The following is a 69,380-nucleotide window of genomic DNA, read 5'->3' on the forward strand; positions in this document are numbered from 1 at the left end:
TCACTTTATTGGCCGAGGGAGCCGGCGTACAGCTTCCGAGTCATGTGGCCAGCATGACTAAGCCGCTTCTGGCGAACCAGAGCAGCACACAGAAACGCCGTTTACCTTCCCGCCGGAGCGGTACCTATTTATCTACTTGCACTTTTGACGTGCTTTCGAACTGCTAGGTTGGCAGGGACTGAGCAACGGGAGCTCACCCCGTCGCGGGGATTCGAACCGCCAACCTTCTGATTGGCAAATCCTAGGCTCTGTGGTTTAACCCACAGCGCCACCCACATCCCAACATGTCTGGGTAGGCTTGCCTTAATAAAAGTGTTTTCAGCGGGTGCCGAAGAGTATAGCAAAGGTGCTGATGTCAAGTGGCAGGGAGTTCCAAAGTGCAGGTGCTGTCACACAAGATCAATTTCTTATAAGTGCAGAATTCATGTTATAGGGTACCTGTAACAGAACCAGTTCCGCAGAATGAAGTAGCTGAGTGGATACGTACTGGGTAAACTGTTGATATGTAGAGGCCACAAACAATGCATTTTGCTCCTATTGGCCATTGATTTTACTTTGACATTGTGCTGGTTTTAACAACATCCATCTCAAAGGTTGGGACATTGTTATTTTTGTTTGCTTTTATATTTGTAAGCCTTTTTGAGAAACTACTGTGTGGAAAGCAGAGTATAAATTGTAAAGACAAAGTAAGCTTAATGTACAATGTCCATAAAGCGAGTGATGTCTCCAGGCAGTGTTGAAAATAGCATTCAGTAAAAATGAAGTGGATCCACTATGCACTTTGCTATAGCATCACATAGTCTGGATGTGACCTCTGTGTTTGCAAGCATATACACTCCCTCACACACATGTAAAATTCCAGAGTTTAGATTAGGGACAAGTAAATTCAAGAGCTGATGGGGGGTGATGTGCCCCCCCCCTGCCTAGGTTGCTCACTGACCAAATCCTCCAACAGCGGTAGGGAACCATTTTTGCCCCACATTGTGCAAGACAGTTAAAGGGCACATTCTGGCTTGGAGCGGGAGCAGTGGGGGACGTGAGGGGAATGCAGAGTAGGGTCATTGAGGAGTGTAGCCTGGGGACATAGGATGTGGCCTGGGAAGAGTTCCAAGGGCCAGATTGAGAGGCCCCTGGGGCCATATTCAGCCCCTGGGCCTCAGTTTCCCCGCCCCTGTCCTACAGGCAGTTGACATCTCCTCCAACCAAGCTGCTGAAGGAAAGGGTGAATCCAATCAACAGGGATTCTAGAAAGTTAAGCAGCACATTTGAGAGACAGCTACACTGATTTTAACACTGCACGTGTTTCTTCCACTGAGAAAGTTGTTTAGACACTTTGGTGAAATCCACTTCTTTTCTGAAGAGAGTGAACCTGCTGGAGTCTCTGTTTTTAGCCAAGTGAAGACTGGTCTCCAGGTTTCCATGCCAGTGGCGTAGCGTGGGTTGTCAGCACCCGGGGCAAGGCAAGTAATTTGCGCCCCCTAACCCGTGGATTTGCGCCCGCTAACCCGTGGATTTGCCCTAACCCCAGATGTTGCGCCCGGTGCGGCCGGCCCCCCCTGCACCCCCCATGCTACGCCACTGTTCCATGCTGACTTGACTGCAAAAAGCGCTAAGTGCCACCCATCAGGAAATGAAACGTTGCCCTAGAGAACTGTGTTGGCCTGTGACACCACTTCCCATACTGGATTGTCATTTTGAGGTGCAGCACTGCAGGAAATGAAGAGAATTGCCTGCCTTCTTCATGCATGGCAAATTCAGTGCACCTCACATAAAGCCTGGTATGGGGAGGGGTGGTTAGGGCTGGGAGAAAGCTAGTGATCACTAACAGCATGAGTTGTGCAAGTGTGTAAGGGGAGAGAAGTTGGGAGAAGGAAGAAACTGCTTAGGATTTCTGGCCAGATGTGAACACAGAATGCTACCAAGTTTGTGCACATGTAGCAGCAGTTTTTAAAAATACATAAAAGCATTACAGGGTAAGACCACTAAAAGGAAGATGCTGGGAAGAATAGCAAACGGCACAGAGTGTGGAGGCTACTGGAAAACCTTCAACAGACCACACTCATGCTGTGTACAATTACTGAGGGGACACTGTAGGCAAATACTGAGTTACAATTATGTATGACTACAGTTAGTAGTTTCTGGATTATGAATTCAGCTCCTACTCAGCGAGTGAAGAGCACACATATAAAATGGGCTACAAATGAAGACAATCAACCCTAGAAGGCCCCTGAAGTGCTTTTGAGGCATTTTTCCTCCTTCTAATCCACACTCTCCTGTTAAAGGATGAAGTCTCAGTTACCCAAATTACTTCTGATATTCCCCCTTTTCAGTTAAACACAATGAATATTCCAAGCTCGGTGTAAATTATAGCAAACCTCTCTAACCACAGTATTTCCCCAGCATGTGACTTTAAAAACATACGCAGTGATAATTAAGGGGTTGGCTCAAATGTCCTCCCCACCTTAGCACTGAGTTATCACAGTATATGTGTGTTGTCCACCACAGAAGTCAACATTACACGTATAATGTAGGAGGTGGGAGTCTATCATATTAATTCAGCATTTCCAACTTGTGATGCATTTTAAGTGTAAACAGATCCATGTTCCCCACCACTTTCTTCCCACTATTATCTATTTTGTGAAATTTATATATCGCTTAATTGTACAAAACCTTAAAGTAGTTTATGTAATCCTCCTGCCCAGAACAAAGACAAATCAAATTCTTTTACATTTTTAATGTATTTTATTTTTTAAAAAGAAAAAAAGCCCCACAAAATCATGACATTCAAGTTGGTTATTGAATTTTTCTGTCACAGTCTGTGTTTCTGGGAATTAACAGAAATTGTTTATTATTAATTTAAACCACACACCAGAAATGAGACTAAAAATCAGGCTGGAGAGTGACAAAGAATAATCTGCAGGGGACTTCATCAAAACAAAGTATGAGCAGCCCTGACTGGGGTAAAGGGAGTTATCAGGGAAGGACCCTGAGCACCTGGGTGTAGAAGATCAACGAATAGTTTTGACTGGGCTCTTAAAATTGCTGGCAGCCTGAAGCTGCAGCTGGTAAGCCATAGGGTGGATCTTGAATCCGTAAAGTCTGAAATAGAAAAGTGAAGGGTTAAAATGGAAGATTCAGGGAAGAAAAGCTCAAACAGCTACCAGATATTTCAGTAAAAGGTAGGGATAAACTTTCATTAATTTTCAAACTGAACACCCATTAGGAACACATCACTAAGAGGACAGTGCCAGCCTTGGTGCCCCCCGCCCCGTAACTGTAGTGCCCATTTGCTGCCTTCCCTCTCCAGCTGCTTCCCTGTGGCTCATCTCAGCCCACCACCCTGCCCACCCCATCACCCACAGCACTGCCTGCAAGGCTGTGTGTAGGGAGGCGAAGGCTTCTCCCTATGGATGGGGGGGGGGGTTCCTCTTCAGCATCTCACTCCATCTCATCCAAGAATTGAGATTCCAGCTTCTTCCTTCTCCCTTTCTGTCTAGGGAGGAGTGGAGGAAGTTTGCCTTCCAACTGCAAGGGCTCGCCTGCCTCCTGTTTCCTTCCTTCTGGCTCTCTTCAGAAAGGAACACAGACACATACCTGATTCTCATCATTCCCCCCCCCCCCCATTAAAAAACAATAAAAAGTAATGAAATTAAGCAAATGGTTTCTTTGTGGACTTCAGACCACGTCACAATTTGTGGGGGAATTGGCGTGTGAGGGAGCATTGTTAAGGGAATGTGAGAAGATGGGATGACTTGCCCTGGATTGTCACTTCTCCAGATGAATTGCTTATTTATGGGGTGACTAGTCTCTCTTCTGCATAAGCTCCAACCTTGGGAGTACTTTTATTACTCTTCTCCATGGGGAAGTAATGTATCTCCCCCCCACCCCAGAAATATTGCAAGTATAAGGCTTCTCCTTATGCTTATCTGGATATGGGGGTGGGGGGTTCCCTCTCCAGCATCTCACTCTTACTCTTTCAATCTACGCTCCACCTCATCCAGGAATCAACACAAGGTTTGGCTGCTTCTTCCTTCCCACCTCTCTGTCTAGGTAGCAGTTGCCAGGACATCACCCCATTTGCTTCTACACTGTTCCATCCTTATTTCAGACATTGTGATATATCGGTATATTGCAATGTGTAGCTGGTGTTATATCATGATACTGAAAACCAGATACTGCCCAACCCTACTTCATATGCAAACTATTGGGAGGCAAGCAGCCCAGCCCAACCTGAACAGAGCTGGATACCACTTTTGAGCCAGCCCTGCATCTCAGCCATCTCAATATCTCCATTCAAGTGATGGAATGGGTAGCAATAAGCTGGGCAGGTCAGCTAAGCAGTGCTGGCCCAGTCAAAAGGCAGTTCTGCTCTCAGGCTTTCTTTCACCACCAAGGACAACTGAGGTTTCTACTTTGTGGTAGAAACCTTCAGCAAATCCTGTCTCCTTACTAGTAGGAGGATATTTTTGCCAGGAAGCTGGAATTTTCTTGGTGAAAGTATGTGTGGCTGTGGCTGCATGTGTGAGAGATGACCTCGTGGCTGGGTATGGGTGGCCCTCAAGCAGGTTAGCTGGAAAGGGTAGCAAGCACCCAATGGAAGTAACAAGAGAAAATGTGGATTTGGTTGGCTGAATTTAAGCAGCAAGGAAGGATAAACCTGTGATCCCAATACTTTCCTGGAATATTTTCACCTGACATCTTTTGAAGCAGTCTTACCTGGGCACAAATTGGTTAGCAGGTCGTTTCGGCCGATACTCCGGGTGCACCATAAACAACATGTGGGGGAAGCCTGTCCCAAAATAGGCCCCATCTGTGTGATGGTGGCGGGAAGATTTGGGGGTGTAGACATCCATGCACTTAGGGCAGTAAAGTTTAACCATGGCCTCCCCTGGGATATCAGATAAGCCTAGGAGTGAAGAAGAAAGCAAAGTTCAAACAAGAGGTGGCTTTGGGGCTCAGACCCAACATCAAACCTAAGTGTTGGCAGTTCTAAGATGAGCAGTTTTCAAGCCTTTTAAACAGATAATTCAACAATAAAAATTCTGAAATAGCCTGTTTGCGCAAGTACCCACCCTCAAGTTTTGATGCTACCTGCAACCCTCCTGGATTCCCTCCAATTAAGTACATCTTTATTGCACTACTCAAGAACTCTGACATGCAATTCAACTTTAGACCCCCTCCCATTAGCTCCTAAAAAACCTCTTCCCCAGTACACAAACTCACCAATGGGCAGCATGGGCTGGTTCTCACAATAAACTCGGGGGCAATAACCAAAGTCTCCTTGCTGGTATTTCTCAAGCTAGAAAAAAGAAAGTGTTTGCAAAAGAAATTAGGACTTCCTCACCACGTTGTGGGAAGACAACTCCAGAGTAAGATTGGTTAGGTCAGGAGGTAATCAAGAATAGCCTTTAAGGAGTTCCAAATCGGGTCTATCACTGGCCACTTAGGACAGCCAAGAGAATATTATAGTATAAGTTAAAGTGCCTTTCCCTTCTTGACTTCATTGCCTCTGATTTCAATGTGGCTATATCAGAGCATTAGCAAATAAGTTACAGGATGACCTGCTTATACAACAACATAGACATTCACCATTTGGGCAATTCCACGGTTTGTGAGGATGTAGCGGGCATGGATGAGGCCGTAGAGCATTTCAGCTGCCTGTTCAATCAAGTCACTCTGGTTAGGGTTGTCCTCAAGCTCCTCATCTACAAGAGGACAGGAAAAAGTCAAGAGCTAATATAAGAAAAGTACAGGAGAGCCATAGAGACTCTGACAGAGATGAAGGTTCCCCATCATGTGCTCTAGTCCACTGCTGAAACAATTGATCATCATCATCATCCCACCCCTCACCCTAAGGACCCAGGGCAGGTTACAACGTTAAAACACAGTATTAACAACATTTTTAAACACCTTACAATCACAGAAATAAGGTGGATCAAAAAATTATACACCTCAAATGTCAAAAGCAAGGGTAGAAGGATGCATCATCTGATACAAACAGTTTCTAAGACCACATTATACCTAATGCTAGCACTGCACATGTACAATTCTCTCTCTGCCTCTGTATTTTACTCCCTTTCCTAGCACACCAAATTCTAGCTGTACAACTTAGTGACAAAACATATTCACTAATTTTGCCAGATGTACAGAATAATTAAGGAGGGAAAGTATCAGAAGTCTTTATCGGTTTCTGATCTTGGCTTCTCTAATAAGACTATGGGTTGTATCTAACAAAGCAACTGCTTGCACAACTGAACTCTCCACTCCCTGCTCTAGCGGTTCCACCAAACCACACAGATTTGCAGTGTGGGTGGGGAGTGATTCTGTTGTGTGAATGGAAGCAGTTCTGCTCATGAAATGATTTTTCTGGGTTCAACCCAATGACATCCATGCCATTTATCAGATACATGAAATAGGCAACTTCATATGGAAAGACAGAATATAAATTTAATTAAGAACACATAATCAGGATTTCCAAAATGTATGGTTTCCAAGGCAAGCTGCTCCACAGAACTGGCCCAATAATTTACATCCTTGCAAATACTTAACCTCTGCTTTTAATGAAGTCTCAGAAACTTCAATTCCAAGTCCCCATGTGCACTAATGTTACAGCAGAAAATCAGAGGAGGATTTTGACATTCTGAGCAGTATGCACAATTTTGTTTTAGCAGAATACAAAGAAATATTTTAGAGTAGTATTTAACTAGCCCTCTCTTGATTTGTTTGCCATTTTTTTAACAGGACGTTGTCTCAAATTAATAATCTCACAGACAGACATGCTTTCAGAGATCTGTGCTTTATGTAGATAAATAATAATAATAATAATTAATAATAATTTTTTATTTATACCCCGCCCTTCCCAGTTTAAAAACTGGGCTCAGGGTGGCTAACAGCAAATATAAAACATTGATTAAAATATGACTTTAAAACAACATAAAATACAACATAAAATACAGCATCCATATCAATAAAATTCTAAAATACAGGGGTCATTTGGGGGGGGGGACCCAGTCAGTAGACATCAAATGATCACCAGGGATAACTGGCCAAGTTGGTCCTACTAGGGCCAGCAAGGAGACCAGGGAAGAATTTAAATGTGGGGTCCCAGAAAGGGTTTCTTCATAGAAGAGGAAAGGGAAAAGGGAATAGAGGATCAGGCTAATTCAAACTGAAGGCCAGGCAGAATAGCTCTGTCTTACAGGCCCTGTGGAAGGAGATCAAGTCCTGCAGCATAAACAGAAGCACCCTGCTGCTGCTGCTGCTGCTGCTAATAATAATAATAATAATAATAATAATAATAAACTTGTACCCATGCTATGTAAATTCTTATTACACGACAAAATGAAACTTGAAGTCTAGTCATTCCAAAATATGCAAGAAGTTTTAGGATAGCAGTGTGCCCTCATTAGGATAACCCTGTGACCACTGACCACATTTACTCTTAGTCCCAAATGGCAGGTGGTCTGAGATGTAATCAGTAAAACAAAAAGAACCATCTTTCACCTGGTTCCAAATCGAGGATCATATCCAAGGCCTGGCGATAGTGGGGAACTTGCTCATTGAGGCCAGTCAGGTTGAACTTGTCTTGGATGTAATCTTCATCTACCTAGAATAGAAATAAAAAATACTCAAACTCAAGATCAGCCAAATAAACTATTGTCTCTACCAAGTGACCTATTCTGACTTCTCAGATCCCCTCAGCCTATTTGACATCTCATCCTATACTCACTCACTGGGCAGTAAGCTCCATTGAACTCAGTGGCATTGGGGGGTTTTCTGAGTAGACAAGTACAGCATTACAATGCAAGTAACTAGCTTCCTAAGATTTCCATGAACTTCCAACTAATATACAAAACTCTTCATCCTCTCAAGAAACCCAGGAGTCCCTGTTCACTGCCAACACCCTTCCTACTACATAGTTAGGATATTTTTTTGTAGGGGGGGAATCATGCCATTTTGCTCCCAGCCTCTCTTACTAAAACTACATGCAAACACTGTTGTTGTTTAGTTGTTTAGTCGTGTCTGACTCTTCGTGACCCCATGGACCAGAGCACGCCAGGCACTCCTGTCTTCCTCTGCCTCCTGCAGTTTGGTCAAACTCATGCTGGTAGCTTCTAGAACATTGTCCAACCATCTCGTCCTCTGTCATCCCCTTCTCCTTGTGCCCTCCATCTTTCCCAATATCAGGGTCTTTTCCAGGGAGTCTTCTCTTCTCGAGGTGGCCAAATTATTGGAGTCTCAGCTTCAGGATCTGTCCTTCCAGTGAGCACGCAGGGCTGATTTCCTTCAGAATGGAGAGGTTTGATCTTCTTGCAGTCCATGGGACTCTCAAGAGTCTCCTCCAGCACCATAATTCAAAAGCATCAATTCTTCGGCGATCAGCCTTCTTTATGGTCCAGCTCTCACTTCCATACATCACTACTAGGAAAACCATAGCTTTAACACGCAAACATACTGAGGTCTTAATCCCAACTCACCTCACAGAAGAATTCATTGCCACGCATGGAGAACGGTGGTGGCAGCATCCCAACTCCTAGCTCCCAGCCCCTCTCTCACAAAATCCACACACACATTTGTTGAGGCCTTCATCCCAACTCACCTCACAGAAGAACTCATTGCCACGCAAGCCACAGAACCAGGAAATCCAGGACACTTCCTCAGAGCTACTCATCTTCCCGTCCTCTGTAGAAAAAAAAGGGTGCATCAACAGCCACATTTGCACAACCACTAACACACCTTCTCTTCCAGTTTAACCAGGAAACAGCTCCTTTATAAAAACACTTCTTATGCAAAGCACTTCAGTGGGTATAGAGAGTTTCAGCGCACCCTGTTCCAAGTCAGAAAACACACCCTTTCATTTCAGTGACTGCAGACCGGTATTAGAGGAGAAGCCAACGTGTTCCCTTCTACTTGAACGGCATCTCTCTCTCTCTCTGTTAGAACTAGGGAAAAATCCCTTTGCAGACTAGTTTAACCTCTACCCATGCCCTGCCCTTCTGCACAGAATTGTGAGAACAACACAACTCTTCCTTCCCTTGCTTTCTTGTTTTCTTTCTTTTTTTGCCTATGGCAGGCTCCCAAACGCCCTCCCTTAATCTTGCAGGGCCGTCTCCGTTGCCTAAAATTCCTCCCCTCTACTTTCTGGAGAGTAACCTCCTAAATATATGTCTCAATAACTCACCTCAGGGGGCTCAATTGCCTCAAGGAGAGGAACACGGGGTGCAAACAAGCTTTGGACCGCTAAGGCCTCTGCCAGTTTCCACCGCGCACGCGCCACTCTCACTGATGAAAGAGCATCACGGGACAGTAGTACTTCAGAATAAGGCTGGAGTTAGCAAACAAGATAGAGGAAACTACAAGTCCTAGAGTGCAGCCGCGAAGGAAATGGCAAGCACGTTCTGGGCCGCGGAGCACACTGGGATTTGTAGTCCAAAAGCCCTTTAAGACGCTGCGCCTTTGAGAAGAACAGGTTTAGGTGGAGTGGTCCAAGACGATCAGTGAGAGGCGTCTAGGTAGACGGGATGTAAAGTTTGCCTCTGCCGCGCTAACCTTTAACGAATGCAGTATGGTAAATATGGTCAAATACTATTTCAATTTAAAAGGAGACAGGAGTAGGAGAGTTCCTAAAGAATTGTCATGAGCGCTTGAGACGGAAGCCTCCTTGGTCAGATAAACTTGCCATAACTGAAATAGCAGCCCGAAGCTCCGAGAAACTTGATTTGTACGGGAAAGACGGCTCATGGATCCCCTACCACGAGCTAGGTACCGATTCAGAATTGAAGCGGTAGCTGCAGCTTTCTCTTACAAAGCGAGGAAAAAGAGGGCGGCTATCAGGCGCGCATCACGGTGACTTCAGATTTTAACCATCCTCATGAGGTTTTGGTCATCAGCATACAAATGGGATCTACTCTTCCAGGTCTCCCACCTGTGGTTCCTCCTCATTTGCTTGCAATGACATCATCATTCATTAATGCATATTTAGCAGGAGACAAGAGTTTGAAAAAGAATTTGGTGATTGCAGCAGTTTGCAGGTGTGGGCCCTCCTGCTGGCAAGATGGGGCAACTGCAGTAAAGTGCTTGCTTCTTTCTGTACTGCATATGTTATCATTTACTTTACAGTTCAATCTCTAAAACATGTTTCCTTGTATTTAGTCCCATGGAGTACAGTGGGACTTACTCCCAGGTAAATGCATATAGGTTTGCAGCCCTAATGCAGGATATATCAGCAGGTCCAGACCAACTGAAAAATCCTGATGGGTTTGCTGATGTCTTTTAATGTACATTTTAAAATACTCACTAAATAAGTGCAGGACAGACTTTAGGCTTGTGAGTTTGGGATCAACCTTGTGATTTACTAGGAACCCAAGAGTCACCAACTGCAGCCATTCTTTTAAGCAGCTTGGCTTGTTGTTGTTGTTGTTGCAGCACCATCCTCAAATGTTTTCATATATAAATACTTAATACATTTAGAGCTGCAGTTATATAGCTACGTCTAGGAGCAAGTTCTATTGAACCCTATAGGGATGACATCAGAGGAGACAAGTATAGGATTGTGCTGGCACTTCCCACTCAAAATTTAAATTAAGTTAAAGAAAACTGTTTAGCTTAGCTTTCAACATAAGCCTCCAGAATTCTCTTCAACTGGAAGTGATAGGGCCAAGTCATTTCTATGAGGGCAGTGCTTGAATTGGGGGGTGGGAGAGTTGGGGGGTACCAATGAAATCCACAAATCACATCTCCTGACGTCCTCCCTCACAACTTTAGTCATATCACTCCCATAATTTTCTAAAAATTGTAGCTAAAGGGGCAGTCACAAAAGGAAAGTGGGTGATCCCCCTATAATTCACAAACTACATGAAGAGAAACTAGATTCATTTCCCACTATCCAGTGCAGGCCTCCCATCCACAGTAATTTACCATCCCTGATGCTGGTGCTGCTTCGCCGACTCATTCTGTCTGCAGTGCCCGTTCTCAACATGGCTGTCATTTTAGGTTTTCTCTTAATTAGCCATGCCTGTTCAATGGATATAAATATATAAAGATCAGCATTTATTTTATATATAAATATAATATTTTTCTACCTCACTCTACAGCAAAAATGGTTGCCAGATCAGCTTATAGAGCATGACAGCCACTTCTCCCAGGTTTACAATCTAAGAGGCAGGTACAAAAGGGAAAAAAGGGGAAAGGGAGGAGGACAAGTAACTTTGGCCAATTGTTCAAGTTATATGATAGTGCTTATAATAACCAACTGAAATGGAAATTTGGATTTTCCAAGGACAAACTTCCCTTTCCCCTTCTGAACCACTTGGCAAGATAACTGGCATAGTAATAATTAAGCCTAAACCAAATGACTAAATACTTAGGTCACTTGGGAAGTTCTGTTCCGACCAGTTCCTTCATCAGTCACCACAGCCTTTTTACAAAGAACTTATGTAACTGAAATTTTTCTCTTATGGTTAGCTGCCTTGAGTTCCTGTTATTATGCAGAAAGTGGGGGGTGTCAGTCAATGTTTTATATAAATAATTGTTGCATTCTACCACCTTACCCTTCTTTAATTAATAGTTAATATCACTGTAACATGTTTGATAATTTTGGTTCACTTTCAGTGCAACATTTGTCTGAATTAGTTCAGTTTTAAATTTTACTTTTACCACATGTCTGCCTAAATCTTGATTACTGAAATGGTCTGTTGGATGCTTTTTAAGAGTCTTCTTTTTTTTTAAGTACAATCCTGCATCCACACCCACACACCCCAATATGGATGGCATGGGGAACTGGATGGCATGTAGCCACCTCTCTGCCAGCCTGTATTAGTGAGGAGGATGGACACTGGTTGGAGGGTGGCTTCCCATAGCTGAGACGTCCATTCTGGTGGGAAGCTGTTGCTGGTAGTTTTAGGCGGAGACAATTATGACTCTGGATCCAAAGCCGCAGAGATCACCCCCAGCTATACCAGCCTGGCATCCACACGCACAGCAAATAATAATAAATGCCACCCCACCTTCCGCAGGGGTTGGGATGTGTCGAAGAATTTGCTGTCTTGCTCCGATACTTCCCGTTTGGATTGCTGTTCATTTGTTGCAAGGAACTTTGACGTTTTTTACCGGCTACAAACTCACTTTAAGGGTGATAACACTAGAAAAGGATGTATATAGATCAGCCTTAATTGGGTTTATTTGCGTATCATCCCCTTTCTGGCAAAGTGGGTTTGCGACAGATACAGAACCTGACTAAGGCTGCAATCCTAACTCCTGTTTCCTGGATTCAAAAGCCTTTGAATTCAGCAGGAATTATTTCTGAACAGACATAGGCCTCACAGTAAAATTAAGTTATGAGCAACTAATGCCCGCCCGCCCCTTTCCACTCACTCAACACAGGGCGAGGGCAAAAGGGCAAATTCTTCGTGAAAAATAAAATAAAATGTAATACCAACACATTCGCAAGTCGCTTGGGAATGCTGTTTCTCACAAGTCTAGTGGGGCAGGGTGCCTATTTTCTAATTTTCATTAATATGGTCCCTTTTCTTTTTCTTTTTAAAAAACAGTTTACTCTCCAGAAAACGCAGGAGCTATGAGGGAAGAGCGAGCCTGCAGTATGCAAATTGGGTTAACCGTTAACTGCCGCGGCGCGAAAACGCTTGGCACGTGACTGCGCCTTGCGCCGGAAAAGGCGGGAAAGCGCGCCAGGCACCAGTCCGCGAGAACAACCGCCGCCGCCAACCTCCTAGGAGCAGACAGCGCATGCGTCTCCATTGCGACAGCGGGGCGCTCCCTCCGACACCCTACTGCGCAGGCGTCAGGTAAAGGGAAGGCTGCTTTAACCCTGCGTAAACAGGCAACTTTGTATCCGCTCGCCAGCTGCTGCTAAACAGACCCAACTTTCTCTAAGGTATATGCTTCTACGCCTGCGCGCTTTATCCCCCCCTTCCCCGGCGCCCCAGCTTGGCACATGCGCGTTACAAGCCTTTGCCAAGAACTCTGTGAGCGGCGCCATAGAGATTGTTTTGGAAAGCGTAGAGTGACCCGCCGCCTGAATTTCCGGTAAAGGAGAACTGGGTGAGTGTTTTCCTGGGTGGTAAGGAAAGGCCCGGGTCGGTAGGGCTTGTGTTGGGCTTCCCAGAGGCTGGGGGGGAGAGAGCAGCCCCCCACCTCGCACCCCCATTCCTGCTTCGGGGGTGGAGGGAGACCTTGGCTTGATTTCCTTCGCCCAGGGATCTGGGTGAAGCTCTGGAGAAGGCCCGACGTTCACCCCCCCCCCGCATCTCTAGGTTAAAATAGGTTAAAAATGTACACATTTTTATGTGTACACACCACATACATTTAAAGCAAACACACACGCGCAAATCCTGGGAACTCTTTTCTTAAGGGTGCTGGGAATTGTAGTTCAGCGGGGTGTGAACTATAGTTCCCAGGGTTCAGGAGGCTGCGGGTGGGAAGGTCCTCAGTGTATATCAGGGGTCAGCAGACTTTTTCAGCAAGGGGCCGGTCCACTGTCCCTCAAACCTTGTGGGGGGCCGGACTATATTTTGGAGGGGAAATGAACGAATTCCTATGCCCCACAAATAACCCAGAGATGCATTTTAAGTAAAATGACACATTCTACTCACGTAAAAACACGCTGATTCCCAGACCATCCGCGGGCTGGATTTAGAAAGTGATTGGGCCAGATCCAGCCCCCGGGCCTTAGTTTGCCTACCCATGGTGTATATACACAGCCAAGGGTTAGGTTGGAGGTGAGGGAGCGGCCTGAGATCCTCAAGAGATTCTCACACCCAGGTTCCTGTTTTCCCGTTCCTGCCACCCTTCCTACTTCTCTGGGCCTGACTGTCTTATTTCTGGCGAGTTTTTCCCAAAGTTGGTTTCATTTCTTCGGCGCTTCCTCCCAAACGCTGAATGCGGGAGGTGGCAGGCTCTCCTTCCTCGGTGGCTTTGAAGCAGAGGTTGGAGGCCCATCTGTCACGGACGCTCCCGCCGAGATTCCTGCACCGCAGGGGGGTTGGACTAGATGACCCTGGGGGTTCCCCTTCCAACTCTGTGATTCTGTGATTCTCTCCAACCTGCTTCTGCAAGTTTTCTCAAGCAGAGCTTCGGTTGCTGATCTGTAACACTAAGGATACCTGGTTGAACAACAGAGAACACAGTATCTGATGTAGTGTTCAGCATCCTGAGACTCTTTGTGGGGGTTTTAAAAAGTCGGTTTCTAACCATTATGCTTATGGAAACAGGCTTGAAATTATGTTGGTGGGTGACAGCTTAGAAGTTAGAGTAGTCTTAAACAGGATTTCAGGTAGCTGGAGAGAAGATCCATCATTGTCCTTCCTGACTCTTTGCATTTCCTAGCCATGCCTAACAAAATGAACTATACAAAATAAGCAGTTTCGTGCAAATTTGATTTGAGCTATTGGCCTGGTTTGGATAACTGTTTGAAGCCCCATAAACCATGGTTTGTGAAACCATAGAAGAGTGTATGGGCCAAAGCACCCTCTGCTCATTCCTCTTCTCTTCGTCTTCTATTGCATATTGTCTTTAATGTGAACTGAGAGCTCTGGTTTAAACCCTCAGCCCAAGCACTCATTCACAGCTTCATAAACCATGGTTTATGAAACAATGGAACAGTTGTCCAAACCATGCCATTGTATTACAGAACTGAGCTTTTATTAAAGTTTGGCTTTCTAGCACAGAATACAAGATGCACTTATTCAACAACAACAAAAACCTGATTTTTTAAAAAAAAAATAGAGGTGAAATCTTATGATTTTCTACAGATAAACAACTGGAGCAAGTATTTATATTTTATTTTATTTTTCATAACTTATTTGGGTTTTGCCAGTCAGAGAGAGGGGCAAGGAACTATGCAGAGCACTGAAGACCCCACCCCCCACTCAACCACTGGAAATCTTGCTCTGCCATATTTCTCTGGCTTCAGACATTTCAGCGGCCATTTGTGTGCATGCTTTAAAGCATGTTTTCACAAGCCAAATGCACTAGAAATTTCACTTTTCGGAAACATGGATTCCTAGGTAGTTGCTGCAAAATCATTGCACACATTCAGCCTTTATTACTTACCAAAAAAAGGGTCTTGGCATAACATGTAATTCTCTGACTCTTCTTTCAACAGGCTGCGAAGTTCCAGGTTGCAGTTTTGGCTTTATAACCAGAGCCAGCCTCTTCCAACATGAACCACGGTCCTCAGCTGATTGCTTTTACTCGTGCCCAGGAGGAATCAGATCTCTGGAGAGATGGGCATGTCCAGAAAAAAAGCTGCAGAGGCTCCCGTCTTGCTGGCCAGGAGGAAGGGAAAACAGCGGGTGAGGCAGCTCGCAGCTTCTATGAGAGCCTTTTGGAAGCTCCAGCTAATCCTGCGAGACCCTCACATAGGAAGCGAAAGGCGCCTTGCGTACGCCACCGACCTGCGCAAGAGCTTCATCCCGTCCAGAACCACCTGGGACCAACAAGTAGCCGCACAGGGAACAAGTTCCTGAAAGCCGCCCAGGATGGCGACCTGAAATCTCTGCGGACGCTGGCGGAGAAGGAAGGGTGTGATGTGAACTATAGAGACGATTATTATTGGACAGCGATTATGTGTGCAGCTTACGCTGGACGGGTGGAGGCTGTGAGATATCTCCTGAGCCGCGGCGCTGCCTGGGTAGGGGTCTGTGAACCCCAAGGCCGGGATGCTATGGATTTGGCTGAGGAGGCAGGACACCAGGATGTGGTGGATGCCCTACGGGAGAGTGAAAGGCCACAGGTGAAGGAGGAACCCTCCAGGTGAGCTTCCTTGTTCCTGAGAATTCAGCTAGGGCTCCTTTGGGAGGAAGAGCAGGATATAAATGTAATAAACTAAATATCCAGTTACTGTCTGGAGAAGAAAGCCTCTGAATGGGTTTGCTTTTAAATGCTGCTTCGGACTATTCCAGAAACCTAGGGATACCTGCCAATAAAACTGTCAGTTTTGAGAGATTCCCATCCACTTAAGACACTTCAACTGACCATCAGTTGTGAACATGGAAAGATCTCCCAGAGCAGCAGTAGTCAATATGTGGCTGGAATACCAACTCCCAGTATCCTTATCCAGTGGTTCTTGATGGCTGGGGCTGATGGGGGTTAGAGTCCAAAAGCATCTGGAGGGGGCACCATATTGGCTACCCCTGCTATAGAAGACCATTCCCTGCCACAAACCGTGCACCCCCTTCCTAGCATATCCAGGCCCTACATCCTTCTTCCCACATCTAGGCCCCAAATCACTAGAAGAGCTTGGGTGGAGCTAACCCTCTTGACTTGGGTTTGCATTTGTGTTGTTTTAAAACTTCTCTCAATTGGTGTTTTTTATTGTTTTTTCTGTATGCTTGTAAATGTGGGAAAGAGGATTCATAAATGATGATGATGATATTTTCATCCAGGCAGCACAGACACAGTAGGTAGGCACTCCCTTTTTTCCCTTTCTTTCTCAGGAGAAGTCTGTATTTGTGTTTCTTCCTCACTGTTCCCCTGTATGACGCTCTTTGAGGGTTACTACAGTCACAGTTTGTGTGAATGCGGCTTGCCTATTTCCGGTGTAATTTTCCTTTGTTCTCCAGTCCGCAGCCACCAGCCGAGAGGAACTACTGTGCCGTGTGCCGGACGCACTACAGCGAGGACACAGTGGCGTTGCACGAGCGCTCCACTGCTCACCTCTTCAACCGGCGCGACCCACTGCCCCCCACACGCTATCACATCCCAGAGAACAACGTGGGCTTCCGGCTAATGGTCAAGGGAGGTTGGGATCAGGAAGCTGGCTTGGGGCCTGAGGGCACTGGTCGCAAATTCCCGATCCAGACTGTCCTCAAGCGAGATCAGAAAGGCCTGGGCTTCTGCAGCGACCTCAGACCCAAAGTCACCCACTTTGACGCCAATGACTCCAGTGCAGTGGAGAGGCCCGTAGAGCAGAGGCCCAGGAAGGAAAGAGCAGCAACGGTGGGGAAACGAGAAGCGCGCCGCAGAGAGGCCAAGGCCGAAGCTTGGGAACGCAACCTCCGTACTTACATGAACCTTGATATTTGAACTCTTATTGGTTAGAGGAGCTGTCTACATAACCACTCGTTCTCCTTCTGGCCCAATCGGAGAGACAGGACAATGTTGTAAAGGGGAAAGGTCTGCTGAAGGAATGTACAAGGAGCTGCTGGCAGCTGGTAGGCAGTAGCCAAAGTGGGTAACCCAGAAAAATAAACGTGGAGTTTCCCATGTGTCGCACTAGGCCATAACACACTCAGGCATCCTTGGACCACCCAGGTAAACAGGCCCAAAGGTCAGAAAAGGCTCTTGGCTTCCTTTCAGGATCCCCAAGGGAGGCAGAAGATGAAAATCTCTCTGTTTTTCCTCCTTTCCCCGGAGATCTGTTAGCAAACAAAATGTTAGCTTTCGCTCTGCACAGTCATTGGTGTTCATTGGGCAGGGCTATGTGTACTCTTATGCTGGGAAGAAAAATAGAATTATTTGCCAACAGTGTTCCAGAACTCGCCTCGCGAAAGAGCTGAATTTATGTAGCTTATAGAAACTATTCAAATTAAATTACCTTATGCAGAAATGTTTGTCATTTTGCATGCATTATTCTCCGTGACGGACATTGAGCTATGAAGGGCATGGAAGCCCCAGTCCCTGGGCATCTAACCCATTCCTGCCCCCAAGCCCTCTTAGGTCCCAGAGGGCATTTCTCATGCGTTTTCAGTATATATCATAGAATCATAGATTTGGAAGGAACCCAAGGGTCATCTAGTCCAACCCCCTGCAATGCAGGAATCCCAGCTGAAAGATCCATGACAGATATTACAGCCATAAGGGGACTTGACTTTTAAAAGATTTTCCTCAGGAAGCTGGATCCTGCACGGTAACTTTTTCATTGACTCCATGGAGTCTCTATGTATTGTCTTGTCCAGGGGAAGTCCCCCCCGGGCTACTCCAGACATGGCAATACTTGTGGTGGCTGAGCTCTTGGGTGAAGAGAGTTGTGCTTCTCCAGTTCCCTTGCACATAATTTGAAGGTGTGCTGCAATTTGATCCTGTACCAACAAATGGGGCAAGCTCCAAGACAGTCAAAAGCACAAGCAACTTGTCTTTTGCAACTCTTGCTGTGCGCGCTCTCTCTCTCTCTCTTTCTCTCTCTCTCTCTCTCTCTCTGTGTGTGTGTGTGTGTGTGTGTCCATCCATCCGTCCCCTGGCTGCCCTTCCCCTGAGAGCTACACCCTGGATACCTGTTAGCCTTTCCCTAGCTACAAAAACATGGGAAACAAATAAGTATATACTGGAGACAAAACAGCAAAATAACAGGTTGAACAGCTGCTCGGGTCATGACTCATTCAGCACTTGCTCAGTGCACCAGGAGGAGAAAGATCTGAGCTCCAACCTCTGAGGGGTGAGTTATTGAGCCTCCCAACATACCTCCACACAAAGTAGGACTATAGCAAGGAGGCAGGACTGGCAGCCCAGATTGGTGCAGTATGTGTGTGTGTATGAATGAATGAATGAATGAATGATAAACGTAAGGAGGCAGGAGGGAAAGGATGGAAGAAGATGGGCGTTTTCTTTTGTCCATGATAGGTGAGATGGTATTAGATGTAGGAGATATGTAATCAAAAACATGGGATCCAATAAAGGATGATCTTACCTTGTCTAAAATAAGACATCTCCGACAGATGTGTGGCCAGCCTTTTCTAGAAACATTACAGGAGGTTCCACAGCCCCTGGAGGCATTTTGTTTCAGTGCTGAACTGCTTGTGTTTGGAAGTATTGCCTTACTAAGGGTATAGGAAGAGGCCCTGCAAGATCAGGCCAAAGACCCATCTAGTTTAGCATCGTGTTCTCGCAGTAGCCGACCAGATACCAGGCAGGACCTGAATGCAGCAGTACACTCTCTCCTGCTGTATTCCCAGCAGCCACACTGGAGGTAAGATAGCCATTATCACTAGCAGCCACTGATATCATTATTCTCTGTGAATTTGTCTAATCTTACCAAGCTGCACCACTCTGACACTTTCTTTACAATTCGTTGCCCCAGCCCTCTTTCCTCACTGTTCAATGTTGCGCTTTACTACTCATTGATTCTGTTCGAAGGGGCTTATTCCCAGGTAAATGTGTGTAAGATTGCAGCCTCCAGCATCTTTTAATTGAACTATTAATGTTTTAATTTATTAACTGTCCTTCACCTTAAGGTCTCAGGGCAGGTTACAACGATTAAAGCCCTAAACAACCTCAGCCCGGTATACCTGAAGGGGGGTCTCCATCCCCTTCGTTCAACCTGGACACTGAAGTCCAGTGCCAAGGGCCTTCTGGCGGTTCCCTCACTGCGAGAAGTGAGGTTACAGGGAAGCAGGCAGAGGGCCTTCTCGGTAGTGGCGCCCGCCCTGTGGAACACCCATCAGATGTCAAGGAAATAAACAAGTACCTGACTTTTAGAAAATATCTAAAGGCAGCCCTGTTTAGGGAAGTTTTTAATGTTTGATGTTTTATCGTGTTTTTAGTATTATGTTGGGAGCTGTGCAGAGTGGCTGGGGAAACCCAGCCAGATGGGCAGGGTATAAATAATAAATTATTATTATTATTATTATTATTATTATTATTATTATTATTATTATTATTATTATTAAAATACAACATTAAAAGTGGTTTAAAACAACTTTGTCACACCTCCGGTGACAAAGGCCAGAGGAAAGAGGTGTGTGTTCATCATTAGCTGAAAGCTAGAGTGAAGGAAAGGCATGCCACAACTTAGGGGCTGCCACAGAGAAGGCCTTCCCCTGGGCCACAGCCACCCTGAGTTGAGCGTAGCAGAACTACCAAGAGGGCCCCCTTTGACAATATGAACACTGGCAGGGTTCGTAGGGAAGGAGGCTCTCAGAAAACCTCACCATTGTCTTTTCCGAAAACCAAGCAATGCCTTTAGACTCCCTTAGTGGACTTGCCTTTGAGATGCGGCACCTTTCAAATATGTAATACATTTGTTAAGCTGTGGACCAGAGTCTACTTCCTCAGATGTGTAGATGTTATCCTGAGTTGTCAGATGTATTATAATTATATGAATAGGCCTAGAGAGAGAAAATGTGAGCAGTGAAGTCAGAGGGATATGAAAGGCAGACTCTGAAAATTGCGTAGAAGTAAATAATGGAAACTATATGCCTAGCAGTGTTGACAACACAGGGCCACAGGTTCCCCATCCCTGACAGAAATGTCAGAACCGTTTTTCAGCCCCCTGTCATCTCTCCCCTTAGATCCCATTCTGCAAATCTGGAACCAACACCACGGGTTTGTTTTGCACTGGGAAAAGGTGGCCTTTAGTTTCTCAACGTTGCTATCTCTTCGACGCCGTGTGGACCCAAACAGTGAGCTGTTCTCGTGCCTGAATCTTGCCTTGAATCAACTGAGCCTAGAGCCCCATGCATAAGAAACAACGCCCGGCTTACCATTGCTGCTGACCGCAAGCTGTTAGAGTGGATTTTTGGGAAGGGTGACTCTGAGATCACCGTCTTCTGCATCCAAGGCAAAGCCCAATATCATGTCTTTGTGGCCACATGGGAGCAGTACCTCGCCTGCGTCTGCTCCCAACCCCAGCCCCTGAGCCTGGGGCGTCTTCTTACCACCCGTAGCAAGCTGCGTTGCTGGAGTTCATCTAAGAAGGCCCCATCCTTGGCTTGCTTTGACAAAGCAGTGGAGTGTTTTGCTATGGAGCCTAGCTCCATCAAGGATGATGCCCAGATGCTGGTGGCATGTGGTGGATGGGCAGTGGAATTTATCTCTGGCCAAAGTCTCAGTGAGATCTGTGTCTTCTCAAAGGATGGCGTGGCTGACTATAACATCAGTGAGAAGAGTGAGACGTTGTTCCTAGAGCGTCTCCAAGCAGGGATTGTCCAGCTGAACTCGGAGAACTTAAGGAAGGCAAGGGATGTGATGGAGTCAGCAGGGGGCAAGAAGTGTTTTGGCGTAGCCTTGTCCAAGTTACAGCAGGAGCCCTGGTGTGTCCAGAACAATGCCAAGATGGTGGTTATTATGGGCAGCGAAGAAAGGATCGTGTTGAGCTCTGGGAAAGGAGAGAACCAGATTGCGGTGACCATTTCTGAAAAAGGGATCTGCTATGAAGTGTCTACACAGGGGTGGTGGGAGCTGGTAGCCAGGATGCTTAAAAAGATTCACTGAAGCCTGCCCTGTGGAACACCCACCAGATGTCAAGGAAATACAACAACTACAGTGGTACCTCGGGTTACATACGCTTCAGGTTACAGACTCTGCTAACCCAGAAATAGTGCTTCAGGTTAAGAACTTTGCTTCAGGATGAGAACAGAAATCGTGCTCCGGCGGCGTGGCGGCAGCAGGAGGCCCCATTAGCTAAAGTGGTGCTTCAGGTTAAGAACAGTTTCAGGTTAAGAACGGACCTCCGGAACGAATTAAGTACTTAACCCGAGGTACCACTGTACAGTGTACGCTCGGGTTGCGAACGTGATCCATGCAGGATGCACGTTCGCAACCCGCAGCGGCGCGTTTGTGCATGTGTGGGTCGCGATTTAGCGCTTCTGTGCGTGTGCGACCCCCGAAACCCGGAAGTAACCCATTCCTGTACTTCCAGGTTTCAAAAAAACGCAACCTGAAGCCTCTGTAACCCGAGGTATGACTGTATCTGACTTTTAGAAGACATCTGAAGGCAGCCCTTTTTAGGGAAGTTTTTTAAAAAAGTTTTTTTAAAAAATGAATTTTATTAGTATTTTCCACACAACAACAACAACACGAAAGCTATCAAAAAATAACAATACACAACACACAAAAATCAACATTCTAAAACTAAAAACAAAAAACAAAAAAACCCAAACAAATCCATATCTTACAAGTTAATATTATAAACACTAAAACTTTAGGGAAGTTTTTAATGTTTGGTGTTTTAGTGTGTTTTAGTGTTCTGTTGGGAGCCGCCCAGTGGCTGGGGAAACCCAACCAGATGGGTGGGGTATAAATAATAAAATTTTTATTATTAATTTTGTCTCCCAAAACAGATGCCTACAACAGAAATATTACTACTACTAATACTAATGATAAATAATAAATAATAGATAAATGATAAATAATAGAGGTAAATATGAGGATTTATGTAACACTTTTCAGTCTTCAAAGCGCTACAATTATCACACTAGCCCTTCCAGCAGCCTTCGCCTGTCTGACACACGCCAGATGTTTTGAACTACAACTCCCAGCCCCGGGCTGCCTCACATAAACTGGAAAGTAGAGGAGACGACTCTATAGTACAGTCAGAAACCTAGCAACAAACTATGGGACTGTTCCGGAGGGCTAATTACTTTCTGGTCCTCGCGGTTTCCTAGCCGGACTCCAATAGGCTGAGCACCAAGTACTGGCACACGCGCGCGGGCCACTTCGCTTTGGGCGGCTTCCTGAAGCCACATCCGCCCTCATCGGTGCGTGCCCTTTCTGCCTCCCCTTCCGCCATGGATCAACGCAGACCGGGAATTCCTTCGTGCGCGAAACCTTGCAGTTGTCGGAAGGGTGTTTAGGTAATTATGATGGGGGTGCGGGTCTCGCGTGAAGACAGGTTTCTGGGGGGAAATCACGGAATGGTAGGGTTGGAAAGGGATCCCCTAGGGTCATCTAGTCCAACCCTCGGAAAACAGGACTCTCAGCTAGATCATGGCCATCCAACCTCTGCTTAAAAACCCTCAAGGAAAGGACAGTGAGGTGGGGAGAGGGGCAGTTGCCAAATTTCCTGATTGTGGGCTTCTCCCCATGGGGACATTTTGCTGGCCGCCGTAAGGGCATGACGACGCAGGAATAGATGGGCCTGATCCTGCAGGGCTCTTAAAGGTAAAGGGACCCCTGACCATTAGGTCCAGTTGTGACCGACTCTGGGGTTGCGGCGCTCATCTCGCTTTATTGGCCGAGGGAGCCAGCGTACAGCTTCCGGGTCATGTGGCCAGCATGACTAAGCCGCTTCCGGCGAACCAGAGCAGCGCACGGAAACGCCGTTTACCTTCCCGCTGGAGTGGTACCTATTTATCTACTTGCACTTTGACGTGCTTTCGAACTGCTAGGTTGGCAGGAGCAGGGACCGAGCAATGGGAGCTCACCCCGTTATGGGGATTCGAACCGCCGACCTTCTGATTGGCAAGCCCTAGGCTCTGTGGTTTAACCCACAGTGCCACCCACGTCCCTGCTGCGCTCTTATTCAGCTGTAAAAAGATCCCCCACCACCAATGGGTAATGTTTGTCTCTCTGTAAGGCACCCGGCTTTCCCAAAGGAGTGGAAGATTTCTGGATGCCAACAGGTAAGGCGTTGCAGAGATGTGAAGTGCCTACAGAAAAACTATTTCTCTTCCCTAACACTGTGTGTGTGTGTGTGTGTGTGTGTGTGTGTGTGTGTGTGTTTGTGAGTGAGTGTGCATTAGGTAATAGTGTGCATTAGATAGATAGTATCAGGTGTCAAGCACAAGGATAATGAACCAGGTCTTTGTTATAAAACCCAACGGTGGGGCACACGCCCCACAGGAGGGCAATTTGATTTTTTTGGGGGGAGGGATTTGAGAATGAGTTATTAACAGTGAATTTGTTTGCATTTTGCATTTCTTATGGTTCTAGGGGCCTCATATGCAGTATATAAATATATATTGTGACATACATTCATTTTTCATTTCATTTTTTTTATTTGTATACCGTCTTTCTAATTTACAATACTCAAGGCAGTTTAGAAGCTGAAAAAACAAAAAATGTACAACTTAGAACAATCTAATGCAATACAAAAATGTGGTAATAAAACAAGACTTTAAAATAAGCAACCTACATCAAAAAGTAACATTCAACAATTATTAGAACAGTACAAAATAATATCAACATATAAAAGTTAAACAGAAATCCACTCAACAGTTACAATAAATAATTTCTAAATTTCTAAAATTCTAATACACAAGCAATGTGGATGCCATGTTCTTTGGAAGCTTGTTTGGACCAATTAATGGCCTTTTTGGCTTCCTCAACATGTGTAGGAGGTTTTTTTTTAATAATAAGAATTATATGTTACCGGGGGGGGGGGGCGAGTATCAAGATTTTAGAGACGCTTAGGTGGGGAATGGCCAAAATAAGGTTGGGAACCACTGGTATGAAACATACAGCTAAGCTGAGCAAAGCAGAGATGGAGATGTGTGGTCAGGGGGAGGGCGCTGGGTACTGATCCTGCATCTCCCCCCACAGCGTCAAGCCCTTTCCACCACATGCCCGCTCCCATGGCGTCAAGGTACCAGCGTCGCCTGTGGCGCTACGTCGAGTCCAGCCGCCGCCGCAAGCTGCGCAGGCTCCTGCAGCACCACGGGGAAGCCTTGGACCTGGGCGAGGCGGCCGGGCGCAAGCTCCGAACGCCCCTTCACCGGTGCTGCGCCCGACAGGACCACAAAACCGCCATCCTCTTGCTGAAGCATGGAGCAGACCCCTCCGTTCCGGACCGGCGTGGGGACACAGCTCTGCATGTGGCTGCCCGACAGGTGGCCCGTAAGGGAGGCACAGGTGAGGCACGGCCTTCGAGTAGCCCCTTGGTCAGCTTATGGACACGCTAAGTCCTTTGCCCATGGGGCTTTGTGGTTGTCTGCTGTGGGTGGAGGAGATAGAATATGGAAGGATGGAGGTGGAAGGGATTTGTATGGTTTTCCAGGCCAACTCCCTGACAGGGCAGGAAATCTTCTGCCACAGCATCCCTGATTGGTTGGATAATAGCGTCCCTGATAGGTAGGACTACGGCATCCTTGGCAGACTGTAAAATATTAATCAGCCCTATAAAACTTATAACACTTAAAAGATAAAGGTAAAGGGACCCCTGACCATTAGGTCCAGTCGTGACCGACTCTGGGGTTGCGGTGCTCATCTTGCTTTATTGGCCGAGGGAGCTGGCGTACAGTCACGTGGCCAGCATGACGAAGCCGCTTCTGGCGAACCAGAGCAGCGCACGGAAACGCCCTTTACCTTCCCGCCAGAGCGGTACCTATTTATCTACTTGCACTTTGATGTGCTTTCGAACTGGTGGGTTGGCAGGAGCAGGGACTGAGCAACGGGAGCTCACCCTGTCGCCGGGATTCAAACTGCCGACCTTCTGATCAGCAAGTCCTAGGCTCTGTGGTTTAACCCACAGCGCCACCCGCGTCCCTTTTATAACACTTCAGAACGGTTTAAGACACACACACACACAAAATAAACAGCACCCACACAAGTTAAAACCTTGCTGTGAGGATAAAGTGGGGAGGAGAACCGTGTACTCCACCTTGAACTATTTGTGGAAAGGTGGACTATAAAATTTATGTATTTATGTATTTATCTGTATATACATGGGTGAAGCCAAAGGGGGGTGGGCAGGGAGAGGCAGCTGCCCCCCAATCAATAAAAATACATAGCTAACTAAGGTCCCCCCCCCCCCCCGCAAAAGGCCTGCCCCCCCACAAAAATCCTGGCTACACCTATGTACAGTGGTACCTCTGGAAAGCGAATGGGATCCGTTCCAGAGCCCCGGTCGCATCCTGAAGCGAACGCAACCCGCGTCTGTGCATGCGTAGGTCTCTGCTTCCGCGCATGCACGTGACGTCACTTTGAGCGCATGCGCGAGCGGCGAAACCTGGAAATAACGCGCTCCGTTACTTCTGGGTCGCTGCAGAGCGCAACCCGAAAGCACTCAACCTGAAGCAACTTCACCCCGAGGTATGACTATACAGCGGTACCTCGGGTTACATACGCTTCAGGTTACATACGCTTCAGGTTACAGACTCCACTAACCCAGAAATATTACCTCGGGTTAAGAACTTTGCTTCAGGATGAGAACAGAAATGTGTGGCGACGCAGCAGCGGGAGGCCCCATTAGCTAAAGTGGTGCTTCAAGTTAAGAACAGTTTCAGGTTAAGAACGGACCTCCGGAACAAATTAAGTACTTAACCCGAGGTACCACTGTATATATAAAAAGGGCTGGATTTCCTGTCAGCAGCACATATTGTAGCCATTAGAGGGCACTGGAGAGAGAGTTTGCCTGATGCTGTTAGGTTGGTTGCCATTCATTAATCTTTTTCGTTCTTCCCCTTCCCCCAGTCTACGAAGACCTGTTTTCGCCCTTGCGAAACCGTTGCCCCTCTGCAATGAGCATCAGGAACAGAGATGGGAAGACGCCAGGAGAACTCCTGAGGGAAGAGGAAGAGAAATGGGTCCGTGGGGGAAGGGTAAGGTTGGGTTTCAGGTTCTTGCTGACCAGACTGGATGCTGATACCTTCCGTAACCTTTTTTTGCAGTGCTCTCAGGAGGCGTCTGAGGAAGACAAGGCAGAGGGGGACGCAGAGAGGGAGTGGCGCAGCAAACTCCTCGGCGAATGGGAGGACGAGTATCAGGAGATGGGCTGGCAATACGAAGGTGAATCTCAGCCTCGCAGAGTCAAAGGTTCTGTGAGAGCCAGTGTAGTGGTTAGAACGTTGAACTAGGCCCCGGGAGACCTGGGTTCAAATCCACCGCCCCTCAGCTTAACCTACCCTGCAGAGCTGCTCTAAGGATAAAATGGGTCGGGGGAGAGCCATATGCCTCTTTCAGCAGCTTGCAGGACAGGTGGGATATAGATTTTATTTATTATTATTATTATTTGCACTGTGTTTGGCCTGCATATTTTTTAGTCCCAGAGCAAAGTAATAAAAATAAACACAGGCCTGAACAAAAATTCATCATCATCATCATCATAAACTTTATTGCACTAGCCAAAGGCCATGGCATCATTCACAAAGGAAACAAAAAGAAAAACAACAATAACCATAAAAACCATTAATAATAATAATAATAATAATAATAATAATAATAATAGTAATTTATTTTATTTATTCCCCCACCCTCCCCGGCCAGAGCTGGGCTCAGGGCAGCTAACACCAGTAAAATTACAGTAAAAACATAATAGGGGAAAAACCAATTTAAAATACAGCTTAAAATGCAATTTAAAATGCAGCCTCATTTTAAAAGTAGCCCATAGATCAAAACCATAAGGGGAGGGAAACATAAGGGTCAGACTGAGTCCAAACCAAAGGCCAGGCAGAACAGCTCTGTCTTGCAGGCCCTACCCACAAGCACAATTTAAATGCCGTAGAATATTAATCAGCTTCAGCCAAAGTTGTGTTATGGTATCTTCTGATCACTTCCACAAGGCACAGGTCAAATCTGTGTCCAGGGCAGCTGTTTACCAGCTCCATCTGGTACGTAGGCTGAGACCCTATCTGCCTGCAGACTGTCTCACCAGAGTGGTACATGCTCTGGTTATCTCCCGCTTGGACTACTGCAATGCGCTCTATGTGGGGCTACCTTTGAAGGTGACTCGGAAACTACAACTAATCCAGAATGCGGCAGCTAGACTGGTGACTGGGGGCGGCCGCCGAGACCATATAACACCGGTCTTGAAGGACCTACATTGGCTCCCAGTACGTTTCCGAGCACAATTCAAAGTGTTGGTGCTGACCTTTAAAGCCCTAAACGGCCTCGGTCCAGTATACCTGAAGGAGCGTCTCCACCCCCATCATTCTGCCCGGACGCTGAGGTCCAACGCCGAGGGCCTTCTGGCGGTTCCCTCATTGTGAGAAGCAAAGCTACAGGGAACCAGGCAGAGGGCCTTCTCAGTAGTGGCGCCCGCCCTGTGGAACGCCCTTCCAGCAGATGTCAAAGCGATAAACAACTACCTGACATTCAGAAGACATCTTAAGGCAGCCCTGTTCAGGGAAGTTTTTAACGTGTGATATTTTACTGTATTTGTGGTTTTTATGGAAGCCGCCCAGAGTGGCTGGGGAGGCCCAGCCAGATGGGCGGGGTATAAATAATAAATTATTATTATTATTATATTATTATTATAATTGCCATTTTGTCTGAGAATTGTCATCCCAGAAATTTAAATAAGTTCTCTTCCTCCTCCTTGGTTCACAAAGCTGTTATGGGGAATCCGATGGTGTGTCTGGCCAACTGCCGTCCGAGTGCCATGTTCAGCTGGGTGTATAACGGGTGAGACGATCCTTTAAGTTGTATTCTCAAATTCCTTTTCCCTTTTCGCCCTTCCCAGAGGATTTCTACACTGCTGGCCCAGACACGGAAACCTACGAGGACTGGGCCGACCGCATCGCTCGCGAATACAGGCAGAGGCGCAGCCGGGACAACGAATGCCTTCGCCAGAGGCCTAAAGTGGAAGCGCAGAAGCCTCTGCCTAGGTTGGGGAGCCTCCGTGAGGAAGAACACCTTCTCTACGAAAAGAGGGCCCGAGCCAAGGAAAGGGAACTGAGGGAAGCCAAGAAGCTGCGCTACGAGGAAGGCTGCAGCCAGGTCTTCTCCGCTGACGGTTCGCGCCTTTTGAGATACGTGGACATTCCCTGGCCGTGCCCGGCTGGGACACCAGAGGAGATGGCCGCCGTGGCGCTCCACGGCATGGAGCCCTCCGACAAAGCGGCTTACCGGCGCTTCCTGCGGCGCCAGCAGGCCCTCTGGCACCCGGACAAGTTTGCCCAACGCTGCGGCGCGCGCTTGGCAGAACAGGATCGCCGCCGGATATTGGACACTGTCACGGCGCTGTCCCAAGCCTTCAACCGGCTAGCAGAAGCTTGCAAATAACTTTCTCTCTCTCTCCTTGGCTGTCTGTGAATAAAGGTGTGGGTTTTTTTGCCTTTTTCAAGAGGACGGAATCGTGCTGGATTGTGTTGCAGGCAGAAAGGGCTTCTTACCTTTTTTGCCCACCCCGCTCAAGATGTAAAATGAAGTGGTTTCTCTGCGAGCCTCTTGGGGGTCTTTCCAGAAAAGCACAGCGATACCGTATTTTTCACTCTATAAGACGCACCTTTTCCCCTCCAAAAATTAAGGGGAAATGTGTGTGCGTCTTACGGAGCAAATGCAGGCTCCATGGCTTCGCGTTGCTTTTGCTGAAGCCAGGAGAGCAAGAGGGATCGGTGCACACCGATCCCTCTTGCTCTCCTGGCTTCGCTTCGCTGGAGAGGCGCTGCGCAGCTCTCCTTACACAGCGCCCCTTCAGCAAAGCGGGAGGAGAAATGGAAGGGGCTCCATTTCTCTTGCCGCTTCGCTGAAGGAGCGCTGCACAGAGAGGGGGAGAATTTTTTTCCTTGTTCTCCCTCTCTAAAACTAGGTGCGTCTTATGGTCCGGTGCGTCCTATAGAGCGAAAAATATGGTAAGTGGCTTTGTCAGGCCTTTTCTTTCTTGAAAGCAACCCCCTTTGGAGACCAAAGCTAGTTAAGAATTTAAGATTTTGTTTCAACCAGCCTTTGCCTGCTTGGCACCCTCTGGATGTTTTGGAGTTGTAGTCCAGAACATCTGGAGGGCGCAAGGTTGACAAAGGCTGGTTTTCAATACATTTTCATGCCCTCTTTGTTCCTTTGCAGGGTTAATAATGTCAGTTTATGGATTTGTCATAGCAAATACAACCCTACAAACAAACAAAAATATGTTGAAAGCAGCCAAAACAACAGTACAGACACACACAAGTGTGTGTTCTGCTTGTGTGCGGCGCTGGGATATTATTCTAATTCAGACCCAGAAATGGCAGGAGAGCTAGGGAGTCCTTGTGACTCGTGAGGAAACCCTTCCCAAAGCCCGAATAGAATGTCAGTGAGGGCGGCGGAAGCCCCTAAGAGACCGGAGGCACAGCGGGGCCTTGTTTATGCTGCTCATCCTCTCCAGAGCTTCAATTCTAGTTATTGATATTCTAGGACACAGTATTTTGGGATGCGGGTGGCGCTGTGGGTTAAACCACAGAGCCCAGGACTTGCTGATTAGGAGGTCGGTGGTTCGAATCCCCGCGACGGGGTGAGCTCCCGTTGCTCGGTCCCTGCTCCTGCCAACCTAGCAGTTCAAAAGCACGTCAAAGTGCAAGTAGATAAATAGGTACCGCTCTGGCGGGAATGTAAACGGCATTTCCATTTGCCAGAAGCGGCTTAGTCATGCTGGCCACATGACCTGGAAGTTGTACTCCAGCTCCCTCGGCCAATAAAGGGAGATGAGCGCCGCAACCCCAGAGTCGGCCACGACTGGACCTAATGGTCAGGGGTCCCTTTACCTATTTTGGGTATGGATTGCAGAGAGAGAGAACAGTAGAGAAGGTGTTTAAAGGGGATTTAGAGGGCGCTCCCCACTTTACGAGATTTCACGTGGACCCAGAACATAATCCCCCGCATAACTAGGGAGTTGCCTTTATCACACTCACAGCTGTACCAGTCCCCACTGCATTTCCGTCCCAAAATGCTCACATTAGTGTTTAAAGCCCTAAGTGACTCGGGGCCCCAAATATATGAAAGGCTGCCTCCATCCATACAGACCATCTCAAGATAAGCAGAGGAGGGCCTCTTGGTAGTTTCGTCGCCTGCAGGACTTCAGGGTGGGTGGGTGGCCCAGGACAGGGCCTTCTCTGTGGCAGCCCCCAAGCAGTGGCATTCCCTTCCCACAGAGGTGTGTCCAGCACCTTCATTACGCAGCGTTCATTGCATGCTGGAAGACATATTTCCCTCCTGCCTTTGATAGCTAAGAGGCTAGGGTTGCCGTACATCTGGATTTTCCCAGAAATAAAGGTAAAAAGGTAAAGGACCCCCGGACGTTTAAGTCCAGTCAAAGGCGACTATGGGGTTGTGGCGCTCATCTCGCTTTCAGGCCAAGGGAACCGGTGTTTGTCCACAGACAGCTTTCTGGGCCATGCGGCCAGCAGGACTAAACCGTTACTGGAGCACAAAGGACCGTGACAAGTGCCAGAGCGCTTGGAAACGCCGCTTACCTTCCCACCGCAGTGGTACCTATTTATCTCCTTGCACTGGCGTGCTTTTGAACTGCTAGGTGCTTTTTGAACTGCTAGGAGCTGGGACAGAACAACGAAAGCTCACCCCGTCGCGGGGATTTGAACCGTCAACCTTCCAATCAGCAACCCCAAGAGGTTTAGGCCACAGCGCCACCCGCATCCCTTTTCCTGGAAATAGACTGGATTTGGTCATCTGAAACAGTATCCAGGCGGAAAATTGCTGAAATGTCCCAGAAAATCTGAGCTTATGGCAACCCGTGTCGGCAGCCTCGAATCTGGCGAAATTCATTAAAAATAGATTTTACAAAAACAGTTCAACAACTATGCCAAAAAAGGTGTCTGGATCTTCAGTTTTTTGATATCGGCAACCCTGTAAGAGGCATATTTTTATTTTTTTAATATTAATTTTTGTTATTTTTCCAAATTTTAACAAACCCATCCAAATTATTTAAATTTAATACGTTTTCCACCCAGAAAATAATTAGGTTTCCCACTCCCGTTACAAACATATGTTCGTTACATTCCTGATGTTACCGCTTCATTCTTCTTTAATCATATTTTTAGAACCCACTCTAGTCTTTTGACCGTAATTAACTTATGGTCTGTGTGTGTGGTTTGGGAGCTGCACGGTCAGGGGAAAAACAATGCTGTCCAGGGTTGTAAAGACTGCGGAGAGAATAATTGGGTGCACTCTTCCCACCTTGGATCAAATCTATGCTTCCAGGTGTCATAAGAAAGCTGCAGAGATAGTGCAGGATAGTGCGCACCCCAGAAATGATCTTTTTCAGCTTCTGCCTTCTGGAAGAAGGTACAGTGGTACCTCGGGTTACAGACGCTTCAGGTTGCAGACTCCGCTAACCCAGAAATAGTACCTCGAGTTAAGACCTTTGCTTCAGGATGAGAAAAGAAATTGTGCTTCGGCGGTGCAACGGCAGCAGGAGGCCCCATTAGCTAATGTGGTGCTTCAGGCTAAGAACAGTTTCAGGTTAAGAACAGACCTCCAGAACAAATTAAGTTCTTAACCCAAGGTACCACTGTACAGGGTTGTAAAGACTAGGACTAGCCGCCTGAGAAACAGTTTCTATCCAAATGCGATTTTGGTTTTAAACACAGTGTAAGGTAGTCTCTGTGGGAGTATGTTGTATTTAATTATGGGGTATCAGAGTTTTTAGGGGGGTAACCAGGCTGGGATAGCAGGCTTGTTGGTTTTTGAACGTCTGATGTAGATTTTTTCAATTTCATTGTTCTGTATGGGACAATGACAATAAAGATACAGTGGTACCTTAATTCGTTCCGGAGGTCCGTTCTTAACCTGAAACTGTTCTTAACCTGAGGTACCACTTTAGCTAATGGGGCCTCCTGCTGCCGCCGTGCCGCTGGAGCACGATTTCTGTTCTCATCCTGAAGCAAAGTTCTTAACCCGTGGTAATATTTCTGGGTTAGCAGAGTCTGTAACCTGAAGCGTATGTAACCTGAAGCGTATGTAACCCGAGGTACCACTGTAATAGTAATGTGCAGCTTGACGTCTTTCAGATAAAGAAAAGAGTACTTCCCCCAGCCCTTGAATTTCAGAGCTGGGAGAGCATCTCATCAGCAAAGTTTCCATAGCCGAAAAGCCCTCTCCCCAGTTTCTGATGGGGGTGCCTGGGAAAGATACTAATCTGAATAACTGGGCAGACTCATGGGGGAGAATCAGTCCTTTGGAGACATGAGTCATTTAGTCTAGCATCCTGTTCCCACATGGGCCAACGAGACGCCTGTGGCATCCGAGTTCAAGAGCACCCTCCCTTCCTGTGGCTTCCAGAAGATACCAAGCTCTTAAGCAGCAGAGAGCAGGGATTATTATTATTATTATTATTATTATTATTATTATTATTATTATTTATACCCCGCCCTCCCCAGCCAGAGCTCAGGGCGGCTAACATCAATAAAATTTCAGTACAAACATAATAAGAAAAAAAAAAATTAAAATACAGGTTAAAATGCAATTTAAAATGCAGCCTCATTTTAAAAGTCAAAACCATAAGGGGAGGGAAACATAAGGGTCAGTGAGGACTTGCTGAAGAAATGTTGAAACAGGGATGCAGAAAGGGGAGGTATGGGGAAGTCGGAGAAGTAAGATTTAAGAAAAGAAGGTTTTGAAATTATACGTGTTTATGTGTCTGTTTGTTTGTGTATTGTGTATTGTATTGTCTTTATTATGTGTTGGAAAATCAATAAAAATATTATATATATATAAAAAAAGGAAACATAAGGGTCAGACTGAGTCCAAACCAAAGGCCAGGCGGAACAGCTCTGTCTTGCAGGCCCTGCGGAAAGATGTCAAGTCCCGCAGGGCCCTGGTCTCTTGTGACAGAGCGTTCCACCAAGTCGGGGCCAGTACTGAAAAGGCCCTGGCCCTAGTTGAGACCAACCTAACCACCTTGTGACTTGGGACCTCCAGAATGTTGTCTTTTGTGGACCTTAAGGTCCTCCGCGGGGCATACTAGGAGAGGCGGGATGGGGAATTTGTACGCTGCCAGACGTTGTCGGACTACAGTTCCCATCACTTTCAACCATCGGTTGTGCTGGCGGGAGGCCAGAGTTCAGCCTCATCTGACTTGTGACTGGCTTCCTCATCGCTGCAGAAGTGTAGCACCAGTAAGTCACGCTACTGCTCAGGCTGCTTTGGAAGAAATGACTGCAGGAAAAACCCCGGTTCTCAAAATTCTCCACCATGTGCAGATCGTCGCTTTTAAAAAGTGGAAGGCTCTGCCTCCGGCCACCTGCAGCCTAAGACGGCTTCAACAGTACCGCAGCAAAATGTTGCAACACGGAGCGCTGTTCGTAAAGTAGCCCAGATTTTCCCATTCCATCCCCTACCCATTCCATTTATTAGTTGGTTCTCCCCCCCCCCCCAAAGAAAAACACACGTCCCATGCCTACTGAGCACACTCTGTTCTCTTTGGTCTGTTTTGGATTTTCTCTCTCCCCATAGGGTTTCCCCCTAAATATTTGTTGTACTTTTGGAAACCTTGGGGTTTCCCTCGCTACCTAGTCTACATGAACGGTGCCATTTTTACTACATTAGCTGAAGTGCAAAAATAATTTTGCCTCGTTTCTGAACCTTTTCAGACTCTACGGTATCTTTTTGTAAAAAATAAAAATCATTTTTACATGATTTTACAATACAGAATTAGAAAGAATTTTATATATATATATATATATATATATATGCTTTCGTAGATTTTCACGGGTACAGGAATGCAGGTTTTGGTGTCCTCGGGTGTCTTCCCGTGTAAAAGTTGGGGTGTCTAGGCGACGTTTCGACGAGGTCTCACTCGTCATCTTACTGGAACAAGAAGCCGAAAACACCAGCCTGAAGATGACGAGTGAGACCTCGTCGAAACGTCGCCTAGACACCCCAACTTTTACACGGGAAGACACCCGAGGACACCAAAACCTGCATATATATATATATATATCTCCATATCCATATACAGAGATTCCTCCACATCTCAGAACTCCCCCCAACCTCCTCCCTGGAGTCCCATTTTAAACATTTAAAACTGCATCTTCTTCCAGCTTTTAACTATTGTATCAATCCATATTTTCCATGATAATTGGGAAATGAGTACGACAAGGCTGTATATTGTCTCCCTGCTTATTTAACTTATATGCAGAATTCATCATGCAAAAGGCTGGACTGGATGAATCCCAAACCGGAATTAAGATTGTCGGAAGAAATATCAACAACCTCAGATATGCAGATGACACAACCTTGATGGCAGAAAGTGAGGAGGAATTAAATAACCTTTTAATGAGGGTGAAAGAGGAGAGCACAAAATATGGTCTGAAGATCAACATCAAAAAAACAAAGATCATGGCCACTGGGCCCATCACCTCCTGGCAAATAGAAGGGGAAGAAATGGAGGCAGTGAGAGATTTTACTTTCTTGGGCTCCATGATCACTGCAGATGGTGACAGCAGTCACGAAATTAAAAGACGCCTGCTCCTTGGGAGAAAGGCGATGGCAAACCTAGACAGCATCTTAAAGAGCAGAGACATCACTTTGGCAACAAAGGTCCGTATAGTAAAAGCTATGGTTTTCCCAGTAATGTATGGAAGTGAGAGCTGGAAGTGAGATGTATGGAAGTGAGAAAGAAGGCTGATCGCCGAAGAATTGATGCTTTTGAATTCTGGTGCTGGAGGAGACTCTTGAGAGTCCCATGGACTGCAAGAAGATCAAACCTCTCCATTCTGAAGGAAATCAGCCCTGAGTGCTCACTGGAAGGACAGATCCTGAAGCTGAGGCTCCAATACTTTGGCCACCTCATGAGAAGAGAAGACTCCCTGGAAAAGACCCTGATGTTGGGAAAGATGGAGGGCACAAGGAGAAGGGGACGACAGAGGATGAGATGGTTGGACAGTGTTCTCAAAGCTACCAGCATGAGTTTGACCAAACCGTGGGAGGAAGTGGAAGACAGGAGTGCCTGGCATGCTCTGATCCATGGCAATATACGTATGCTATATGGTAATTTATGGACCTAATAGGTATCTAAAGCCATTTGCACATGTTGCCATGCAACCAGTCCATGCAGAATATATATACAGAAATGATATATACAGTGATATTTTCGCGAACAGGCTAGCAGGCGGGGCCCATTACTTACATCATAGGAGCCTACACAACACAAAACACTGTTGCTGAATGTAGGTTTTATTTGTTTTATATTTTGGAAATGTACATCCAGGTTTTTTTTCCTTTAATTTTTTTGGGGTCCCCCAAGAGAGTGGGGCCCTAAGCAATAGCTTGTTTAGCTTATACGTAAATCCAGCACTGCTTCCAGCTTTTGGAGACCCAAACCCGGGACGTGCGTCATCTGGGACACGCTCCTAGGCAAGTCACGTTGCTTGCACCTCGCTCTCACTTTGAGGAAAGCCCCGAAAAAAGCACTTTTTAATTTTTTTTAGGGGCTAGAGTGTAGCTTGAGATTGCGGAACCCAAAATGGCCGCCATGATCTCTGATTACAAAATGGGATGCACTTGGCAGTTATGGAGCAGGAGTTCAATGAATGGATGCTCCGCAGGGAACACCTGTGCAATGCAGGATGGAGACCAAACAGCTCTTGTTTGTTCTCTGAGATCTGGTTTCCAAAGTAAGGAAGCACCTGTCTCCAGCTCAGCGCCCCAGGAAGACAGGATGTTTCTGTGCCTATGCCTCAATTTGAAAGTCAAATCTTCTTTCCTTTCCTTTCGCATAATCTTGTGGACAAAGCTGTTGCCTCAGGTGGAATCCTGACCAAAACTAGGTCCTTCTCTTCATCATTCAGACACACCTAGGCTTTAAGTCTCCCAAGCAAGGACATAATTTCCCAGAAGTTGACTTTTGCAGCCTAGCACCTCGGCACTTTTTGGGCGCTTGGAACCTGCCTGGGTTTGAAGAAACCCCTTTTGCATCGCTATGAAGCTTTTCATGTCAGCTGTCCTTCTAGGAGGTAAGTGAAGTTTATCCCACTCAAAGTATTTGCAACGAAGAGGCCCAGAATTGATTCTGAACTAAATCTATTTGTCTGCCTCTTTATTTTATAAAATAAAATTTTAAAAAAACAGACATAGGGGAATTAATGCATTAATAGTGTCATCCTGTGCATGTTTACTCAGAAGTAAGTTCCACTGAAAGGCTTCTGCACCTTTCGTAGTTGTGTAGAAAAGAGGATTTTAGGAGGCATTGTTCGCATGCCAATTCCTTTAAATGGGACTTACTCCTAAGTAAGTAGTAGGGGTGCCTCAACTGCCACCTGGAACCAGCCGTTAAAGCAGGCAGCCTCTAGAGGAGAGCTGGGGAGTTGGGCCCAATCCATTAGCACTGACACTCCACTGAGTCATAGAATCATAGAATCATAGAGTTGGAATAGACCACAAGGGCCATCGAGTCCAACCCCCTGCCAAGCAGGAAACACCACCAGAGCACTCCTGACATATGGTTGTCAAGCCTCTGCTTAAAGACCTCCAAAGAAGGAGACTCCACCACACTCCTTGGCAGCAAATTCCACTGTCGAACAGCTCTTACTGTCAGGAAGTTCTTCCTAATGTTTAGGTGGAATCTTCTTTCTTGTAGTTTGGATCCATTGCTCCGTGTCCGCTTCTCTGGAGCAGCAGAAAACAACCTTTCTCCCTCCTCTATGTGACATCCTTTTATATATTTGAACATGGCTATCATATCACCCCTTAGCCTCCTCTTCTCCAGGCTAAACATGCCCAGCTCCCTTAGCCGTTCCTCATAAGGCATCGTTTCCAAGCCTTTTACCATTTTGGTTGCCCTCCTCTGGACACGTTCCAGTTTGTCAGTGTCCTTCTTGAACTGTGGTGCCCAGAACTGGGTTAGGGGCACTTACTCACCAGTACCAGAACTGGGTTAGGGGCACTTGGGACTTACTCCCAAGTAAGTAGTAGGGATGCCTCAACTGCCACCTGGAACCAGCCGTTAAAGCAGGCAGCCTCTAGAGGAGAGCTGGGGAGTTGGGCCCAATCCACTAGCACTGACACTCCACTGAGTCTTCTCACACACAACTGCCACCTCGCAGCAACCATTAGCGGCTTGCCTCAGGAGGAGCGGTGGGAAGCAGACCATTCCATCAGCTTTGGTCCCAAGACCAGTTCCATCACTCTGCTCCTGTCCCTGAACTGTTTCCATGATACAGTGGTACCTCAGGTTAAGTACTTAATTCGTTCCGGAGGTCCGTTCTTAACCTGAAACCGTTCTTAACCTGAAGCACCACTTTAGCTAATGGGGCCTCCTGCTGCTGCCGCGCCGCCGGAGCACAATTTCTGTTCTCATCCTGAAGCAAAGTTCTTAACCCGAAGTACTATTTCTGGGTTAGGAGAGTCTGTAACCTGAAGCGTCTGTAGCCTGAAGCGTCTGTAACCTGAAGCATCTATAACCCGAAGTACCACTGTAGAACTGAGCATAATACGACTGACCATTCGACTTTTAAGAATTTATGCCCGGCTTCACTTTTTGTCGTCTTCCCTCCGTGCCCGTGTTTCCTTTTGTGCCGTGTCCTTTAGGATTCTAAGCCTGTGGGCAGGCACTGCCCTGTTTCAACGGGTTGTATGTAAACCACTCTGGGATCTTTTTGGCAGGCTGAAAAGTGGGTTACAGTGGTAACTTGGGTTACATATGCTTGAGGTTACATACACTTCGAGGTTACAGACTCCGCAAACCCAGGGGTTCTGACCTTGGAGTCAGTCACTGACGCTCAGCCTAACCTACCTCACAGGGTTGTTGTGAGGATTTTTTTTAAAAAATTCCAGCGCTTACTGTCCAAAGCGCCTCAGAACAACGGCAGCTTTTTCTTAAAAAATCATTTTTATTAAGTTTTCCATTTTAACAATCTAAATCACATTAAGTATTCCAAATTATACATATACATATCAATTAATCCAAATATTCTGCCAAATTATTAATTTTTGGGGGGGACTTCCCATGCTTCAAGTTCTGGTCATCTCATATCTCTAGTGCTTTGATAGTCATTTCTAATAGTTCCTTTAAATCTTCCTGTTGTTTTCAGAACAACGGCAGCTTAATGTGATAAATCATTACGATTTCCAGTCATGAAATCTGGACAGAGTAAGTCAGGGTTCGGACCCATAGAACTGTGGGGTTGGCAAGGACCCCATGTCTAGTCCAACCCCCTTTCGATACCGGATATATTTTGTTAAGTTTTGGGTGAACATATCAGACGACACAGCGAATCTTCAAACAGCTCTTATTTATTCACAGGCCAGAACTAAACTGAAGGGTTCAGCCGGCCTGCTTATATAGAGCTCCACTACAACGCAACTGTAACACTTTCTGTAACTATCCAATCACTGAACGTCACTTTCAATCCCTTATTTGCATATGTGGACCTGAATGAAAACTATCTACAGTATCCCCCTGCAGGCCCAGAGTGAGAACTTCAGTACATAACATATTTGGGTGCCTTTTCTCTTTGTTCTTTCTCTACACAGTCGCCATGGCATCGCTCCTGTCCTCAGACCGCGAATACTTCCTCATCCAGGACCCGCAAACCATGCTCGGAGCCCATTGCTACTGCCTTCGACAGGGCACCCGGCTGGCAGGTTTCCGGGATGACAGGGATATGGAGCAGGCTGCCTCCCTCTGCCCCAATTGCTCGTTCTGGATCGGGCTGTACCGCCAGGGCCTCTCCTGGGTCTGGCTTAATGGCGACCCCTATAAGTTTACGCAGTGGAGCCCAGCGTCCAGGACTTCGGAGAGCTGTGCGGTTATGAACGAGAGCCTGTGGTATCAAGAGAAATGCCTACAGAAGCATCCCTTTGTGTGCTGCAAAGGTGAGTGGCGAGTGGCAACGCAAAAATAAGAGGCGAAAAACACAAAAACGCATAATAAGAACAAGAACTAAACAATACACCTCCACACCTGAGCATCATATTACCTCCCTCTTGTGTCTCAGTACAGGGGTACCTCAGGTTACATACGCTTCAGGTTACATACGCTTCAGGTTACAGACTCCGCTAACCCAGAAATAGTGCTTCAGGTTAAGAACTTTGCTTCAGGATGAGAACAGAATTTGTGCTCCTGAGACGCGGCAGCAGGAGGAGGCCCCATTAGCTAAAGTGGTGCTTCAGGTTAAGAACAGTTTCAAGTTAAGAACAGACCTCCGGAACGAATTAAATACTTAACCTGAGGTACCACTGTACCCCTGTTTTGGCTACGTTACTCGAAAAGCTCAGCTCCTAAATCCACACCACACGTTCAAAGAACGTTCGACACGCATTTAAAGCACACGACCCTCCCATTCAGAATACAGTGGTACCTCGGGTTTAAGAACTTAATTCGTTCTGGAGGTCCGTTCTTAACCTGAAACTGTTCTTAACCTGAGGTACCACTTCAGCTAATGGGGCCTCCCGCTGCTGCCACGCAATTTCTGTTCTCATCCTGAAGCAAAGTTCTTAACCCGAGGTACTATTTCTGGGTTAGTGGAGTCTGTAACCTGAAGCGTCTGTAACCTGAGGTACCACTGTAATGGCAGCTGTAATTTGTTTAAGGGTGCTGGGAGTCCTGAGAGGGGGGAAATTATAGTTCCTAGTAATAAGAGAAGCAAAGTGTGGATAAAGAATCACTTCGAAAAAGGGTCTCCTATATTCTGCCTTTCAGGTCCTACAGGTGCTCTTCCTTTTCTTCTCCAACTCCTGCTAAACTGCCGCTCCATACCTGACCAGAAGGACGGGTTGACTCCTGCCCCGAAGTCGACCATCGCTGGTAGGTATCCCAAACCTCCGGGGACCTCCATCTTTTTGGGGGGGGGGTTGGGTCCTGCAAGCGTATTGCTGGTGGCAGAAACGGCTGGGGAGCCGCACATCCCAGCACCTGCTTCCGTTGGCTGTAGTAGGAGACTTTTCCCCAAGCCTGATTTCAGCAAGTGGTGGAGGGGATGGGGAACAGGACCCTGAAGGTGCCAGGGAAAGATTTGTGGGCGCAGGGGCACTCAGGTTTGTGAAAACCTGGTAATTCCTCTGTTTGCCTCTAGGGGGAGCAATTGAGCATTAGGTTATTATTATTATTATTATTCTAACAGAATCTCATAGAATCATTGAGTTGGAAAGGACCCTGAGGATCATCTAGTCCAACACCCCTTCAATGTCCCTTAGGGGGATTAACCATATGTGCCGGAAGCTGCCTAGAGTGGCTGGGGAAACCCAGTCAGAGGAGTGGGGTGCTGTTGTTGTTGTTGTTGTTAACCAACTGAGCTATCCACTTCCTATTGTTACTCTACAACGCTTAATTGATGTCTGCTTTTAACTATTTCATGGTTTTATTGCTGCAAGCTACTTTGATGCATTTATGTTTGATGATATAGCAGTGTAGAAATATTTTTATAAAGCAAACAAACAAATGTTATTTCAAGAAAAGCAGATTTCTATCCAGCCCCTCATTGCTATTTGTTTGCCTCTTGGTTGTGTTGTTCCATATTGCCCAGTCCTCTACTATATTAGGAAGCTGACTTAAACCAAGTCAGACCACTGGAAGACCGCATCCAAGGATCTCATCTCCTGAATTATCCTCTGAAGTGGCTTAGGCCGAGAGTACACAGCCGTCCAAAGGCCACATAATGCATTTTGCGGTTGGAATTCGAACCCGTGTCTCCCTGATTCTGATTTGGATCCATTTACCACAACCACATAAGCCATGGATAAGCAAATTAAGGCCTGGGGCCCAATGCGGCCCAATCGCCTTCTAAATCTGGCCCACGGACGGTCTGGGAATCAGTGTGTTTTTACATGATTAGAATGTGTCCTTTTATTTAAAATGCATCTCTGGGTTATTTTAGGGGCCTGCCTGGTGTTTTCACATGAGTAGAATGTGTGCTTTTGTTTAAAATGCTTCTCTGGGTTATTTGTGAGGCATAGGAATGCGTTCATTTTTTCCTTCAAAACATAGTCCGGCCCCCCACAAGGTCTGAGGGACAGTGGACCGGCCCCCTGCTGAAAAAGTTTGCTGACCCCTGGCATAAGCTCTCATTGCCAGCTCCTGCATCAGACTGAAATGTTCACCCTGTGATTTAAGAAGGGACATATCTATCAGCAACGGTCAGAATCAGAGCTGCGTACCAGATTGCCACACACCTAGGTATCAATGGAATCTTAGAAAATCTCAGATTGCAGGCCGGTGAAACATCCTCAGTTTCAACACTGAGGGAAACGGTATCTGCGCCTCATAGGGCTTCCTGGAGTGAGGTGGGCACAAGTAGGAAGCCATATCCCTTACTCCAGGGATGGCGAACCTGCAGCCTGGCAGATATTGTTGGATCCCAACTCCCACCATCCCTGTCACAAGTTAGGGATGATGGGAGTTGTAGTCCAACAACATGGGAAGGTTCTTAGGTTTCCCACCCTTGATGTATACAAAGAGCAAGAAACATGGTTGACAGTATTAATATTGTGGCTCAGGGTGCTTCCGCATTATGGGCGGTATTCAACTGCTCTGTCCCTTCGGCGCTACGATTTCTGCTTGCCCAACAGGAATTTCCCCCCCTTCTTCACCCCTTGCACCCTTCCCGAATCTGCTCCACGGGGTTGTGGGAAACAGCCAGAACAGATTTAGGGGGGTCACACGGGGAGAACAGGGAGAGAACATCTTGCTGTGCGAGAATAATCATGAGAGACTTAGCATCAAGCCTAGATTACAGCCTTGGTTTCTTGCGGTCAGTGGATTATCCCCTGAACGCCAGGAGCCAAACAAATTCTGCAAAACCGGTCGATGCAAATCCAGCTCCTTTGCATAATTTACACAGGTCCCAGGATGTGGCTTTCTAAAGTCAAGAATTCAACTCGACTTCCCCCACAACGCAAATACTCACAAAGCTGTTTGTGTCTAAGTTACGACCCTATAATATTTTGGGGGTGGGTGGGGAGGAAGGTAGTGAATGGCGGTGGAGACTAATTCTTAAAATCTTTCCTCTTAGCGACTTCCCCTCCCACAGCAAGTGGTGCAGCTTCAGATTCCTGGATACCTGTGACAAGTAAACGGTTCTCAGCCGGATCCAGCGATGGTGAGTTTTTTCCAGACAGCCTGGAGGAGTGAAGAAGGGAAATGGAAAAGAGTGATGTTATAAGAAAAAAAGGTAAAGGACTGGTCATGTTGTGCGGATGCCTGATGATCGTCTTCCAAAGCAACTACTCTATTCCGAACTTAAAAATGGAAAGCGTAATGCTGGTGGTCAACAAAAGAGGTTTAAAGACTGTCTCAAGGCAAATCTAAAAAAATGTAGTATAAACACTGACAACTGGGAAACACTGGCCTGCGAGCGCTCCAGTTGGAGAACAGCCTTTACCAAAGGTGTCATGGGCTTTGAAGACACTCAAACTCAGGACGCAAGGGAGAAACGTGCTAAGAGGAAGGCACACTTGGCAAATCCACACAGTGATCAACTCCCGCTTGGAAACAAATGTCCCCACTGTGGAAGGACGTGTGGATCCAGAATTGGCCGCCACAGTCACTTACGGACTCATTGTTAAAACTGTGTTTGTGGAAGACAATCTTACTCGGCTACGAGTGATCGCCAAAGAAGAAGATAAGAAAAAACTGCTCCTTTTCCCTTATGGGTTACCAAAGAGCCTGTACTGAGTCCTTATGTAGGTTCTCTATCGGTAGGAGAAAATAACAGAGGCCAGCCAGAGAATATTGAGAAAAGCAAAGCAGCTAGTAAGCTTGATCTTTATTAAAGCTATTGCAACAGGGTCCACCCCCACACACACACACGCAGGAGGGAGGAGGAGACCCAGAACATTGGTGTGCAAACTCTTATATAGACATTTGAAATTGTCTCCCCTGTAGCTCAAGACCACCCCCAATACATCATACATACATCACAGAAGGGGCGGTCTACAGCAGAAATATGAGTGTGTTGTTTTTCTCCTGTCTGCCAGGATACGTGATAATGGATCACTTATTGCATTACCTGGGCCATTTGGCCACTCTTTTGTGATGATAACTACTTAATTCCTGAGTCCAGGTCCCAGGCTCACCTTGTTCATACACAGACACACCCTTAAGACAGGCTTTGTGAAAAAAGAGACAATGGGGAGGCTTTTCCATTTCTTTCCTCCTTGCAGAGAAATATTTGAGGTCACTGGAAGAGTCAAAAGGACTGTTTTCCTGTACTATTTCCAGACATGTAGTTTACTTACATATTTATTTATTATGTATGTATGTATGTATGTATGTATGTATGTATGTATGTGTTTGCCTTGTACAGTTATGACCAATTATTTTATATATATAAGACCTTAAAATTCCTGTAACAGTGACAAAACACAACAGAGTAGAATGGGGAGAACCAGAGGCCTAGTTCTTGATATTTGGTTAAGGTCACATATTGCCTGCCTATCAGTAATCCAGATACAGTGGTACCTCGATTTAAGAACTTAATTTGTTCTGGAGATCCGATCTTAACCTGAAACTGTTCTTAACCTGAGGTACCACTTTAGCTAATGGGGCCTCCCGCTGCCGCTACGCCGCTACCACACAAGTTCTGTTCTCATCCTAAGGTAAAGTTCTTAACCCAAGGTACTATTTCTGGGTTAGCGGAGTCTGTAACCTGAAGCGTCTGTAGCCTGTGGTACCACTGTACAGTCCTGGAACTGAAGAAGGCTCAAGAGTCCTACTTGCCAGTAATACCATATGCTTCCCTTTGGGCATCTGGTTGGCCACTGTGAAAACAGGGTTCTGGACCAAATGGGCTCCTCTTAATCCCAGATAGCTGTGCAGCCTAAACTCTGGGCTCAGTCTCCCAGTTCCAGCTTTTCACGAGGAAATTGTAGAACTCCAGATGCAGCCGGACTACAAGTCCCATCACCTCCAACCATCGTGCCTGATGGCTGGGGCTGAGTCCAAATGCAAAATAATTGGGTATCTTGTCTCCTTAGGGTACGACCCTGCAACTACTGATGGAAACGAGCTCCCTTTTCCCACTGCAGTTCAGGATCTCTCCTCAACCCAACACAGGCCTGAGCAAGAGACCAGAAACACGGAGCTGGCAACTTTCTCCGCTTCCGATTTAACAAAAGGTACATCCTGGACTCGGGTGGCGCTGTGGGTTAAACCACAGAGCCTAGGACTTGCCGATGAGAATGTCAGCGGTTCGAATCCCCATGACGGGGTGAGCTCCCATTGCTCAGTCCCTGCTCCTGCCAACCTAGCAGTTCAAAAGCACGCCAGTGCAAGTAGATAAATAGGTACCGCTCTGGCGGGAAGGTAAAGGGCGTTTCCGTGCGCTGCTCTGGTTTCGCCAGAAGCGGCTTAGTCATGCTGGCCACATGACCCGGAAGCCGCACGCTGGCTCCCTCGGCCAATAAAGCGAAATAAGTGCCGCAACCCCAGAGTTGTCCACGACTGGACCTAACGGTCAGGGGTCCCTTTACCTTTACCTTTTACATCCTGGAGACAGATCACTGTTTAGTTGCCTTTGGAAAGCTTTGTGGCAGGATGGGGGGGGGAGAGGGTTGTTTTTAGCCTGAAGCACCACTTTAGCTAATGGGGCCTCCCGCTGCCACCATGTGATTTCTGTTCTCATCCTGAGGTAAAGTTCTTAACCTGAGGTATTATTTCTGGGTTAGCGGAGTCTGTAACCTGAAGCGTATGTAGCCCAAGCTACCAATGTAAAGGGGTGGGGAAAGGGTGCCTCTATTACATGAGTAGGCAAACTAAGACCTTGGGGCCGGATCTGGCCCAATCGCCTTCTCAATCTGGCCCTCGGACGGTCCGGGAATCAGCGTGTTTTTACATGAGTAGAATGTTTCCTTTTATTTAAAATGCATCTCTGGGTTATTTGTGGGGCCTGCCTGGTGTTTGTACACGAGTAGAATGTGTGCTTTGATTTAAAATGCATCTCTGGGTTATTTGTGGGGCACTGGAATTTGTCCATTTTTATTTTTATTTTCAAAATATAGTCCGGCCCCCCACAAGGTCTGAGGGACAGTGGACCGGCCCCCTGCTGAAAAAGTTTGCTGACCCGTGCTCTAATACCTCTTCTCTCTTTCTGTTTGCTGTTAGAGGGACCCCTGAAGGATCAGAGCCCTGTCGTCATTCAGGAAAACCGCACCTGGTTCGAAGCTCTGTCTGCCTGCCACGCCAGAGGCCAGATACTGGCCGGGAGGGTCGTGCTCCAGCCGGGTCTGAAGGCTTGGCTGGGGCTGCACCGCCACGGGCTGTGGGGCTACTGGGTTTGGGCCAATGGGAGCGCCGTGGAGGAGCCTCAGAGCTGGCGGGAAGGGGAACCGAGCGATCCCCTATGGGGAAACTGTGGGGCAGGGACAGGCACGGAGGAAGGAGTCCTGTGGGAAGACGAGTGTTGTGAGCAGGAGTTGTACTATGTGTGTGAATAGCACTCCGAAGGCCAAACGATGCATGGCGTGACAGCAGGGATAGCTCAGCCGGTGGAGACACTCAATCTCAAGGTCGTGGGTTTGAGCCCCATGTTGGGCAAAAGATTCTTGCATTGGACTAGATGGCCCTTGGCGTCCCTTTCGACTGTGTTTATTTGTGTTGATTGATGGATTGAGCCCATCGCTTCCCATTAAAAGGGTTTCATTGTAAAGACATCGACAGTAGACAAAATAAACGTGTTAAAAAAACCCCACCCCCGATTCCTTGTATGAAGACAAGTGCATGTAAAAATCTCCCCAAAGTAATACATGTATAAAAATATTAAAAGCATTATCGCATGTGTCAGGGGCTCAGGAGCAGAGGCGCAGGGGAGAGAGGAAATGGAGAGCGAAGGGGAAGAATCTGAGGGCAGCGGAGGGCAGAATGACAGTGACCCGAGAGATTCCATGAGCCTCTCCAGCGAATCAGAAGATTCCCAGAAGGGGGCGCCGATGGCCAGGGCAAGGGGGGTCCCAGGGGGGACACACCAGAAGCAAGGGGCCAGCGGGGACTCCCAAAGCAGTAGCTGGAAATCAGGACCAGCTTCCCCACCAGAGCGTAGTGGGGGGGAAGAGCCCAAGCGGTCAGAGTCAGCGTCTCCTCCGGCAAGCAGGGAGGAGGAGTCAGACCCAGCTAGCATCCCCGAAGAGGGAAGCAGCGACAGGAGCAGTATAACGATCAGAAGGAAGGTGGCAGGCTGGGCGCGCGCGCCAAGTTCAAATGTACAGGCGCGCGGGACAGCAGAAAACCCGGATTGGGAACCAGGTCCTAAAGCTCGCCGGAGGGAGGGGGAAGACTCAGGGGACTCAGCGTCAGAAGAGTCTAGGAAGGGCAGGACCTCGGCGGACAAGCGGACCCAGAGGAGGAGGGAGCAGAGGAAGAGGTGGAGCAAGGCTAGGGTCTTAAACTGGTGTCTGGGGGGAGGAGACTCAGACGGAGCTTCGGCGGTCTAGGGTTTAAGACGTAGAGCTGCGCGCCGTGGCTGTAAAAGAGAAACTGAACTTCAATAAAGACTATTTTATATAACAACGGACTGGCGTTGGTCCTCTGTGAGCTGGGACCTGAGGCAGCTCTGACAGCATGCAAAAACAAGTGACAAGACAAGTCCATATAGAAATGCAATTCCACAGTGGAAAAACTACTTCCTTTGCAAAAGCAACTTCAAATCCAATAGGTACACACACAGGCTGGGATACTGACTTTGGGGCCAGTCACAGTCTCTCAGCCTGGTCCTACCTCAAAGGGTTGTTGTGAGGATAAAATAGACAGAGGGAGCAGGCATGTACCTGAGCTCCTTGGACGAAAGGCATAGCTGACAACTTACAGATTTGAAAATAAGGGACCAGCAGCCTCGAAAATAAGGGATCAGTAGCCAAAATAAGGGATTTTGCTTAACGTATACAGAAATCTGGCAGAGATGGAGCCATGCTGCTTTGGCTGCCACTGACTGTGTTTTGCAGGGGGGGTTGGGCTAGATGATCCTAAGGGTCTACAACTCCGACCAAAGAAGAGGGGCAGACAAAACTGATGAACGACGTCGAGATGGCAAAGCTTACAGGCAGAATTAGAAACCAGGAAGAGGACCTCTTTCATAAAGAATGGGGAAAGTTTATCATTTAGTTGAAAAGCTATCGTAAAGAGTTACATACATTGGTAGGATTGACAGAAAACTTTGAACTATCGCGGGGATTCAAACCACCGACCTTCTGATCAGCAAGCCCTAGGCTCTGTGGTTTAACCCACAGCGCCACCCGCGTCCCAGGCAATATGTACAAATGCCATAAATGGAGGTTCATGAGCCTTTGTTGTTGTTTAGTCATTTAGTCGTGTCCAACTCTTTGTGACCCCATGGACTAGAGCACGCCAGGCACTCCTGTCTTCCACTGCCTCTCACAGTTTGGTCCTTTGTCAGCAAGGTCCTTTGTCAGCTTTGGACCTTTGTCAGCAAGGTGATGTCTCTGCTTTTTAAGATGTCTCTGCTTTTTAAGATGCTGTCTAGGTTTGTCATTGCTTTTCTCCCAAGAAGCAGGCGTCTCTTAATTTCGAGACTGCTGTCACCATCTGCAGTGATCATGCAGCCCAAGAAAGTAAAATCTCTCACTGCCTCCATTTCTTCCCCTTCTATTTGCCAGGAGGTGATGGGACCAGTGGCCATGATCTTAGTTTCGTTTGATGTTGAGCTTCAAACCATATTCTGCGCTCTCCTCTTTCACCCTCATTAAAAGGTTCTTTAATTCCTCCTCACATTTGAGGTTGTTGATATTTCTTCCGGTGATCTTAATTGCGCCTTGGGATTCATCCAGTCCAGCCTTTCGCATGATGAATTCTGCATATAAGTTAAATAAGCAGGGAGACATTATACAGCCTTGTCGTACTCCTTTCCCAATTTTGAACCCATCAGTTGTTCCATATCCAGTTCTAACTGTAGATTCTTGTCCCACATAGAGATTTCTCAGGAGACAGATGAGGTGATCAGGCACTCCCATTTCTTTAAGAACTTGCTATAGTTTGCTGTGATCGACACAGTCAAATGCTTTTATGTAGTCAATGAAACAGAAGTAGATGTTTTTCTGGAACTCTCTAGCTTTCTCCATAATCCAGTGCATGTTTGCAATTTAGCCAGCCATCAAAAGCTAAAGGGGAAAAAATGGGTACAAAATTCAGTATCCTCCTGTCTAGCATGCATCTGTCTGAGGTCATTTTTTTGGATGATGCAGGAGAGACATGTTTGGTTGCAGCTGAGGTCAATGAAGGCAACCAGTTTTGCTGCTACAGGTGCGCCATGGTGCTTATCTTCCTATATACATAAAAAGGTAAGGCTGTCATCATGCAGCCCCCACTGGAGGGCTTACAGTGCAATCCTGGGTTTGCATGAAGAAATGGGTTAGGAAGGTGAAAAGCAAGTATCATAGTTGCACAGGCTGGGAAGGGGAAGCTCTATGTAGGGAGAATGGCGGTGGGGTGTGTAAGAGAGAGCAGAGCGAGGCACGGCCCCTAGAAAACTATATGAATGAATCCTACCCTAATCTTGCAAAATACAAAGTAATGCAATTCGTCCTTCTTAATGCATGAATATCAACTACCTCAAGCAGCGATTCCTTGTGAACGTGGCATGCTGCTGCTGATTCTGGCCGGCTTTCGCAACAAATCTTTTTTGGTTTCTGTAGGCCGGCTCCCGAGTAAATCATCTTCTGCGTTGCTGGGAAAGCCTTTCTGATGTGGGCCCAGCGTAACCTACGGGGAAATCTGTCATTGCTCATTTGTTTAGACTTGTCTGGCTGATTTCCGTGGTAGAACTTGGACTTCCTCTTCGTGATGTCAAGTCCAGTTAACAGCATAGCTGGCAAGCGTCCCTTATTTGGCAGGACAGTCCCTTATCCCAGCACCATGTCCCGCTGCTGTCCCAGATTAGAATAGAATCATAGAATAGAATCATAGAGTTGGAATAGACCACAAGGGCCATCGAGTCCAACCCCCTGCCAAGCAGGAAACACCATCAGAGCACTCCTGACATATGGTTGTCAAGCCTCTGCTTAAAGACCTCCAAAGAAGGAGACTCCACCACACTCCTTGGCAGCAAATTCCACTGTCAAACAGCTCTTACTGTCAGGAAGTTCTTCCTAATGTTTAGGTGGAATCTTCTTTTTTGTAGTTTGGATCCATTGCTCCGTGTCCGCTTCTCTGGAGCAGCAGAAAACAACCTTTCTCCCTCCTCTATATGACATCCTTTTATATATTTGAACATGGCTACCATATCACCCCTTAACCTCCTCTTCTCCAGGCTAAACATGCCCAGCTCCCTTAGCCGTTCCTCATAAGGCATCGTTTCCAGGCCTTTGACCATTTAGGTTGCCCTCCTCTGGACACGTTCCAGTTTGTCAGTGTCCTTCTTGAACTGTGGTGCCCAGAACTGGACACAGTACTCCAGGTGAGGTCTGAATGAGTGAGTGAGATTGATGATGTCCCTTAAATTTCCCGGGTTTCATGCTTGCCCAGCTTGGGAGGGAAGCAGCAGCTCAGGGGTCCTCCGCCGTGAGAGAGGAGATCGTGCAATGCTCGCTTCCCACTACCACTCTCCACTCCAAGGCCACCCTGAGGTTCCTCAGCCACTTGCTCAACGTGCTTTCATAGTCTGCGGCAGGGAGGTTTTGTGGGAATCGCTCTTACAGTTGCCGTCGGCCTGAATAATGCAATGACCACTGCCTAATACTAGAGCTGGGGTCGCCAAGCTGGTGCCCGCGCTTGCCCACAGAAGGACTCCACAAAGCACCCCTCAAAAACCTACAGTGCTCCTCCCCATAGGCGCCGACTCCATGGGGCTTGAGGGGGCCCGAGCCCCCTCAAAAATTCGTTTGGGGGGGCTCCGCCCCCCCAATAATCTCCGGCGCCCCTCCAGCAGAGCGCCATCGCCGCCCCTCTCCCAGCCCAAAATGCACAGGGAGGGGCGGGTTGCATGCCTCCTGCCCTCCCTCCCGAGCAAAAGCTCCACCCAATTTCCTTTGGAGCTGATTAATAGGCGCAGCACGCTCTCCCCTATTCGCTCACGAGGAGGCGGCGCCACTTTATTTGCATATTCATGAGCTTATTTATTATTCATGAGCTTTCCCGGGCCCCCCCAATATTTTTTATAAGTCCGCGTCCCTGCTCCTCCCGCCTGCTTCCTATTTGCACTGGTTCAGCCTCTCCTACATTAAAGACACCTCCTAAACATGCACAGGGACGTGGGTGGCGCTGTGGTTTAAGCCACAGAGCCTAGGGCTTGCCAATCAGAAGGTCGGTGGTTCGAATCCCCGTGACGGGGTGAGCTCCCGTTGCTCGGTCCCTGCTCCTGCCAACCCAGCAGTTTGAAAGCACGCCAGTGCAAGTAGATAAATAGGTTCCGCTCTGGCGGGAAGGTAAACGGCGTTTCCGTGCACTGCTCTGGTTCACCAGAAGCGGCTTAGTCATGCTGGCCACATGACCCGGAAGCTGTACGCCGGCTCCCTCGGCCAGTAAAGCGAGATGAGCGCCACAACCCCAGAGTCGGCCACGACTGGACCTAATGGTCAGGGGTCCCTTTACCTTTAAACATGCACACATTTCTTTATTTCCTTTTTTAAAAAAAATTCAATGCAAAATTGAAACAAAAATTACAAACATTGAATCCAAAATAAAACAGTACAAACAGGCAAAACAAAAACAAACAAAAAAAAACACCACAAAAGAAAAAAGAACACAAAAACAAAAAAAACACACATCTACAAATAAAACGATATCGTCATTCTAATCTAGTCATTACATACATATACACATATTGACTTCCTTCCTTTGTTCTAAGACCTCGAAATTTTTTACTCTTTCTAAGTTGTCACGTCTAATGTAGATTACCTCTGTCTTTATACTTTTTACACCATTTTTCTCTTTCTTGAACCCTGCAAAGCATCATGCATTACATACCAATATGCTTACTCCAGAACAATGTTTTTTAATCTACTCTTTAGCACACATTTCAATGGATGCCAGGATTAGATGCCCACCCTCTCAGGCCTGCCCTGAGACATTTGGCCACCATGCGCAAAACGCCCTGATGACCCCCACCCCCAAATATCTGGTCCTCCGTCCTACCACATCCCTGCCTCTGCCGTTGCACCCCAGCTGCTGCCAGCCCCGTCACTGCAACCCTCACCTGTGGTTGTGGCCACACTGCCGCCACGATGCCACAGTTAGTGGTAAGGACACATTGGCAAGGGCAGTGTGTCGGTGGTGCAGGAAACCACAGTGGGACTGGCAGTGGCACAATGGCAGGCGTGAGACGGTGGGCTGATATGCTGCCTGAGGCTTTGCCTTGCCTCACACATGGGCCACCCCTGCCATCCTTTCTGTTAAGTTGTGGGAGAACATATCAGATGACACAGTGATTCTTCAAACAGCTCTTGTTTATTCACAGGCCAGAACAGAACTGAACTGAAGAGTTCAGCCAGCCTGCTTATATAGAGCTCCACTACAACGCAACAGTAACCACTTTCTGTAACTATCCAATCACTGGACGTCACTTTCAATCCCTTATTTGCATATGTGGACCTGAGTGAAAACTATCTACAGTATCCCCTGCTGGCCCAGGGTGAAAACTTCAGTATATAACACTTTCCACTTGTTAGGAGCACATGAGAGGGTCAAAGAGCTTCTCTCTGTCAGCGGTGGCTGATGTAGGTGCCTTTCCCTGCACCATTTGTGGTTCCATTCTCTTCAGCCCTTTTGGAGGTGGCGGCCATTTTTTGTGATGCCCTGCCCCCCAAGGCAGCCATTTTTTTGAAAATTTTTAAAATAATCTTTATTAATTTAAATTACACGGATATACAAAGAATTTACAATCTCATACTACAAAAAGAAAATTAAAGAAAAAACAATTAAGAAAGAAGAAAAAGCAGATTTACGTGCATGAAAAAACTTAATCTTCCTAATTAATACTTAAATAAACACTTAAATAAAAAAGACTTCTGACAAAATGAGTTTTCCAATCATTCTCATTGTACTGTTTATACTGTCATCAATTTCCCCGCACAGTTTTATATTCTTTAATATTGTTCCCGTCTGCTCCACAAACGGTATTTGTTGTGTTTACAAGTATCACTCAGGTTCTGCTAATATGGTGTGGTTGGTACAATATGATCTTATATAAGCCTTAAATATTCTCCATTCTCCAAATATTTTCTGCTTCAATACTCCTCTAACTCTTCCCGTCAGTTTTGCTAGTTTTGCTGGAAAGAGACAGCTTGGCCACCATGATTCACGAGTTGGGAACTGTAACTTCACGGTGGAGCTACTGTGCCTATGGCTTTCTGGAGTTTCCTTTGTGAGCCAACAGCTCCTTATCTTATCTGGCGCATAAATCACTTGGAACTTTCTTCTGAGCAGGCATGTACCGGTTTGCACTGAGCAGGGTTTTCAGTTCACCAGAGGTCAACGTGAGTCAAGCAGTTGCAACCTCAGGGTTCTCCCACAGGCAGCAGGGCTTTGGCACTCACCACCATGCTTTTCCTCACAAAAACCTGCTGTTTACTGCTGAATTGGAACAAACATCAATTGTTTGTTCCGATTCAGTGGGAAACAGTGGGCTTTCCTGGTGAAAGCAGTGGGACAAATGAAAAAACCCACCAGGCCCATGCCTAAAAGAAATACCGTATTTTTCACTCTATAGGGCACACTTTTTCCCCTCCAAAAATTAAGGCGAAATGTGTGTGCATCCTATGGAGCGAATGCAGGCTCCTTGGCTTCAGCAATAGCAACGAGAAGCCTCTGAAGCGCAGAGGGAACGCTCCCTCCGCGCTCCGGAGGCTACGCGTTGCTTTCGCTGAAGCCTGGAGCGCGAGAGGGGCCGGTGCGCACCGACCCCTCTTGCTCTCCAGGCTTCAGGGATAGCCGCTTGAAGCCTTTGGAGCACAGCGGGAACTCGTGCTGCGCTCCGAAGGCTTCGGGTTCCTTTCGCTGAAGCCGGGAGAGCAAGACTCTCCTGGCTTCAGCAGAGAGGGAGAGCTGCGCAGCGCCCCTTCTGCGAAGCGGGAGGAGAAATGGAAGGGGCTCCGTTTCTCCTGCCACTTCGCTGAAGGGGCGCTGAGCAGAGAGGGGGAGATTTCCCCCCCTTGTTTTCCCCCTCTAAAACAAGGTGCGTCCTATGGTCGGGTGCGTCCTATAGAGCGAAAAATACGTTACCTCTCGGTCCTGTGCTTTCTACAAATGGGACAGTTGGGAGTGTGCACAAACCCAGAGGCCTGGCCGTGCAAAACCCACAGTCCCCATCCGTGCTACTCATTTTACTCATAAATGACCCGTGACAGTCATTCAGCAAGAATGTGTGGACTGAAACTCCCTGGAATTCCTTGCCTTGCGCTGAAAGCAGTGACTGGTTCAGGGTAGCAGTCCTGAGGTAACAGCCCCAAGTACCCTTTACTGTGCTGTGTATGTGTGTTTTAAATGAACCCATATCCTGGACTGTAAATCTTGCTGCTGCGATGGCAGGACTCCCACCGCAGCCACCTCCCTCTCTCTTTAACTCTGTGTGACACTCCTGTTGCGTCATAGTTGATATTCTTGCGTGACTCCACGGTGCGTTGTTGGCAAACACAAACTCTGTTCCCTAGGAAGTATTGCAAAAGTTCGTGCCGTTGTTCTCCCCGCCCACTTCCCCCTTGGCGTAATGAAGACACACACAGAGAGTGCATTGTCTCTGGGGCAACCGAGGAGGCTAATCTTTTGGACCTGAACAGTTGCATTCTTCTGAGGGCCACATGACAGTGGTGGGCGTGGCTAAAGTAAGAAATGGGCGTGATCAACGTCTGCAGGGTCACAGTTTTATTATTTGTACCCTGCCCATCTGACTGGGTTGCCCTAGCAACTCTGGGCAGCTTCCAACATATATAAAAACAGAATAAAACATGAAACATTAAAAAACTTCCCTATGCAGGGATGCCTTCATTTGTCTTCTAAAGGTTTTATAGCTACTGTACTTATCTCCTTGGCTCGAGGTTGTATAGTTACTTATTCCTTGGCATGATCTTTTTAGAGAGGTGTTTAACAGTCAGGCATTTTTGTTGTTGTTTAGTCGTTTAGTCATGTCTGACTCTTCATGACCCCATGGACCAGAGCACGCCAGGCACTCCTGTCTTCCACTGCCTCCCACAGTTTAACCAACTCATGCTGGTAGCTTCAAGAACACTGTCCAACCATCTCATCCTCTGTCATCCCCTTCTCCTTGTGCCCTCCATCTTTCCCAACATCAGGGTCTTTTCCAGGGAGTCTTCTCTTCTCATGAGGTGGCCAAAGTATTGGAGCCTCAACTTCAGGATCTGTCCTTCCAGTGAGCACTCATGGCTGATTTCCTTAAGAATAGATAGGTTTGATCTTCTTGCAGTCTATGGGGACTCTCAAGAGTCTCCTCCAGCACCATAATTCAAAAGCATCAATTCTTCGGCGATCGGCCTTCTTTATGGTCCAGCTCTCAATTCCATCCATCACTACTGGGAAAACCATAGCTTTAACTATACGGACCTTTGTCGGCAAGGTGAGTATCCCTGCCATGAAAACTCCATGGACAAAGTCAGGCATAAAACCATACAATAAAAACACTATTACAAAATTGAAACTAGGAGACTCCCCCCTCCTCCAATTCCCCTCAGAGTTCTACAATTCCCAGGGCTCACTAGGAAGAGGGACTGATGGTTAGACTGCTCTGGAAACTGTCGCTCTGTAAGGGGTTTCCAAAGAACTCTTTGCACCTTTAACAAGCCGCAGCTCCCAGGTTTCTGGAGTAAGCCATGATTGTTTGCAGCGGCATGGTACTGCGTCAAATGTATGGTGTGGGTAAGGCCTTGGTCTACTCTGAGTAGGACTTGGTTGGCTACAACCCCTTTGCAATAAAATAAAATTACCGTATGTTTTGCTCTATAAGACTCACTTTTTCCCTCCTAAAAAGTAAGGGGAAACGTGTGTGCATCTTATGGAGCGAATGCAGGCTGCGCAGCTATCCCAGAAGCCCGAACAGCCGCCGGAGCACGATTTCCGTTCTCATCCTGAAGCAAAGTTCTTAACTCGAGGTACTATTTCTGGGTTAGCGGAGTCTGTAACCTGAAGCGCCTGTAACCTGAAGCGTATGTAACCCGAGGTACTCAGAAACCCAGCCAGACAGGCGGGGTATGAATAATATATGATTATTATTATTGAGAGAGGAGCTGCCCAGCTTTGAGATAGTAGCTAAACAACCAGAAGGGAAGGAGCAGCTGGGCAATACATCAATCGAGAGTGGGGGGGAACCCCTCCCTCCCCCAAACTTGGAGGTCCAAGTGTGTCAGAGTTTGCTGCGGAAATCGCAAGGAGTCAGAGCAGGCAACTAATGTCTTTGTAGAGAGTTGTCCGTTTGTGCTTGTAACAGAATGCCGTAATAAAAGGACTATAAATCTACCAAATGCTCGTTAATTCTTATCGGTGAGCCACTGGAAGGGAGAGGGAAAACTCCCATACTTGCCACTGTTCAACAAACCCACTCTACCCCCCGACTTTTTTGTGATAAGAGAAGTGATAGGGGGAAGTTCACTGGAAAGTGTGGGACAATATTTTCTTTCTGCAATGTCACCCAATCTCCCTGCGAATAAATGAGAGTGGATGTTCAATAAGCAGCTGACGTCATCTAATCTCCTGGCAAACTTTGCACAGGCTTGCCATAAACAAATCCGGGCCGATGTTTTATAAACAGGCCGTTTTGAACTGAACATGGTGTTCGCTTCAGATTATTTCACAACCGGCTGTTTGCGCAGGTTCTTTTTAGGGTGGTGTTTACTTTGCCCGGCCAGAGAAGAATCTCATGACCTCTGGAAGTCATGGGGAATTAGCCTGCATTGGCTAATTACGACATGCTCTGTTATTTTGCATCATGTGCTCTGCTGCTGTTCGCTCTGGAGGTGAGGCAAAGAGGTACAAAGGACATTGAGGTCCTGAAAGCACCCAATCTGGGCTGTGTCACATGATTCAAGGTTTGTTTTGTAAACTACTTGGTGAAGGCAATGTACCCTGAAAGGTGGATAAGATATTTCTTAAAAGTTCCCTCCTCCGGCAGTTTCTGAAGTTTCACAAGGCACCAGCCACAAATGATCAAGTCAGAATTTGTACCCTTGAGGTCTAGCAACCTCAAGGTTAGATTGCTGCAATGCGTTCTACGTAGGGCTGCCTCTGAAGACGGTTTGGAAACTTCAGATGGTGCAGAATTCAGGGGCCAGAATGCTCACCAGAGCAGGATGGTTTGAGCATATCACACCGATCCTGGTCCAATTGTGCTGGCTATCGATTAGTTTCCGGGCCCTATTCAAAGTGCTGGTTTTGACCTATAAAGCCTTAAACAGCTCAGGACCGCAATACCTCAAGGACCGCCTCTTTCCATATGAACCTTCCTGAGATCATCTTCTGAGGCCCTTCTTTGTGTGTCTCCTCCCCCAGAGGTCCGGAGGGTGTCAACACAAGAATGGGGCCTTTTCTGTGGTGGCTCCCTGTCTGTGGAATGCTCTCCCCAGGGAAGTTCGCCTGGTGTCTTCATTATACACCTTTAGGCGCCAGGCAAAAAAGTTCCTCTTTAACCAGGCATTTGGTTGATCTGATTTACATCCTATGCCCTTTTAAAATGTGTTATTTGGGGGGGGGGTATTGGGTTGCTGTTTTTATTTTTATTAGGTATTTTGTGGTTTTATATCTTGATTTTATTCTGTGAACTGCCCTGAGACCCCTGGGTACAGGGCAGTATATAAATTCAATGTATTGTTATTGTTTAATGAAGGTTAATTTTGGAAGGAGTTTGGGTCCGGGGTTGGCCCAAGATGTTTTGCTGCTGCAGGCAAGATGCCCTGATACCAACACCTCACAGATTCCCCATCAGCAGATCTGGGTCCCCACCCCATCCCCTTGTGATAGGAATTCTGAAGTCTTAAGGTAAAGGTAAAGGTCCCCCTGCCCGTATGGGCCAGTCTTGACAGACTCTAGGGTTGTGCGCCCATCTCACTCAAGAGGCCGGGGCCAGCGCTGTCCGGAGACACTTCCGGGTCACGTGGCCAGCGTGACATCGCTGCTCTGGCGAGCCAGAGCCGCACACGGAAACGCCGTTTACCTTCCCGCTAGTAAGCGGTCTCTATTTATCTACCTGCACTTGGGGGTGCTTTCGAACTGCTAGGTTGGCAGGCGCTGGGACCGAGCAATGGGAGCGCACCCCGCCGCGGGGATTCGAACCGCTGACCTTTTGATCGGCAAGCCCTAGGCGCTGAGGTTTTTACCCACAGCGCCACCCGCGTCCCTCTGAGGTCTTAGATACATGTTAAATGTTCATAAGTGTACTAACTAAGCACGTACATAGATCAGCACAGGAAGACCGACCTGGAACCATTTTTAATTCCGAAACTGTTCCAAAGTGACCAAATGTTTTCTCTGCAAGGTCAAAGGAAAATGGAAAAGCCTCCCCATTGTCTTTTCCTTCACAAATCCTGTCTTAAGGGTATGTCTGCGTTTGAATAGGGTGTGAGCCCAGGAACTAAGTATTTATCATTACAAAAGACTGGCCAGGCTCCCCAGGCAATCCAATCAAGTAACCTGCCAGACAGGAGATAAACAAGGACAGGAGAAAAACAACATTCAAATTTCTGTTTTAGACCGCCTTTTCTGTGATGTAGGTATGATGTATCTGGGGATGGTCTTAGGTTACACCCCTTCTGTGATATATGTATGATGTTTCTGGGGGGTGGTCTTGATCTACAGGGTGGCAATTTCAAAAGTCTTTATAAGGCCTTGCGTGCCATTGTTCTGAGTTCCTCCTCCTCTCCTGCGTGTGGTGAGTGAGGACACTGTTGCAAGAGATCAGTAAAGATCAGGCTTACTAGCTGCTTTGCTTCTCAATATTCTCTGGTTGGCCTCTGTTATTCTCTCCTACCAATAGGGAACCTACGTAAGGACTCTATATGGGCTCTTGGATACCCCATAAGGGAAAAGGGCATTTTTTGTTTACAACACCCTCCTTGCCCCCGCTGTCACAGCTATGCTGCTGCCAGCCCTGCCACCATAACTGCACTTGCACCTGTGCTGCTGCCACGATGCAGCGGTGAGGGCAACGAGGCTGTGTTTGTTGCACAGGGGAAACCCTGGCGTGACTGGCAGCAGCTCAACAGTGGGGGCGAGGAGAGGGCAGGGCTCGGATCCACTGCCTGAAGCAAATGGCTGCACCTCGCCTAACGCATGGGCTGGCCTTGGTTGAATCTTGTGCAACTCATTTCTGCACTCATGTAGGATGACATTTGTTATAAGAATTCTAAGGTCTGTAGTACCCAGACTGTAAAGGGAAAGGTAAAGGGACCCCTGACCATTAGGTCCAGTCATGACCGACTCTGGGGTTGCGGCGCTCATCCCGCTTTATTGGCTGAGGGAGCCGGCGTACAGCTTCCGGGTCATGTGGCCAGCATGACCAAGCCGCTTCTGGCGAACCAGAGCAGCACACGGAAATGCCGTTTACCTTCCCGCTGGAGTGGTACCTATTAATCTACTTGCACTTTGACGTGCTTTTGAACTGCTAGGTTGGCAGGAGCAGGGACCGAGCAACGGGCGCTCACCCCGTCGCGGGGATTTGAACCACTGACCTGATTGGCAAGCCCTAGGCTCAGTGGTTTAACGCACAGCGCCACCCGCATCCCACCCAGACTGTAACAGAAGCTTTTTCATGTATGCAACTACAGCGGCAAAAATGCTACTTGCCCCCAAATGGAAAGAAGTAGAAGTCCCAGCAAAGGAAGAATGGATACAAAAACTTGTGGAATATTCAGAAATGGCCAAACTTACCGGAAAAATAAGAAGTCAACAAACTTTTTTTTTTTTTAATTCTCTTTATTTATTTCACACACACTTCCAAAAAAGATACAAACAAAAAAGGAAAAAGAAAACCAGAACATCGAATATCAAAACCATCATTACATAAAAAAGATAATGGCTATTAAAAAGTTAACAAATAAAACATAGATGTTATTCTTCAATTCAATTCCTATTCTTCTTCTTTGTTTCTATAAAACTTTAATAGTCTACAAACTTTTAATAAAAAGAATGGAAATGGTTTATTGAATATTTACAGACAAATTGTAAACAGATAAGAACATTGGCAGGATTATTGTAATAATCTGCAGGTTCACATGAGTATATATTTAAAGTAGATGAATCAATGAACAAATTAAGTTAATTTGAATATGCAGAAGGTATTAAAAACCAAATTTAAGGAACCGCAGGAAGAGGGGGAAGGAAGTCAAGTTTTGAAATGTTAAAACGACTGTAAAACTATTGAAATGTATAAACCAGAAATTCATAAATTAAATAAAAAAATCTAAGGTCTCAAATATAGACTAAATGTTCATGAATGTACAAGGCAAATGCATACATAAGTATATAAACCATGTGTCTGAAATAGTACAGGAGAGGAATCCTGAAGCCATTTTGAGTCTCCCAAATGGACCTCAAATATTTCTCTGGAAGGAGGAAGGAAATGGGAAAAGCTTTCCAATTGTCTTTGGACTGTAGGGGCTTACACCTCCCTTTTCAAATACCGTCCGGCAAGTACTATATCTGTTAAGCTGACCAAACTATCAATATGAGAAAGAGATTCAGGAACTAAGTATTTACCATCTCAAAGAAATGACCAGGCTACCCAGAAAATGAAATCAAGTAAGGCATTATCAGGTATCTTGGCAGACAGGAGAGAAGCAACATTCTCAAATTTCTGCTGGAGTCTGTCTCCTTCTATGATGTATGCATGATGTTTTGAGGGGTGGTCTTGGGCTACAGGGTGGGCAGTTTTCAAAGTCTTTATAGGGCAGGGGTAGGCAACCTAAGGCCCGGGGGCCGGATGTGGCCCAATCGCCTTCTCAATCCAGCCCGCAGATGGTCTGGGAATCAGTGTGTTTTTACATGAGTAGAATGTGCGCTTTTATTTCAAATGCACCTCTGGGTTATTTGTGGGGCCTGCCTGGTGTTTTTACATGAGTAGAATGTGTACTTTTATTTAAAATGTATCTCTAGGTTATTTGTGAAGCATAGGAATTCGTTCGTGTGTTTTCCCCCCACATGAAAGGAGGGGAGAGAACCCTGTTGCAACAGAAAAACCAAGATCTGCCTTGCTTTCTATGGATCTTGCCTCCATCCATTCATCTCTGACCAGTCATGGACTAAGGGGACTCAGTCCCTTGGGGAGTTGGGCAGCAAAAGCCAACTCCCCTATTTTTTCTATAACACCTTGAATCGTCATGAATACCCTCTGCCCTGCTCATTAGACTGGGATCTCTGCTTTGCCTCTGGGAGGGTTGATCGACTGCCTGTGGTCAGCATGGTTGTTTTTCTGGTAAAAAGGTTCAAATACATAGAAACAGGCTTTTTAGAAACGAGGAAATTCTGGGCTTCCCCACCATCTAATTTCCCTTTGGCCGTAAGCAATATTGCCTCTGAGTTGTTTTCTGTGTGGGCTTTCCTGTTTCCCTTGAAGTCTCCTTCCTCGCTCTAGCCATGCTGGACTCAAAAATACCCCCTGTGGCAGCATTAGCATAACAGCTGTCAACTTACAGATTTGAAAATAAGGGACCAGCAGCCTCGAAAATAAGGGATTTTTCAAACAGAGGTATGTCAACTTCTGAGCCCCACTGAGCCAAAGGCAGAAAGCCCAGCCAGCAGCCAAACAAAGCCTCAAGCGGTGGTTCCCATAGCGCAGCAACCCGGCAAAGGGGATGCAGCAAGGAAAACCACCGTCACCTCTCCGCTGGGAAGCGCTGAGCAAAGGCGAGTCCCCAGGCAACATAGCCGATTTGATCAGCACAAGGCATGCAAGCTCCACCCCCCATTTGTTCTTAGACTCCTTATTGGGTGAGCAACGCAGCAAAGCAACACATCCATATGTTAGCATCCATATCAGGAACCTGTGGCTCTCCATATGTTGTTGGACTCCATCTCCCACCAGCCCCTTCCAGTATGGCCAGTAGTGAAGGGTGATGGGAGCTGTGGTCCAACAACATAGTAATCTGTGCCCAACTGCTTCACAAAAGCATACACATTTTAAGGAATGCATGAGATCTCCCTTCTAGTAAGACAGATGGCCATATCTAGCTATGTGACACTGATGCCGAAATCCAGCATAGCCTGAGCTCTGCGAGTGCAGCTTTCTCCCGACTGAAGTGCAGAGTGTTTGAGGACTGGGACATTCGCAGGGAAACCAAAATGCTTGTTTACAAAGCTATTGTACTAACAACCTTACTGTATGCTTGTGAAACATGGACCACTTATAAACGCCATCTCCAACTCCTCGAAAGATTCCATCAACGGTGTCTCCGAAAATTTTTACACAGGCGAGCTACCGGTAATGCCAGTGTACTGGAAGAAGCAAAGATCACCAGTGTTGAAGCAATGATTGTTCAACAGCAACTTAGTTGGACTGGTCATGTTGTGCGAATGCCTGATGACCGTCTTCCAAAGCAACTGCTATATTCCGAACTTAAAAATGGAAAGCGTAATGCTGGTGGTCAACAAAAGAGGTTTAAAGACTGTCTCAAGGCAAATTTTTAAAAATGTAGTATAAACTCCAACAATTGGGAAACACTTGCCTGCGAGTGCTCCAGTTGGAGAACAGCCTTTACCAAAGGTGTCATGGGCTTTGAAGACACTCCGACTCAGGATGCAAGGGAGAAACGTGCTAGGAGGAAGGCACAATTGGCAAATCCACACCGTGATCAACTCCCACCCGGAAACCAATGTCCCCACTGTGGAAGGACGTGTGGATACAGAATTGGCCCCCACAGTCACTTACGGACTCATTGTTAAAACCGTGTTTATGGAAGACAATCTTACTCGGCTACAAGTGATCGCCAAAGAAGAAGAAGATGATTGGAAGCTGAAATGCAGTAGAATGGAAACTGCATTGCATGGGGCAAGCACAAATTGGAAGGGAATCCGAACTGATGGAAGCTGCAGTTGAGGAACACCTGGAGGACTGCAGGTTCCCCATTCCTGCCTGAGCTGCTCTCTCCACCTTGCCAGCTCAGATACCAGCAAAGGGCAGTGATGAGCAGAGAATAATAATTATAATTATAATAATTTATTATTTATACCCCGCCCATCTGGCTGGGCTTCCCCAGCCACTCTGGGCGGCTTCAAAAAAATATTAAAATATTGTAATACAGTGGTACCTCGGGTTACATACGCTTCGGGTTACAGACTCCGCTAACCCAGAAATAGTGCTTCAGGTTAAGAACTTTGCTTCAGGGTGAGAACAGAAATCGTGCTCTGGCAGCGCAGTGGCAGCAGGAGGCCCCATTAGCTAAAGTGGTGCTTCAGGTTAAGAACAGTTTCAGGTTAAGAACGGACCTCCGGAACGAATTAAGTACTTAACCCAAGGTACCACTGTACATCAAACATTAAAAGCTTCCCTAAACAGGGCTGCCTTCACATGTCTTCTAAAAGTCTGGTAGTTGTTCTCTTTGACATCTGGTGGGAGGGTGTTCCACAGGGCGGGTGCCACTACCGAGAAGGCCCTCTGCCTGGTTCCCTGTAACTTAGCTTCTCGCAGCGAGGGAACCACCAGAAGGCCCTCGGCGCTGGACCTCAGTGTCCGGGCAGAATGATGGGGGTGGAGATGCTCCTTCAGATATACTGGACCGAGGCCGTTTAGGGCTTTAAAGGTCAGCACCAACACTTGTGCTCAGAAACGTACTGGTCATCTAGGGGGTGGAGTGGGGGGGGGGGCTCACACACGCTTGCCTCTGTTGCTACACGCCTGGACACACTTGATGTAATATGCCCCACTGAAATTGGCTTTAGGTTGCACAGCTTTTTGACTTGGGACGCAGAGAGGAAGGCGCTTAGGGGGCTGGGATGTGGGAGGCACAGAGCAGAGTGGAAACAGCCTCACTGGTCCAGAGAGGCGATGTTTTTCCCCTGCACTGTTGACCAACAAAGCCCGGAGCTGAGTTCTCACACAATGGGGAAGTGAAAGCAGGGCAGGCAATGTTCCCTGGCTTGTCTTTTCCGGCAGAACCAGATGTTCTGCTGCAGCCGGCGGAGCGGTGGCGATGATGACGCTGAAAAAGTGAAATTCCACGTTAGAGAGCCCCGGAGTTGGGCTGACAGGCACCAAGGTGGCTGGTAAAGCTGACCCAGCAATTGGGGAACTCTCTGGCGAGCGTCTGAGAAGCCAAAATTCCCCTTTGCTGCATTGGGAGGAATGAGAAGCTGAAAACCCAGGAGGTGGCTCAGGCCTGGTGAAGGGGCCCCGGGGCCCGAGAGGAGAGACTCGACTCCAACTTCCATCAGCCCCAGCCATCGTAGCTGATATTCAGGGAGTTGTAGTCCTGCAACCTCTGGAATGTCCCCATTCCCCTGGTCACAACTATGCCCCAAAAGAATCCCTTAACAAGCTACAGTTAAAAAGCACCATCCCACCCACTATTACACAACAGACATAATGGTTTAAAATGGTTATAATAAAAAAAAATTCTCCAAAAGCTAATGAAATGCCTGAGGAAAGTGTTCTGCAATCAGGGAGCCACCACTTTAAAGGCCCCGGGCACCATTTGGAGGAACTCCAGGATATAGAATCATGGAATTATAATCATAGAGTTGGAAGGGACCCAAAGGCCATCTAGTTCAACCCCCTGCAATGCAGGAATAATAATAATAATAATAATAATAATAATAATAATAATAATAATAATAATAATAATTTATTTATACCCTGGCCATCTGGGCGGCTTCCAACAAAACACTAAAATACAATAACCTATTAAACATTAAAAGCTTACCTAAACAGGGCTGCCTTTAGATGTCTTCTAAAAGTTTGGTAGTTGTTTTTCTCTTTGACATCTGGTAGGAGGGCGTTCCACAGGGTGGGCGCCACTACCGAGAAGGCCCTTTGCCTGGTTCCCTGTAACTTGGCTTCTCGCAGCGAGGGAAGTGCCAGAAGGCCCTCGGCGCTGGACCTCAGTGGCAGAACGATGGGGGTGGAGACGCTCCTTCAGGTATACTGGACCGAGGGCTTTAAAGGTCAGCACCAACACTTTGAATTGTGCTCGGAAACATACTGGGAGCCAATGTAGGTCTTTCGAGACCGGTGTTATGTGGTCTCTGCGGCTGCTCCCAGTCACCAGTCTAGCTGCCGCAATCTGGATTAGTTGTAGTTTCCGGGTCACTTTCAAAGGTAGCCCCACGTAGAGCGCATTGCAGTAGTCCAAGCGAGAGATAACTAGAGCATGCACCACTCTGGCGAGACAGTCTGCGGGCAGGTAAGGTCTCATCTTGTATACCAGATGGAGCTGGTAAACAGCTGCCCTGGACACAGAATTGACCTGCGCCTCCATGGACAGCTGTGAGTCCAGAATGACTCCCAGGCCACACACCTGGTCCTTCAGGGGCACAGTTACCCCATTCAGGACCAAGGAGTCCTCCACACCCGCCTGCCCCCTGTCCCCCAGGCCACTTTCCTCCCTTTGCAAAACCCCAAAATGTTAAAGGGCATTGAGGTTAGTAGATCAGTCACTTTCTTAATCGTATTACGTCATCCAGAGGGGGCAAAGCCCAAGAAATGAAATTGAAAACAGGTTCTGGGGCAGAGCTTGGCCTCTTGTAATCCTCGAGTATGGCGCCTGGTGCGTAATCAGTTCCCACAGATCTGCCAGAATCGCTTCCATGCTGCATCTTTTGGGAATTTCTCAAATGTAAACGCACACCCCTAGAGATGATTCATCGCCTGCCTGTCCCATAATTTCCCAACAGCCTCAGAGAGCTGCTCGGCTGGTCTGAACAGATACAAGAGCTTAGTCGAAGCCCTAGGGAGGAAAGGGTGGTTGTATGTATTTCAGGGGTGCGGGGTGTGTGTGTGTGTGGACCATGTGCTGTTGCTGATTGAGCAACCAGAACGCTTTCCATTTCTTCCCTGACTGGCAGGGAGAGACCAACATTTCATTGCCCATCTTTGCATTTCTGTTTCCAATCCGGTTTTCTTCCGACACACATCCATGACACAGCCAAACTCATCAGTTATTGTACTGTAAGGTGACTCACTATTTTCTAATATTTGCTTGTGGCGATGGCCACATTTGGGGGTGGTAGTGAACTGTCCCTTTTCTGCATTGTGTGGTTTGGCTCGCTTTCTTTTCATTGTTGTTATTATTAAGATTCTATGGAAGCTTTTTCATGATACAATAAGATAAAAGAAATCGACCTGAATAAAAACAAAAGCAGAGAGAGGGAGAAGGAAATGCAGAGCCCTCTCTCTTAAGCCTTGTCTCACACAGAAAGCTCTCACCTGAGGCCTGTCCATTCTTCTCTCAGTCTCACCCTGAAAGGTTGTCTCTGCCCTGGGTCCAAACCCACCACCTTCACATGTGTGTAATCCTTGGAACTCAAAAATGGCCCAGAGCAGAGGACACCAAAAGAAAACAGCGGGGGGGGGGGGGGAATCATAGAATCATAGAGTTGGAATGGCTAGAAGAAAGAAGAGAAGAGACGAGAAAAGAGAAGAGAAGAGAAGAGAAGAGAAGAGAAGAGAAGAGAAGAGAAGAGAAGAGAAGAGAAGACTTCTGATTTTCCCTTGCTTTCATAAGCCACCTGAAGGTATTTTGGCATAGGAATTATCTTGCTGGATCAGCACAAGATCCATTCAGCCCAGAATCGATTCAGTGGACACTCAGTTAGTTACGTCTAGGAAATTGAGATAGTGATGTACAGAAGTGAGAGCTGGACCACAAAGAAGGCTGATTGCCAAAGAACTGATGCCTTTGAATTCTGGTGCTGGAGGAGACTCTTGAGAGTCCCATGGACTGCAAGAAGATCAAACCTCTCCATTCTGAAGGAAATCAGCCCTGAGTGCTCACTGGAAGGACAGATCGTGAAGCTGAGACTCCAAGACTTTGGCCACCTCATGAGAAGAGAAGATTCCCTGGAAAAGACACTGATGTAGGGAAAGATGGAGGGCACAAGGAGAAGGGGACGACAGAGGACGAGATGGTTGGACAGTGTTCTTGAAGCTACCAGCATGAGTTTGACCAAGCTGCGGGAAGCAGTGGAAGACAGGAGTGCCTGGCGTGCTCTGGTCCATGGGGTCACGAAGAGACGGACACGACTAAACAACTAAACAACAAAAGGAAACCGAGAAACAGTTGGAGGGAATGTTCTTCCCCTGTGGTCTGTGGCATCTTTGAGTAGGGTGGGATGTGTTGGGCTTGCCTTTCTACAGATGTGTTTTCTGGTTCTTATTCCACTTTGGTTTTCATCGTTGGCTTTAAGTTTTGTACACCTGGGTTACTTTTGTGGAAAGAGCAACAAGGCCTACCTTCTAGGAGTAGGAGAATACAAGCTTGCTCCACCTTTCATGTGCAGCCTGTGAGATATTTCAAGATGGCTGTTGTCCCGCAGGAAACACAAACCTGGGTTAAACCTTGCCTGCAACCCTAGGGCGCTGCTCAGAGATAAGGATGGCATGTAACACCGGGATTCCCCTGTGCTTAGCAGCGCCACCCGTGAACTCAGCGACCTCACCTCTGGCACCTGACTCAGATAATGTACCAATGTCAAAAAGTGATCCATATGGGCTTTTCCAGACTTTTCAGATTTTCACTGCAACAGAAAGCATTGCTTACTCATTTCTGCTGCTCAGGTCTTGCCTGGGCATGTTCCGCTCAAGTTTAGAGTTGCATTTTTGCTGTAAGAACATTTCACCTTTCCCAGCACTTGAAGTGCGATGTTTCGTACTGTGGGAGACGGACGGACACACAGCTTTCCCCCTGAACTGTTGCCAGTTGATCGATGTGGCAATGCGAAGACAACTAGGGGAAATGCTACTAGATATCACTTGCGATGGGGAGGCCAGAGGGTCGTAGCTCAGTGGTAGAGCACCTGCTTCTCATGAAGAATGTCGTGGGTTCAATCCCCGGTGCCTCTAGATAGGGCTGGAAGGCACCCTGGCCTGAACTCCTGAATCCGCTGCCGCTCAGGCAGCACTGAGCTACTGGGGTCAGTGTTCTGGCTTGGTAGAATGTAGGCAGCTTCCTGTGCTTGATAAGTGCATAACTTTTCAACAACTTAATTGGATTGACTCATCCCTCTCCTGCTTGGAGTGGGGATCTCTGCAGGCAGCTATGAATGCACTCCCTAAAGCAACTTTTACCTGGCTTCCTCCAGGCCTCATAAAATTTGTAATCAAGGTGTGGTTAAAAAGATTCCCCGCATTGCCGCTTGCAGGAAAACGAACGTGTCAATTAATTATTTGCTTATTATGTGTACAGTGGTACCTCAGGTTACAGACACTTCAGGTTACAGACTCCGCTAACTCAGAAATAGTACCTCAGGTTGAGAACTTTACCTCAGGATGAGAACAGAAATCACACGGCGGCATCGGGAGGCCCCATTAGCTAAAGTGGTACCTCAGGTTAAGAACAGTTTCAGGTTGAGAACGGACCTCTGGAACAAATTCTTAACCCAAGGTACCACTGTATTGAGTGCCTCCCCCACCCTGTTTTGTCATCACGACATCCCTATGAGGTAGAGAGAGAGAGAGAGAGAGAGAGAGAGAGACCCAAGGCTGCTCGGTCAACTTTATAGCTGAGGGGGGATTTGAACCTCGCTTTCCCTGGGCATAGTCTGAGGCTGCGAACACAACACACTCCACCCCCACCCCAGGAACTGTAATTAGTTAAGGGTGCTGAGAATTGTAGCTCTGTGAGGAGTACAGTTCCCAGGATTTTTTTGGGAGGGGGGAGCCATGTACTTTAAATGTATGGTGTGGTACACAGCCTGACATTCTCTCCATTACACTACAGGGGTACATGAGAAAGTACAGTCGTCGTCGTCGTTGTTGTTTAGTCATTTAGTCGTGTCCGACTCTTCGTGACCCCATGGACCAGAGCACGCCAGGCACCTCTGTCCTCCACTGCCTCCCGCAGTTTGGTCAAAAAAGTACAGTCAGCCCGCATTTAATCCCGGCCTTGGGATTTTCAGCGTAATATCCAGTTTGCACAATGAAATATGCTTCTGGGGGATGTGTGGGTCCCATGAACACAGACGTTTCTTTCTTCCTTTATCTGCCAATAGAAATTATGTTGGCCCGCCCCATTCTGTCCTTCTGTGGGGTGAATGGATGAAGGAATTGCCATGTATGCCAACCTTGAGCTTTTTAGGGGAAAGGTAAGAAACAATGGCAGTGTCCCCCACTCGTTCTCAAAGAAATGCCATTTTAAAGACCATGTTTCCTTGGTCTAAGTCACCCACCCAAAGCTGCTGTTATATATTTTACCTCTTACATCTTTCCCTAACTCTTCTGCCAACGAGCTCAGGGAGTGCCCTCAAGATGCTTTTGGACTGCACCTTCCATCAGCATCAGGAGGTGTGAAAGCGCCCTGGCCTTTACAGGCTACGTAGATGCCACTAGCTTGAAAGACACCAAGGTCGTGTCTGTACTGCAGTACACACCAGAGAGGGGGATGTCTTCACCTGATGTAGGTAGGTAGCCGTGTTGGTCTGACGCAGTCAAAATATATTAAAAAAAAGTATCTGAAGTGTATCTGAAGAAGTGTGCATGCACACGAAAGCTTATACCAAAAACAAACTTAGTTGGTCTCTACAACTGATTGGTTCAAAATTGGGAAAGGAGTACGACAAGGCTGCATATTGTCTCCCTGCTTATATAACTTATATGCAGAATTCATCATGCGAAAGGCTGGGCTGGATGAATCCCAAGCCGGAATTAAGATTGCCGGAAGAAATATCAACAACCTCAGATATGCAGACGACACAACCTTGATGGCAGAAAGCGAGGAGGAATTAAAGAACCTTTTAATGAGGGTGAAAGAGGAGAGCGCAAAATATGGTCTGAAGCTCAACATCAAAAAAACGAAGATCAAGGCCACTGGGCCCATCACCTCCTGGCAAATAGACGGGGAAGAAATGGAGGCAGTGAGAGATTTTACTTTCTTGGGCTCCATGATCACTGCAGATGGTGACAGTAGCCACGAAATTAAAAGACGCCTGCTTCTTGGGAGAAAAGCAATGACAAACCTAGACAGCAGCATCTTAAAAAGCAGAGACATCACCTTGCCAACAAAGGTCTGTATAGTTCAAGCTATGGTTTTCCCAGTAGTGA

The 69,380-nt window shown here is 47.0% G+C and overlaps 4 protein-coding genes across 10 annotated transcripts; 3 read left to right on the forward strand and 1 right to left on the reverse strand.

Annotated features, from left to right (window-relative positions):
* Window positions 1-2,720: 2,720 nt before the first annotated feature.
* CSNK2B (casein kinase 2 beta) lies at window positions 2,721-12,544 on the reverse strand. 3 transcript variants are annotated; one of them, XM_028719881.2, is made up of 8 exons: window positions 12,438-12,544; window positions 10,918-11,014; window positions 8,600-8,682; window positions 7,504-7,606; window positions 5,590-5,705; window positions 5,224-5,299; window positions 4,717-4,906; window positions 2,721-3,099 (listed from the first exon to the last, which is right to left on the reverse strand). In XM_028719881.2, exons 2-8 carry the CDS (start codon window positions 10,985-10,987, stop codon window positions 3,009-3,011), a joined length of 729 nt encoding a protein of 242 aa, XP_028575714.1. In that variant the 5' UTR covers window positions 10,988-11,014; window positions 12,438-12,544; the 3' UTR covers window positions 2,721-3,008. The 3 variants fall into 3 exon arrangements, with proteins under 3 accessions (XP_028575714.1, XP_028575713.1, XP_028575715.1); XM_028719880.2 differs by having other exon boundaries at window positions 12,434-12,541; XM_028719882.2 differs by lacking the exons at window positions 10,918-11,014; window positions 12,438-12,544 and adding an exon at window positions 9,182-9,325.
* GPANK1 (G-patch domain and ankyrin repeats 1) lies at window positions 9,447-17,566 on the forward strand. 4 transcript variants are annotated; one of them, XM_028719878.2, is made up of 3 exons: window positions 9,447-9,568; window positions 15,122-15,771; window positions 16,581-17,566. In XM_028719878.2, the coding sequence occupies exons 2-3, from the start codon at window positions 15,179-15,181 to the stop codon at window positions 17,041-17,043; spliced, it is 1,056 nt and encodes a 351-aa protein (XP_028575711.1). In that variant the 5' UTR covers window positions 9,447-9,568; window positions 15,122-15,178; the 3' UTR covers window positions 17,044-17,566. The 4 variants fall into 4 exon arrangements, with proteins under 4 accessions (XP_028575711.1, XP_028575709.1, XP_028575708.1 ...); XM_028719876.2 differs by lacking the exon at window positions 9,447-9,568 and adding an exon at window positions 12,666-12,803; XM_028719875.2 differs by lacking the exon at window positions 9,447-9,568 and adding an exon at window positions 12,701-12,892.
* A 4,851-nt stretch (window positions 17,567-22,417) lies between these two features.
* NFKBIL1 (NFKB inhibitor like 1) lies at window positions 22,418-28,675 on the forward strand. Of its 2 annotated transcripts, none has more exons than XM_077922570.1 (5): window positions 22,418-22,526; window positions 24,214-24,522; window positions 26,083-26,195; window positions 26,280-26,397; window positions 28,070-28,675. In XM_077922570.1, the coding sequence occupies exons 2-5, from the start codon at window positions 24,234-24,236 to the stop codon at window positions 28,609-28,611; spliced, it is 1,062 nt and encodes a 353-aa protein (XP_077778696.1). In that variant the 5' UTR covers window positions 22,418-22,526; window positions 24,214-24,233; the 3' UTR covers window positions 28,612-28,675. The 2 variants fall into 2 exon arrangements, with proteins under 2 accessions (XP_077778696.1, XP_077778695.1); XM_077922569.1 differs by lacking the exon at window positions 22,418-22,526 and adding an exon at window positions 23,128-23,294.
* A 7,101-nt stretch (window positions 28,676-35,776) lies between these two features.
* On the forward strand, window positions 35,777-45,983 carry LOC114592053 (macrophage mannose receptor 1-like). Its single transcript, XM_028719885.2, has 6 exons — window positions 35,777-36,272; window positions 38,791-39,132; window positions 39,959-40,063; window positions 42,267-42,353; window positions 44,230-44,370; window positions 45,356-45,983. Exons 1-6 carry the CDS (start codon window positions 36,239-36,241, stop codon window positions 45,685-45,687), a joined length of 1,041 nt encoding a protein of 346 aa, XP_028575718.2. The 5' UTR covers window positions 35,777-36,238; the 3' UTR covers window positions 45,688-45,983.
* Window positions 45,984-69,380: the final 23,397 nt, after the last annotated feature.

Source organism: Podarcis muralis, chromosome 2 (assembly GCF_964188315.1).
Source record: "Podarcis muralis chromosome 2, rPodMur119.hap1.1, whole genome shotgun sequence".
In the NCBI taxonomy this organism is placed as follows: domain Eukaryota; kingdom Metazoa; phylum Chordata; class Lepidosauria; order Squamata; family Lacertidae; genus Podarcis; species Podarcis muralis.

Excerpts from the sequence above, each read along its gene's own strand:
- CSNK2B (XM_028719881.2), bottom strand. The coding sequence starts at position 10,987 with ATGACAGCCATGTTGAGAACGGGCACTGCAGACAGAATGAGTCGGCGA. Across the intron at positions 7,607-8,599 it reads GCAATGAGTTCTTCTGTGAG|GTAGATGAAGATTACATCCA; the intron begins GTGAGTTGGGAT and ends TTTCTATTCTAG. Across the intron at positions 4,907-5,223 it reads CCAGCCCATGCTGCCCATTG|GCTTATCTGATATCCCAGGG; the intron begins GTGAGTTTGTGT and ends CTTCACTCCTAG.
- GPANK1 (XM_028719878.2), top strand. The coding sequence starts at position 15,179 with ATGAACCACGGTCCTCAGCTGATTGCTTTTACTCGTGCCCAGGAGGAA. Across the intron at positions 15,772-16,580 it reads GTGAAGGAGGAACCCTCCAG|TCCGCAGCCACCAGCCGAGA; the intron begins GTGAGCTTCCTT and ends TTTGTTCTCCAG.
- NFKBIL1 (XM_077922569.1), top strand. Across the intron at positions 24,523-26,082 it reads GGCCCGTAAGGGAGGCACAG|TCTACGAAGACCTGTTTTCG; the intron begins GTGAGGCACGGC and ends CCCTTCCCCCAG. Across the intron at positions 26,196-26,279 it reads GGGAAGAGGAAGAGAAATGG|TGCTCTCAGGAGGCGTCTGA; the intron begins GTCCGTGGGGGA and ends CTTTTTTTGCAG.
- LOC114592053 (XM_028719885.2), top strand. The coding sequence starts at position 36,239 with ATGAAGCTTTTCATGTCAGCTGTCCTTCTAGGAG. Across the intron at positions 36,273-38,790 it reads GTCAGCTGTCCTTCTAGGAG|TCGCCATGGCATCGCTCCTG; the intron begins GTAAGTGAAGTT and ends TTCTCTACACAG. Across the intron at positions 44,371-45,355 it reads CGCTTCCGATTTAACAAAAG|AGGGACCCCTGAAGGATCAG; the intron begins GTACATCCTGGA and ends GTTTGCTGTTAG.